Source organism: Oncorhynchus tshawytscha, linkage group LG33 (genome assembly GCF_018296145.1).
Source record: "Oncorhynchus tshawytscha isolate Ot180627B linkage group LG33, Otsh_v2.0, whole genome shotgun sequence".
NCBI lineage: Eukaryota > Metazoa > Chordata > Actinopteri > Salmoniformes > Salmonidae > Oncorhynchus > Oncorhynchus tshawytscha.
In genome coordinates, this window is record NC_056461.1 from 29,255,214 (window position 1) to 29,308,544 (window position 53,331).

Below are 53,331 nucleotides of genomic sequence, written 5' to 3' on the forward strand. Positions count from 1 at the left end.
CCATCTGGTTTGCTTAATATAAAGAATTTGAAATTATTTATACTTAATTATTTTACTTTTGATACTTAAGTATATTTTAAAACAAATACTTTTACTCAAGTAGTATTTTACCAGGTGGCTTTCTATTATGGTATCTTTACTTTTACTTAAGTATGACAGTTGGGTACTTTTTCCACCACTGTAGGCAAGGACTTATGTAAAGTCATCCACACAAGAACAGAGGTGACACAAAACTAATGGAATTAATTTTTATCGCTTTGTGCATATCAATGTTAATGACCTATGTTTCTACTATACAATTCAATCTAAAAATGTTATTTAAAAGTCACTTGCCAATGTATTTTTTATTTAAGGTGTAGGCACTGTCAGGCATGACACAGTACAGTATATTAACCCAGACAACTACCAGATAACATTATTTAAAATGTGGCAAAACAACAAAATCAAAAGGAACATGGACCCAGAAAATAGTCGGAGAAGACAGTCAATGACTGGTAAATTTGTTTAAGAGTGATATGATAGCCTGGATTCCAGACAGTATATTTTTGCTATAGCTAGCCAATTCCATGTTAGTTGTCATGCCTTGTCTTGAAACAGAAAATGTCTGTCACCCAGTCCAGAAATAAACTTACAGTAAATGCAATTGTCCTTAATTGCAGTCAGCTCAGGGCCCGGTTCCATAAAACATATTGAGTGTTTCCGTTAACCCTCTACAGACTAAGCTCTGTCTAAGCTATAGGGAATTGTTTTAAGAAGCTCATACAAAGGATCATTTAGCTATTTGATTTGGAATTTTAAGACCCCTTGAAGTATCATAGAAAATATATATAACAAATGATTTGATGACATTTTAGGGGGGACATTATTGCTATTAGCCCATACAAACACATTAAATAACAGATTCACTACATGGAACAACAGATTGTCCCCAAAAATTCTAAAGGAAGTTTGTTCTGAAGTGTCTGTCCTATATCTGAGAGATATAAGGTCAGTAAACATTTTTTTTATATGTATTTAAACACGTATTTTTGGAACTAAACAGTCTCCATATATACTTCCATTAATTATTTCAACTGGGGGGACCTTCAGACGAGTTGTGAGGCCAGTGGGTGTCCTAGAGCAGAACAACTGACATGTTCATGAGTCTCGTTCCACAGAGGGGTCATATTAGTGTGTGGGTCGTAGAGCAAAATGGAGAACACCATCGTGTTCATAAGTCTCATCGACATGTACGTGTTTGCAAGGATATTACCTTTCCACAGAGGTGTCATAATAGTTTGTAGCCCAAACTGTTTGGGCGCTACAGACGATTGTGTTAGAAGACCGATGATTTTCGGGATGTCTCATGGTCTGACAAACACCATTCTAGCTCTTGTCACCTTTCACTACAGATGCGGAAGTGCGACATTGGCACATGCAGTGAAAAAAACAGATACTGTATCTCGTTTAAACCGACTGGTTGTTATGGGGATGTTTTTATTATGCTAATTAGACACACCTCATTAAGGGTTTGCCCTAAGGAATAACTTTCCCTTACCGAAGATAATTAAGGCAGTTGCACAGAGCCCCTCAAACATTTCCTTAGGTAAGGGCAAAATTTAAGGGTTTTATGGTAGTTTGAAAGCATGCATGTGGAAAGAGTCTCTGGTATCCATGGAAACACCATGACAGAATACCTTGTCAAAAAGATTGCATTTATTTTGGGAGATCACAAAATTGAACTTCTACATTCAAGACCAGAGAAACAAATTGATTGAGAAGATAACAAAATATGTTTATTTTAGTATATTTTTTTCTCAACTTGTTTCTATTACGTCAAGCTAACTTAGAGTTGGTAGCTAGCTAGCCAGCTAGCAGTGTCGCCATGGAATGTGCAGCTTCTATTGTTAGCTGGTGGTGGAGGTTTTACTTTTGAAACCAGGGCAGAGGAAAGCAACATCCACCTCCACAAATGCTGTTAACATTGATATCCATACTGAATTAAGCACTTATTAAGGGACCTCATTGGCACCCTTAACTTTTCCACTTAATTTAAGGGGGAAATTCACCTTAAAATGTTTGTGCAACTGACATAATTAAACTTAAGGAAAATGTAAGGGAAAATGTAAGGGAAAATACAAGGACAAAATTAATTTAAGATATTTTATGCAACCGGGCCCAGGGCCTAAGCAATATCATTTATGTCTATAAAGAGTATGTTTTCTAAGGATGTCTAACCTCATACATGGCTATAACTAGCTCCCATACCATTAAAACCCTTCACACAGACATATGCAATTTGTTGTGAAGTATTGATATACTAATGAAGGTACAGTTAAATCTGATTTACTGGAATGTGATGAGGAACTCTGGATAAGCCTGCACATCATTGAAGATCACAAACATGGTTGGATTGGAGGTGTTGTCTGTGACACTGTCGTACAAATCGGCATCCTTCCCTGAAGGTTTGGCAGGAGGAACAATCAAGCCTGCTTGTCCCCGAGTGTAGTCTCCAACAAGAACCCTGGCCAGGTACATGCGCTTGTTCCCTTGTGCATCAGCTTTAGAATATCCCCTTGCTGAATAACTGGAGTCCACAGCAAAGTATGATCCATTGCCAATTGCAGCACCTGGACGAAAAACATATTGTTCTTAAAGAGTTGTAAAAAAATTAACAACAATGATACCGAATTGATCAAATGGATTTATGTCTCAACATCAAGCTCCTCCTCTCTTAGGAAGAGGTCTCAATATAACAGTAAAGAATATTGGTCATCAGACATGTTTCCATGAGACCATTCTCATACCATGTGCTCCAGCGTAGCTGCGATTGAAGCCATGGTTGTTGATCTTGGTGATGGAGTCAGAACTGGTGCCATGGAACAGCAGTTTCTCGTTGTTTGTGTGCTTGTTCTTCTCCTCCAGGAATTTCTTTCTTATCTGGTAGCTTTTCCACAGTGAATCGTTCTGGACTCGTTCAATCTTCGAATAGCAAACGAAACACATGTAGAAATCGACAGTGATTTATACTATTTCAAATACTTAACGAACAGCAAAGGAATAGGAATTACACATTTCACTGGTTCCAGGAATTACAGTTCCATTCTTTAAAAAAAATCCCAAACGTGTTTGCTGCTACATTAAAGACAGCAAAGCAATTAAAATTGTCTTTAAAAAAGATAGTTGAGGGATTCCTAACATCAAATTCGTCAAATGTGAGGATTTTCATATAACGTCACCATAGAAAATCAGTCTATTGTGGAATGCAAATGAAATTCTGGTATACATTTTTACAAACATACGCTAAGGATGGTGTTTTTGAGTAAAGTCTTCCGAAATTCCTTCTCCACGTCATTGTATCCCTTAGATCCTTTAGTTAGTGGGACCAGCATTAAGAGGGAACCCTTCATGTCATCCCAGTGTGCAGGTAGAGACACTGATGTATCGTCTGGACAAAAGAGTTTGGCATTTAGTGATCAAATTATTACACAATAAGTATTGTCATTAAAAAGACTCAATCATTCACAACTTTAAATGCATATTGATGACATACTCAGTTCCATGACATGTGCTGCAGCAGTAGGCCTAACTGCAGAAAAACATCGCTAGAACGACACATTCCTCTCTTGCTAGATGCACAAATAAAGGTGAATAACATCTTTTTTTTTTTACCCCAAAAATTGTCTTCTGATGTGAGGTAAGCATTGACCTGCACTCAGAACATCACTTTGTTGTTTCTCTATGAATCATTTGTAAAAAACAGAAAAATCCCAAACTAGTTCAAATAAAACAGAGAAAACAGAATTGTGGAAAATACAAGATCCTTTAATGGAGAATTGTATGGATCCTGTCATGCCAAATACTGCTTATTAACCATTATTTTACCAGGTATATTGACAGAAAACATATCTTGTACACCAAGAACCCGGGGACGAGTTGTAGGGTAGAGGATACGAGAAGAATGTGCCTATTTTAAAGCTATATTTAAATTAGCTCTTGTTCTAGAAAAGGTTGGAGACGCAACCACAAAATGACACAAAAAGAACACATTATTTTATATTTAATATCACCGTTCTACATAATTTCATTTTAATGCAGTCTAGACAGATGAGTATTTATTATGGATGAACTCACCTTTCAGGTCTTTTCTCAGTAACTCAATTTTTTTTATGCCCCTAATCTTGACAGCTCTCTTGTGGGCTACATTTGCCTCATAATCCTCATTGTTGATCTTGATTGTCACTTTGCTGTTGTCTCTCACAGCCTCCTCCAGGATGTAGTTGGTGAACATGTCAAAAGACACCATTGTTCCACTGTGGTCTTTGTACTGCCACTCCACCAGGCTGCTCACCAGGAAAGCTGCCTGTCTGCGGTTCTCTGCCCTCTCCTGGTCCAGGACCATGTTGCTGATGAGGCCGTCTGCTGTAAGCACATCGCGGCTCAAGCCCTCCAGGTGGATCAGGGAGTCAGGACCCTTCTTCTCCAGGCGTATCCTGACCGTCAGCTCCCTCTGCATGGCCTGCAACTTCTCCACATCCCCCTGGCTCAGCTGGCTGATGTACGGGTTCTTGATGGTTTTCTCAGTTTGCTCCTTCACTATGAGGTTTTCAACCCAGTCCCGGGCACGGCTCACAGCCCGGGGGCTCTCTGCACACAGCTGGAACACGGTCGGTGCAAACTCCTCTCCCGCCATGACAAAGTTCTCACGGGCAGAGCGCTCATCACTGGGTCCCATAAAGTAGGTTGTCACTGTATCTATGAAGAAACAGCACACATAACATAAATGTCACTTATGATTATAATAACTATTGTATTAGTACACATTAAGCTCATATTGTCTTCTACCTCGCACACTTCCATTCTCACTGACCTTTAAACTTGGTAAAAATGCCCTTTTCCTCCACTCCCTCTCCCACTCTCCTCTTCATGCTCTTGTGGAATTCCGTTATCATGGCAGTCTGGAATATCAGGATCTTCACACTTCTCACAAACTGTCCCTTTTTCTTCTTCACAAAGTCCACCACTGCGTCAATCATGGCGTCCGCAACAGCAGAGGGACTCGCCCCACCCTGGCCTGACAGACAGATAGATGGAGGCAGACACACAATGACATGGCTATGGAGGCAAACAGAAAGACATAGATGGAGACAGAAGTAGAGATAGACAATGACATGATGGAAGCAAATCTGTCCCTGAGAGTGACTAATCACAAGACAAATATGGAAGAAAAGGAAGGAGACAAGGAAAATATGAAAGGGAAGGAGACCAGGAAAATATGAAAGGAACAAGTAAAAGTGTCATAGTATATTTGGGGAAAAAGACGTAGAAAGAACAAGAGTATTTGAAAATTAGGAAAGTAGCAGGTAAAAAGTAGCAGGTAGTCATTATGAGGAGCAGGTAGTCATTATGAGGAGCAGGTAGTCATTATGAGGAGCAGGTAGTCATTATGAGGAGCAGGTAGTCATTATGAGGAGCAGGTCGTCATTATGAGGAGCAGGTCGTCATTATGAGGAGCAGGTCGTCCCTTTCAGAGCACATGGAAGCAAAGCATATGGCCACTTTACAACCTCACAGTAGAAACAAAGAACACAACAGAACAGGCAACAAGTACAATAAAAACATGCAACTACACAAGACAGTGTAGTCTAATAATGACCATTAAAGCAGAGTACCTGTTCCAAGCGCTGGGAAGGACACTGAGGTGAACTTTCGCTCCTCACAATTCTTGAGAACATCGTACACAGTCTCTTTAATGATCTCAGGGTCATTCTGTCCCACAATGTGCATGATGTGTTTGCATGGGAGAGATCCTGCTGATGTCACAATCATCCTGCATGGTTGGAAGCTTGGGGATCTGACTGTAGAAAAGCATAAAAGGAAAGGTTTAGATGTCAAGAATCTAAGTTACTAAAAGGTCAAATCAATACACACCAGTGTTGTAGGACCCATGGATTGGAAACTGACTTTAGACTTTTACCGGACAGTATCAAACAGTACTGAAATGTCATCTCATTCATATCCAACATGACACCAGTCTCCTTGACCAGAAACATGACTACAGTATATGTTGACTCAAGGACATGGATACACACCAATCTCTGAGCACTCCAACTCCACCTTCAATCCAGCTCCTTCTAAAATGGATTTGGATACACCTGAAGAAACAAAGACATTAGTACAATATGGCTCTTTATTCAACAATTTAACCATTAAATAAGTTGTGTGTCTGTGGGGGTGTATGGGATTTAGCTTGCGTCCTGATTGTGTAGCTGTAAACACTGTTCATTTGGATTTCCAACATTTCAGATGTGTACATGTTAAACATCCTTATAAGGTGTTCCTTAATATTTGTCTTAGTAGCCTCATAAACATGAAACATTGGTTACGACACCTATGCTATTGTCAGAGGTACAAGTCACCTGATTTGAGGTTAAAGTCCTTATTGGAGGAGTTCACAATGATGTCACTGGTCTCCTTGGTGATGTCTCCTGATGACACTTCAAAAGTCATGTGACCCATCTGCATGCTGTACACACCCAGAGAAGGGGATGACACCTGTCCAAAGAAGCCTGCGCCTGAATGAAAATAACATGTTTAGACAAGGGGGTTCTGTGGAAACAGACATGCTCTAAAGAGGCAGCAGTGTCTCAATGGTTGAATATTTTTGGGGAGACTTTGAAGGCTGTGAATTAGGCTTACCAGAGGATAGCTGTGATTGGCCAACATAGGATTTGGGATGTTGTGATTGGCCAACATAGGATTTGGGATGTTGTGATTGGCCGGCACCTTGTGAACTCTGCCAAGTATACCCTTGTGTCTGACCTTTGAATTCCCTGACAAAGCACTGTAAACAGGAGATATAAAAGTGTTGAGCATTAATCAAACATATCTAAGAGCACAACACACACTGACAAAGGTGAGGTTATGCAACAATACTACCTCTGTGTGATGATAAACACTGAATCCCCCTTTAAACCATTTTCCATCTTCAAACTTACATCCACAGTTTGGGTGTCGCTGGGGTGGACCACGATGGCCACTTCTTTAAGGTGTGTGGAGTTTCTTCTCTGGCTGAAGTCTTTGACCTCCTGCAGAAGAAGCTTGGACACCAGGCCCTTAGGGAATCCCATGTTCCCTGTTCCAATGGCAGGGAAAGACAGGGATGCCAGCCTATGCTTCTCTGCCTCACTCAGGCAATCTCTGATCATCTTTATCAATATCTTAAATCACAAACACATGGACAATTTTAGAAAAATGTTACTAAAACCTTTCTATGCACTCTCAATAATCAGTGCTTAATTGGAGCTGGATCCTGCCGGAACCTCTCAGATTTGACCTTGTTTGTTCCGGCACCTATTTGCCGGGATCCGGTACCAACTCACTGCATAATTTATTAATTGTTTCACTGTTCACACCAGATACATTCAAATAAAAGCGATCAGCGTTAAATCAAGTTGCCTCCTCGTTATTTACCCTGCCCAACAGAAAGACCATCACGTAAAGGTGTGGGGATCTTTTATCCTTTCCTGCCACACTGATTCCAGACCTGCTCTGTTATTTGTACATCAAGGTTATGGGGAGGGAGGGTGAGGTAAGTAACTGATCTCGACACAGGTCTTGGTAGTGGTGGTCAGCTAGTGAAGAGGTCCTTACGTAATCACATTAGTCGTCTCCCTACTGAATTTGAATTGCGGGAAAGACAAATAAAAAATGGATAAGAAAAGGCAATCGAGTTTGATGACATTTTTCAAGTCCAAAAATCTAGAGAAAGATGGGGAATTGAACCCATAACGAGCCAGAGAACTGTCAGTGCAGGAGGAGTGAGGTGCAAACTGTTCCTGATGACAATGCCTAAGCTAGCAACGCTGCTAATCCCAACAGTTCAGCATCACCACCGGCACCTCCACTAGCTAGTAGGACTACTAGAGAGTCAGACTCAGAGGGAGAGGGAGAGGAAGACGGAGAGCTGGGGGGAGGGGGGCAGTGCATTCACAGACTAAGTGCTAGGATCAGGTGCAATTTGCAGTTCAAGAACAATCAAACACATGGGGCAGCAGGTAGCCTAGTGAACCAGAGCACTGGGCCAGTAATCGAAAGGTTGCTGGATTGAATCCCTGAGCTGACAAGGTAAAAAGGCAGTTAACCCACTCTTCCCCGGTAGGCAGTCATTGTAAATAAGAATTTGTTCTTAACTGACTTGCCTAATTAAACAAAGGTTACATAACCCCAGGCTTGTCATCCAAAAAAAAAAAAACATAGAGCCCTCAGAAAAAAGGGTTTTGAACATGTCTGAACCAAGGTGCTTTTGGTGGCAGCATGCCTTGTAGACGAGGCTAATGGTTATAGTTAACACTCAAAATGAAAAAAATAGACACGACAGCCAGAGTCTTCAGAACAGCGTTAGGAGGCTAAACGTCACAGCCACAGGCCCGCTCATGGCTTTGAGCAAGAAATTGACTCTCAGGAGTTAAATGGCCTTGACATGGGGAGAGTCATTGTGGGAGGTTTGGAAAACTAATTTCTTTCCCTTTACAAACTTGTTGTGTACCGTGAAGTTTATCTGAATATGTGCATCATATTATCACATAGGCAGGAGGCCTATATATTCTTATATGTGTGTTCTGCTGTTTCACCAACATAGACAGTAGGCTACTTGGCTGTTTACTCTGTCTGCTGTGCTGCTACATTGTGTTTGACACTTTTCTTCTCAATGTGTTCCGGCACCTCAGTGCCCCCCCCAATCAAATTGTATTTGTCACATGCACCGAATACTTTACCATAAAATGCTTACTTACAAGCCCTTAGCCAACAATGCAGCTTAAGAAATAGAGTTAAGAAAGTATCTACTATATAAAAGGTACGAAAAAATAATAATAATCTAAAAGTAACACAAGTAAATTACATAGCAATAACGAGGCTATATACAGGGGGTACCGGTACTGAGTCAATGTGCAGGGAAACAGGTTAGTCGAGGTAATTTCTAAAATGACTATGAGTAGATAATAAACAGCGCGAGTAGCAGCAGTGTGAAAACATTAATTGTTCAGCAGTTATAGGGCTTGGGGGTAGAAGCTGTTATAAGGAGCCTTCTGGTCCTAGACTTGGCCCTCCAGAACCAGCAGAGAGAACAGTCTATGACTTGTAGTGACTGTAGTCTTTGACACGTTTTTGGGCTTTCCTCGGACACCGCCTAGTCTATAGGTCCTGGATGGCAGGAAGCTTGGCCCCAGTGATGTACTGGGCCCTATGCACTACCCTTTGTAGTGCCTTGCGGTCAGAGGCTAAGCAGTTGGAGTACAGGAGGGGACTAAGCACACAACACTAAGGGGTTTGAGTATTGAGGATCAGCGTAACAGATGTGTTGTTGCCTACCCTTACCACCTGGGGGCGGCCCGTCAGGAAGTTCAGGATCCAGTTGCAGACGGAGGTGTTTAGTCCAAGGGTCCTTATCTTATAGATGAGCTTTGTGTGCACTATGTTGTTGAACACTGAGCTGTAGTCAATGAACAGCATTCTCACTCACTATGTGTACTCACTCACTCGTGTTACGGGACCTCCCGATTTACAAATTAAACACGTTCAATAACTCATAGCTTACCTTCTCTGCTGAGCCAGCTCCCTGGTCCCAATGGGGGCAGACAGTATGGATCACCCTCTGACATCGCAGGTTGTAACCGTCGGTGACCACAACGTCACCATAGGCCAATCTGATGGCGCGAGCCTCACCTGTGGCTGCTGATTGGAGCCCAGGACCGGCTGCCTTTAGGATAGCATTGGACACAGCACCTTTACTCAGGTCCAAATCCTCAGAGATGGTGTTGACGATGCCCTCAGACTAGAGGTTTCAAAACAAATGACCAAACATTCATGAAGAAAGAAAGAAGGGAACAGCTATGTATTTCTATTCAATCATAAATTATGACTTCTACAAGACAGCTGTCATTCCAGATAAAGAAGAGTAGAATGAAAAGTAAACCAATCATACACCTTATACTCTGGGTTATCTGATGTACTACTTATAATACCTGTATTACAATGGTTTACGTGGTGCTCTGATAACTACGGTATGTGTACTCACATATTCCTCCTGGATATTTCCCTTCCTCAGAATGATCTTCAGACCCTCTTGTGTGCGATTGGTCTGTAGGATTTCCCCACTGCCTGCCCCCTCAAACTCCCTCTCTTGGCCATACTCTCTCCTCTGCTCCTCTCGGTTTTCATGATAAGTCCTGCTTTCTCTAAATCCTCCTCCCCTATCTCCATGTCCTCCTCTACCTCTACCTCCTCCTCCTCTACCTCCACTCCCTCCTCTACCTCCACTCCCTCCTCTACCTCCACTTCCTCCTCCCACTCTACCTCCATCTCCATGTTCCCATTGCCTATGTCCCCATGTTGACTTTCCCTGATATTCAGATCCTTGATGTCTGTAACTATGTTGTCCTCTTCCCCGTTGTCCTCTTCCCCTATGTGCACCCTGCGGAGGCATGGTCATTTTTGGGTGCAGGTCATTGAACGTTTTCTGGACAGCACTGGCCAGGGCTCTCACAGTGTTGTCACTGTTGTCCACCAGGTGAATCTCAGTCAGGGAGGTCTGACCACTCAGGTTCTCACAGTAGTCACGCACTGCCACAGCAATGGTCTCAGTGCACAGTTTCAGAGGAAAGCCGAATATCCCAGAGCTGACGGCCGGGACGGCAACAGTTGAGCAGTTAACCTTCGCAGCCTCCCTCAGGCTCTCATTCACAGCTTGTTTCAGACGCTGTATGGCTGTTCCCTGGTCAAAGTCTGTGAACCGTGGACCAACCGCATGGACCACATACTTACAGGGCAGATTGCCTGCATCTGTCACAATGGCGTCACCTGGCTGCAGTCGGCGGTTATTACGGACATGTTGATCACTGAGCTCCTGCAGCCGTGGACCAGCAGCCTTGAGTAGTGCTAAAGCCAAGCCTCCAATATGCTGCAGGTCTTCATTGGCTGCATTGACTACTGCGTCCACTTTGAACTTGCAGATGTCTGCCTTACTGACAGAGACCAGGATTCCATTGTGTGTCCTCACCTCACAGCAAGATGATGGGCCAAACCCTTCCTCCCCATCTTCATCATCGCCCTCTTCTTCCTCCAGCATGTAGTCTTCCTGCAGCAGCACCACACAGCCATGCTCCTTCATCGCCATGGAAACAAACATTCTTCCCTTCTCTTGGAAGTACTTCCTTGCTCCAGGCTTCATGATGGTGAGCTCATCAGTGCAGAAAGGTGCTACCATCTTCTGAAAGGTCTCTTTGACCTTCTTGACATAGAGACGGGCACCAGAAAGGACAATTCTGGGCCTTCTGGGGTCAAAGTGGACATTCACCTCATCACGCTTGGCAAAATGTTCCCAGTCCTGGGATTTGTTCTCCTGGATGAATTTAACCACGGCACAGGACTTGACACGGACAGCCTCTTCGACTCGTGAGTAGTTTTCAACAAAGTCCCGCAGACTGTTGCTGACCTCTCTGACCGGGTCCAGGAAGCCAGACACAATGATTCTGTCTCTGCTCTCTGGGTGGAGCTTTATCAGCACCGTTCTTTTCTTTAGGGAGTTGTAGGCATCCACCAGCTTGTTGTTCAGATCTTTCCACTCAGGCTTCCTCAGCACCTCCTGATCCTCCACCATAAGGCTCTGCAGGGACAGGGCAGTCTTCACCCTCTGCTCTGCATCAGCCAATGCTCTGTCTGAGCTACCAGTCAGAAGTACCTTTCCACCCTCCACTCTGTACACAGCGTTGATGCCCCGGGACGTGAACAGGTCCTGGGACATCTCCATACTGTCCACTGACCGCAAGAAGTCCAGGAGTTGGGGTTCCAGCTTCAGCTGCTTCTTATTCATCTGGAGCTCCCTCTCCAGAATCCAGTACTTCATCTTGTACACCTCTGCAACAAGACCTGAGAGAACCAACTTCTTGGTGTCGTCTCTGTAAGAAAAACCCATCTCTGGGGCTTCGTCTGCTGCGCGCTTCAGAAGTCCTTCCTGCTGCAGGATATAGAACATGGCAGGGGACATGTCCATCTCCTCCGAGATGCCATCCCTCTGCCTCTCTATCCGACTCATGGCCCTCTGCATGAGGTCTTCCACCAGCCCCTGGAGTCGCTTCGTGTCTTCGGCCAGACCTGCAACTGTCAGAGACCCTTTGGAGGCATCCATAGCTAGGACAGCATCCTCTTTCACCACCGAGCGGACTTCTTTCTCCACTGCCTTCCACGCTGGGGCACTTGCAAAACACTCAAACACAGCATATTGGGCCATGATGTCACGGAAGACAATCAAGGCATTCTGTTTCCATCCGTCTACATATTCGCTTGTTAGTCCTTTCTGCCTTAGCAGGGTTGGCAAAGGACTGAGTTTAACCTCAGGAGTATCCATGTTTACATGACAGAAATGAGCCTTCATCTGGTTAGTGATGGGGGACAACTGTCTCTTCATGGAGAGGAATTTCCATACAGCAGAATGCACACACTCTTTGAAGGGGTCAGGCATCTTCCACATTGGCCTCTCCTTTCCATACAAGGCAGTGCTCAATGACTCATAGTATGGATACACGTTGACTGGGACTTTGCCAATTACATGATGTTTATTTAGAGTGGTTTCCACAACTGAAACGACATAGATAACGGACTGTCTTTCATAGCATGAAATGAGGGCGAAACAGAATATTTCTGTTTAAGGCCAAGAGACTGCTGCACCAACAGAATAGCAAGGCTACATTCAATTCCTCTTATAATAGAGAGTAATAGATTACCAAATAAACAAATTGATTAACATTTATATAATTAAACAGCTCATTCAAACAGCAGGTTTTACCTTCTGGTGCATGGAAGGTGACAATGCATGCCTGTTCCTCATGGAACATAATGATGTCCTTTGCTGGGCCAGCCCACTTCTCAAAGTAGAGCACCAGCATCTCTTCAGGTATGTTGGAGGTCAGGTTCTCCACTCTCACACTCTGGCACCTCTCTAGCAACCGGCCAATCAAACCCTGCTTCTGGAAACTCTTGTTGCTCTTGCTCTCAGTAAGGAACCGCTCCACATCTAAAGACAGACAGCAATCATATCCTTAATATCATGCACAACAGTTATTGAATTTATGATCCCTTCGTGTGAAGGAGAGATTTGTTTTTATAATACTTCAAAAGTGAAATTCATTGTTCGTTTTCTTTGTTGAAAAAAATCGAAAATTTGAAATAGTGACCAACCTTTGGGATTATTGAAGGTCACAACAGCTCTGTTGGTCTCACTGATGACCTCCAGTGAGAAGTTGTCTTCCTCCAGGCCAGAGATGGTCTCCACCAGCAATGTCAGCATCTCTCTCGGCATGCTCTCAGGAACTCTCTCCAGCACCACAGCAGAGCTCTGAGGAGACACCTCAGCTCCACCTCCCTCTCCAGGCCCACTCTCAGAGTTGGGAGCTTCCTGTGCTTCACTTGACACATCTGGGATTAAACACACTAGATATTCATATCCAATAACCTCATTCATATTTTCACATTTCTCTGACTTCATTGGCACATTTCTGCCTATGACAAATTTACAAGTAGATATGGCCTGATAAGGCTGCATTTTGCAACACTGTCTAATGATGTGCCAATAGGGATCATTATGAAACGTATTAGGCAAAAAATTCAATATAATAATATTAGGTCAAGGAAATGCATCAACAACCACAGAAGCAAGGAAAACATGTTACCTGACAATTCATTGCTTGTAGCACCAAGCTGGAAAACATGCAAAACAAACAAAATGTATACGTCAAATAGTTAACCAATGGGCAACTTTACAAGTATGCTGTTTAATAGTAGCCATAAAAATAATGTATTATCCATCAGTTGGAAGCCCTGGCTAGCCTGTCGAGCCAAGACAGCACAAATTTAGCCTACAGTTAATCTCTGTTTAACCAGAAGTAAAATCTTGCATACAGAGCATTCGGAAAGTATTCAGACCTCTTGACTTTTCCACATTTTGTTACGTTACAGCTATATTCTAAAATGGATTAAATATTTTTTCCCCTCATCAATCTACACCCAATACCCCATAATGACAAAGCAAAAACATATTTTTTGAAAATTTTGCAGTGCTTAATTTGTAGATCAGGGGGTGCCGGAACAAAAATTGAGCAAGAGAGGGTGGTGACCTGGGGAGCTTTGAGGTATCGAAACGCATGAGAAAAAAACAATCCCCTTTATAATAAAGCATTGCATTCATATCATCACATTTGCATAGTGGAATAGCACAGTAGAGTAGAGGTACTTACAGAAGTGGCACACATGGGGAACATTTTAGGAAGCCTAGGTTCTAGGAAAAATTTGCCATTTTATAAATGCATTTCATGCAATTCTATGTCATTTTACATGACTGGAGACTGGCAGAATATTTTTCATACCTAATACTGCACGAATGATCTAAAGGACAGGCTACTTTGACACCAACACACTGAGAATCTTAGATAAATAAAAACGACCTTGTCTTAAATCCAGCAATTTAACCTTAATTTAACCAGCAATTTAATTTAACCTTATTTAGCCAGACAAGTCAGTTAAGAACAAATTCTTATTTACAATGACGGCCTACACCGGCCAAAGCAGGACGACGCTGTGCCAATTGTGCACCACCCTACGGGACTCCCAATCACGGCTGGTTGTGATACGGCAGGTAGCCTAGTGGTTAGAGCATTGGACTAGTAACTGAAAGGTTGCAAGATCGAATCCCTGAGCTGACAATATAAAAATCTGTTGTTCTGCCCCTGAACAAGGCAGTGTTGTTAGGCCAATATTGACCTAAATGACTAATGATGATAAATACAATCCACCTGTGTGTAATCAAGTCTCCGTATAAATGCACCTGCACTGTGATAGTCTCAGAGGTCTGTTAAAAGCGCAGAGAGCATCATGAAGAACAAGGAACACACCAGGCAGGTCCGAGATACTGTTGTGAAGAGGTTTAAAGCCGGATTTGGATACAAAAAGATTTCCCAAGCTTTAAACATCCCAAGGAGCACTGTGCAAGCGATAATATTGAAATGGAAGGAGTATCAGACCACAGCAAATCTACCAAGACCTGGCCGTCCCTCTAAACTTTCAGCTCATACAAGGAGAAGACTGATCAGAGATGCAGCCAAGAGGCCCATGATCACTCTGGATCAACTGCAGAGATCTACAGCTGAGGTGGGAGACTCTGTCCATAGGACAACAAGTCGTATATTGCACAAATCTGGCCTTTATGGAAGAGTGGCAAGAAGAAAGCCATTTCTTAAAGATATCCATAAAAAGTGTTGTTTAAAGTGTGCCACAAGCCACCTGGGAGACACACCAAACATGTGGAAGAAGGTGCTCTGGTCAGATGAAACCAAAATTGAACTTTTTGGCAACAATGCAAAACGTTATGTTTGGCGTAAAAGCAACACAGCTCATCACCCTGAACACACCATCCCCACTGTCAAACATAGTGGTGGCAGCATCATGGTTTGGGCCTGCTTTTCTTCAGCAGGGACAGGGAAGATGGTTAAAATTGATGGGAAGATGGATGGAGCCAAATACAGGACCATTCTGGAAGAAAACCTGATGGAGTCTGCAAAAGACCTGAGACTGGGACGGGGATTTGTCTTCCAACAAGACAATGATCCAAAACATAAAGCAAAATCTACAATGGAATGGTTCAAAAATAAACATATCCAGGTGTTAGAATGGCCAAGTCAAAGTCCAGACCTGAATCCAATCGAGAATCTGTGGAAAGAACTGAAAACTGCTGCTCACAAATGCTCTCCATCCAACCTCACTGAGCTCGAGCTGTTTTGCAAGGAGGAATGGGAAAACATTTCAGTCTCTCGATGTGCAAAACTGATAGAGACATACCCCAAGCGACTTACAGCTGTAATCGCAGCAAAAGGTGGCGCTACAAAGTATTAACTTAAGGGGGCTGAATAATTTTGCACGCCCAATTTTTCAGTTTTTGATTTGGTAAAAAAGTTTGAAATATCCAATAAATGTCGTTCCACTTCATGATTGTGTCCCACTTGTTGTTGATTCTTCACAAAAAAATACAGTTTTATATCTTTATGTTTGAAGCCTGAAATGTAGGTGGTGCAATAGGTGCAGTGAATGTATTATGTTAGCTATTCTTCTTGTCGGTATTATTTTAGAGGCGGATGCATTTTATCCAAATTCTATAATGATATTCAATGGACAACATCTTTCGGTAGAAACGTTGATTGAGAAATTATGACATCATTTAAAAATGTTTTGCTCCTGCACCTAAAAAAAATAGCACTATAACACCACTAAATACATTTTGAATTAAATGAAAATACAGCCTGTGATACAGCCTAAGCTAGGTGTGTGGGGACCCATATTGTAGGTTACAATATGAGGAAGAAATGAAAGTTCTAAAAATGCTTTACAGTTTCACTACCTCACCCAATGATGTGAGTGTGGAAAAGGTGAACAGAATTGTTTATCAACAAAGACAAGCCACCTCAGTTTCCATCCATGTAGGCCTAATTATGATGTTAGTTGACATTCCTGCGGAAACGTACTTCCCCACAAACACTGCTTACAACTGAAGATAGCAGTCTGTTACAATAATCCTTATTTATCTTTAGACATTCTGTATGAGACAAATACATGACAAATCTGGGCACGGCAACGAATACGCGCATTTATCTCTGATTGGCTGCAGTAAAAGTGGCGCATGACAGAACAAGCTAGGTTGAATCCGGACAACTGTAGCTGGAATGGGAAGGCCTCAACACCGTTGATAGCAGACATTCGTACATTTGATTTCACAGAAAGTCAACAATCCAACAGTTGCAGCTATTCATATAGACTACTCACCGACAGAGTGCAAGCCTCTTTCAGATTTCCCCCCGAGGATGACAAGCGCAACTTCACAGTTTCATTGTCTACAGTAATTTCGTGGTTATCTCTCGATAGAACCCTTTCCCTGACTGTGGAGACAAATGCGACATCATGCACACGTCACTTTACTGGAAGTCACTTGTACATATTTACATTTGTATGGTTAACACTATTTCACTGTTATGATATCCTACAGTAGGCTATAAAATGACAACTATACGATACAAATCGTCATCCGTGGTGATCTACTTTACCATCCTCAGATTTGAAATAAACAGTTGCGCTAGTGGAGCGTTGATCCTCGTAGTGCACCAAGCAGTCCCCTCCACTCGACTTCTTTTTACTTTGAAAATAAATCTGAAGCTTGTTCTGTATCCCTTTAGAGACAGAGTTTGTCCAACTGACGTCTACAGTGATGGGATAAGGATATTCATCCATCGTTTCACCCCTCATGCGAATACTGTTTGGGTATGAAACGCGTCGTCCTATTCTTTCACTGCATCCACTGTTTCACTTTCGTTTCAGCCTCGGTTGACGAGGAAATCGTGTGTACAGTGGACCTACTGATCATATAACCACGCCGTATATGAGTAGGCCGGGTAAGGTTGTAAAACATTATCGGGGCATATAAACCTATTGGCCTATACTTTTCAAGTAGTGTTTAACTTTCGAACGTTTTGCTAAAAAAAAATGACGAATGGAAACGATGTTGCATTATATTTTCACCTGCTTCACAATGTCTTAATTAACAAAAATAACGAATGTTAGGTAATGCTCTCAGGGAGAGTGAACTTGATCACAGACAGAAATTAAGGTCCTAGATGTCCCAATGTACATGACCATTGGGACATGTGTAGCAAAAATGGTGCTATAATTTTTGCACCTGTCTACAGAGCCTTTAGGGAACTGGATAGCTCAACGGGGAAAGATCTATCAATCTCTGAGTAATTAGGAAATAATTAAAAGTTACTTTCGTCCCGGGGTTGTGCCGAAAAGCTCCCCCCTGAATCCCCCCCATTCGCGTGAACGCGCACGCACTCAATTCTTCATTGCTGCGACTTGCTTGCTATTTGAGATTTCTGATCACGTTAGGCTGCGTTTCATTTTATTTTTTAAGACGGTTTGATCGCGGGGAGGCACTAGTAATGTATGCTATTTGTTTAAAGTGTCTATAAATAAATCTATTTGCCAAAATTCCTCATCTCTCCGATGTCTTATTCGACCAGTAGCTGTTCTTAAATGTTTATTGCTTGCCTAAATTTTACTCCCTCCTCTATGTTTAATATAACACACATACATAAAGTATTCACTTCGATTGCCTATCCTGTTGTGAAGTTTGTTCTATAGAAAGTATTTGAGTCTGATGTGTGCCACAGACAGTATTTGACACTAGCCACAATATTAAGGAAATTAGAAGGGGGTTCCCATACCTGGAAAGAGATTTAATTATACACTTGAAACAAATAGCCAAACCGAATACTGCAGACATTACTAGTGCCTCCCCACAATCAAAACGTCATAAAAAATCAAATGAAACGCAGCCTAACATGATCAGAAATCTCAACTAGCAAGCAAATCGCAGCAATGAATAATTGAGTGTGTGTTCCTTCACGCAAAGTGTGGGGGGGATTCTGGCAGGGGGGAGCTTTTCGGCACAACACTAAAGATATGGCCGACATGTTCGGAACTATAAATTCCATGCCTCAAATGCGATTTCGTGTACTTTTTTCAGGAGGGGTGTTAGGCTACATGCTATCATGTTATACACAAAATCCATTTTTATTGCAAAGCAGTTCGACACATACAACAACACAGAGTCACACATGGAATAAACAAACATTCAGTCAATAATGCAGTAGAAAAAATCTATATACAGTGTGTGCAAATGAGGTAAGATAAGGCAATAAATAGGCCATAGTGGTGAAGTAATTACAATATACCAATTTAACACTGGAGTGATAGATGTGCAGAAGATGAATGTGCAAATAGAGATACTGGGGTGCAAAGGAGCAAGATAAATAAATAAATACAGTATTGGGATGGTGTAACGGTCGTCGTATGCAGAAGGTGTGGACCAAAGCGCAGCGTGGTAAGTGTTCATGTTATTTTTATTTAAACTGAACACAAAACAAAATAACAAGAGAATGAACGAAAACGAAACAGTCCTGTCAGGTGCAGAAACACAAACAGAAAACAACTACCCACAAAACCCATGTGGGGAAGAGCTACCTAAGTATGGTTATCAATCAGAGACAACGACAGACAGCTGTCCCTGATTGAGAACCATACCCGGCCAAAAACAAAGAAATACAAAAACATAGAAAAAATAACATAGAACCCCCACCCTAGTCACACCCTGGCCTAACCAAAATAGAGAATAAAAAGCCTCTCTTTGGCCAGGGTGTGCCAGATGGGCTATTTACAGATGGGCTACGTGCAGGTGCAGTGATCTGTGAGCTGCTCTGACAGCTGGTGCTTAAAGCTAGTGAGGGATACATGAGTCTCCAGTTTCAGTGATTTTTGCAGTTCGTTCCAGTCATTGGCAGCAGAGAACTGGAAGGAAAGGCGGCCAAAGGAGGAATTGGCTTTGGGGGTGACCAGTGAGATATACCTGCTGGAGCGCGTGCTACGGGTAGGTGCTGCTATGGTGACTAGTGAGCTGAGATAAGGCGGGGCTTTACCTAGCAAAGACTTATAGATGACCTGGAGCCAGTGGGTTTGGCGACGAGTATGAAGCGAGTGCCAGCCAATGAGAGCATACAGGTCACTGTGGTGGGTATTATATGGGGCTTTGATGACAAAATGGATGGCACTGTGATAGACTGCATCCAATTTGTTGAGGAGAGTGTTGGAGGCTATTTTGTAGATGACATTGCTGAAGTCGAGGATCGGTAGGATGGTAAGTTTTACGAGGGTATGTTTGGCAGCATGAGTGAAGGATGCTTTGTTGCGAAATAGGAAGCCGATTCTAGATTTAATTTTGGATTGGAGATGCTTAATGTGAGTCTGGAAGGAGAGTTTACAGTCTAGCCAAACATCAAATCAAATTAAATTTATTTGTCACATACACATGGTTAGCAGCTGTTAATGCGAGTGTAGTGAAATGCTTGTGCTTCTAGTTCCGACAATGGAGTAATAACCAACGAGTAATCTAACCTAACAATTCCACAACTACTACCTTATACACACAAGTGTAAAAGGATAAATAATATGTACATAAATATATATGAATGAGTGATGGTACAGAATGGCATAGGCAAGATGCAGTAGATGGTATAGAGTACAGTATATACATATGAGATGAGTACTGTAGGGTATATAAACATAAAGTGGCATAGTTTAAAGTGGCTAGTGATACATGTATTACATAAAGATGGCAAGATGCAGTAGATGATATAGAGTACAGTATATACATATACATATGAGATGAGTAATGTAGGGTATGTAAACATTATATTAAGTGGCTAGTGATACATTCTTTACATCAATTTCCATCCATTTCCATTATTAAAGTGGCTGGAGTTGAGTCAGTATGTTGGCAGCAGCCGCTCAATGTTAGTGGTGGCTGTTTAACAGTCTGATGGCCTTGAGATAGAAGCTGTTTTTCAGTCTCTTGGTCCCTGCTTTGATGCATCTGTACTGACCTCGCCTTCTGGATGATAGCGGGGTGAACAGGCAGTGGCTCGGGTGGTTGTAAAGTGGCAGTAATAAAGCCTCTCTTGAAAAAGCCAAACCTTGACCCAGAAAATATAAAAAACTATCGGCCTAAGATTTTAGAAAAGGCTGTTGCGCAGCAACTCACTGCCTTCCTGAAGACAAACAATGTATACGAAATGCTTCAGTCTGGTTTCAGACCCCATCATAGCACTGAGGCTGCACTTGTGAAGGTGGTAAATTACCTTGGTGGTAAATGGCACCAGACCGAGGCTCTGCATCTGTCCTCGTGCTCCTAGACCTTAGTGCTGCTTTTGATACCATTGATCACCACATTCTTTTGGAGAGATTGGAAACCCAAATTGGTCTACACGGACAGATCTTATCTGTCGGAAAGATATCAGTTTGTCTCTGTGAATGGTTTGTCCTCTGACAAATCAGCTGTAAATTTCGGTGTTCCTCAAGGTTCCTTTTTGGGCCACTATTGTTTTCACTATATATTTTACCTCTTGGGGATGTCATTCGAAAACATAATGTTAACTTTCACTGCTATGCGGATGACACACAGCTGTACATTTCAATGAAACATGGTGAAGCCCCAAAATTGACCTCGCTAGAAGCATGTGTTTCAGACATAAGGAAGTGGATGGCTGCAAACGTTCTACTTTTAAACTCGGACAAAACAGAGATGCTTGTTCTAGGTCCCAAGAAACAAAGGGATTTTCTGTTGAATCTGACAATTAATCTTAATGGTTGTACAGTCATCTCAAATAAAACTGTGAAGGACCTCTGCGTTACTCTGGACCCTGATCTCTCTTTTGAAGAACATATCAAGACTGTTTCAATGACAGCTTTTTTCCCATCTACGTAACATTGCAAAAATCAGAAACTTTCTGTCCAAAAATGATGCAGAAAAATTAATCCATGCTTTTGTCACTTCTAGGTTAGACTACTGCAATGCTCTACTTTCTGGCTACCCGGATAAAGCACTAAATAAACTTCAGTTAGTGCTAAATGCGGCTGCTAGAATCCTGACTAGAACCAAAAAATTTGATCATATTACTCCAGTGCTAGCCTCACTACACTGGCTTCCTACCAAGGCAAGGGCTGATTTCATGGTTTTACTGCTAACCTACAAAGCATTACATGGGCTTGCTCCTACCTATCTCTCTGATTTGGTCCTGCTGTACATACCTACACGTACGCTACGGTCACAAGACGCAGGCCTCCTAACTGTCCCTAGAATTTCTAAGCAAACAGCGGGAGGCAGGGCTTTCTCCTATAGAGCTCCATTTTTATGGAATGGTCTGCCTACCCATGTGAGAGACGCAAACTCGGTCTCAAACTTTAAGTTTTTACTGAAGACTCATCTCTTCAGTGGGTCATATGATTGAGTGTAGTCTGGCCCAGGAGTGTGAAGGTGAACGGAAAGGCTCTGGAGCAACGAACCGCCCTTGCTGTCTCTGCCTGGCCGGTTCCCCTCTTTCCACTGGGATTCTCTGCCTCTATCCCTATTACAGGGGCTGAGTCACTGGCTTACTAGGGCTCTTTCATACCGTCCCTAGGAGGGGTGACTCAACCCACTTGAGTGGGTTGAGTCATTGATGTGATCTTCCTGTCTGGGTTGGCGCCCTCCTTTGGGTTGTGCCGTGGCGGAGATCTTTGTGGGCTATACTTGGCCTTGTCTCAGGATGGTAAGTTGGTCGTTGAAGATATCCCTCTAGTGGTGTGGGACTGTGCTTTGGCAAAGTGGGTGGGATTATATCCTTCCTGTTTGGCCCTGTCTGGGGGTGTCATCGGATGGGGCCACAGTGTCTCCTGACCCTCCTGTCTCAGCCTCCAGTATTTATGCTGCAGTAGTTTATGTGTCGGGGGGCTAGGGTCAGTTTGTTATATCTGGAGTACTTCTCCTGTCCTATCCGGTGTCCTGTGTGAATTTAAGTATGCTTTCTCTAATTCTCTCTTTCTCCCTTTCTTTCTCTCTCTCGGAGGACCTGAGCCCTAGGATCATGCCTCAGGACTACCTGACATGATGACTCCTTGCTGTCCCCAGTCCACCTGGCCGTGCTGCTGCTCCAGTTTCAACTTTTCTGCCTGTGATTATTATTATTTGACCCTGCTAGTCATTTATGAACATTTGAACATCTTGGCCATGTTCTGTTATAATCTCCACCCGGCACAGCCAGAAGAGGACTGGCCACCCCACATAGCCTGGTTCCTCTCTAGGTTTCTTCCTAGGTTTTGGCCTTTCTAGGGAGTTTTTCCTAGCCACCGTGCTTCTACATCTGCATTGCTTGCTGTTTGGGGTTTTAGGCTGGGTTTCTGTACAGCACTTTGAGATATCAGCTGATGTATGAAGGGCTATATAAATGCATTTGATTTGATTTGTCTTGATGATCTTTATTGCCTTCCTGTGACATCGGGTGGTGTAGGTGTCCTGGAGGGCAGGTAGTTTGCCCCCTGTGATGCGTTGTGCAGACCTCACTACCCTCTGGAGAGTCTTACGTTTGTGGGCAGAGCAGTTGCCGTACCAGGCGGTGATACAGCCCGACAGGACGCTCTCGATTGTGCATCTGTAGAAGTTTGTGAGGGCTTTTGGTGACAAGCCGAATTTCTTCAGCCTCCTGAGGCCTTCTTCACAACACAGTCTGTGTGGGTGGACAAATTCAGTTTGTCCGTGATGTGTACGCCGAGGAGCATAAAACTTACTACCCTCTCCACTACTGTCAAATTGCAATAGCTCTTTGGTCATTTGACCTTAAACAATAAGTTTTTCCAACACTTTTGATAAACAGGGCAAAATGGAAATAGGCCTATAACAGTTAGGATCAGCTTGATCTGCCCCTTTAAATAAAGTACTTATCGTGGCAGCCTTCCAAGCAATGGGAACCTCCCCAGAGAGGAGAGACAGGTTAAAAAGGTCAGAGATAGGCTTGTCGATTATAGGGGCAGCAACCTTAAAGAAGGGGGTCAAGTTTAAGGAGATCCTCCTTAGCACCTCAGACTCAGTGACCGCCTGCAGGGAGAAACTTTGTAGCGGGTGTCATGACGTTGGCCTGATGGAGGAGGTTAATGACCCCATAAATACCTTTCCCCTTTTTCCTCTCTCTACTCTCCCGATGTGACTATTGAAAATCCCTTTGTTAACATGGAGAGTCTGGTAACATCAAAAGGTAGGAAACTGAACCATATTTCGGTAATCCAACCAGTTGAAAATATGCGTTGGTACTTAATGAATATGATGTCAGATCAGTTGGCGTCTGAGACATTATTACAGATGATAGGACGACATCAACTCTATCTTGGAAAGTCTACACAATTCAAGTTATCAGATTCACATGGAATTGTTGTGCAATTTAAAAGTTTAAATATGAAACTATTTGTGAAAAGATGAAATGTAATTTTAGCTCCTAAATGAGAGAAGGAGGCAGGGCTGAGTCAAATAGGAATCCTGACTTAATTAAGTGGTGATTAAAAAGCACAGTCATGTGCTTCTCATCAGTAACAACCACTTCATCAACTTTAAGGGACATGGGCAGCTGTGAGGAGGAGGGTCTTTAACCGTTTTCCAGAACTTCTTGGGGTTAGACCCACAGAGAGAGAACTGCTCCTTAAAGTAACTAACTTTGGCCTTCCAGAGAGCCTGAGTGCAATTATTTCTCATTTACTTGAATGAGAGCCAGTCAGCCTGAGTATGCATGTGCTGAGCCTTTTGCCAAATTAAATTATTGAGGTGGAGTAACTCTGCCAGATCACGGTCAAAAACAGGGGCAGAACATGTTTTTAATTCTCATTTTCTTTATGGGACCGTGTTTGTTGACAATATCACTGAAGATATCAAACAAGAAGGATCAAACTTCTTCGACAAAGGGGATCAAGCTGATTATATACCAATTTACAGAGGCCAGGTCATGAAGGAAGGCTTTCTCAGGAAAGTTTTTTAGCAAGCATCTATGACAAATCAGGATGTTTCACTGATCAGCCATTACCAACACAGGCTGTAAAACAGTGATCGCTAAGGTCATTACAGAAAACACCAGATTGGTACCTATCAGGATTATTTGTGAGGATAACATAGAAGAGAGTAGCCTTTTCTGGGTGTTTGGAGTCATACCTTGTGGGATTGGTAATAATCTGAGAAATATTTCCCGAGTCCCATTGCTTTAGGACTTGGTCAGGTGGTTTAAGCATGTCCCAGTTTAGGTCGCCTAGCAGGACAAATTCAGACTTAGTGTAAGGGGCCAGGAGAGAGCTTAGGGCAGGTAGGGTACAGGCCGGTGCTGATGGAGGAAAGACTTGGAGGAGACAACCGAGCACTGAAGGCGATCCTTGGTAAAGATTGCCTCTCCCTCACCTTTGGAAGATCTGTCTTGCCGGAAAAGGTTATAACCAGAAAGGTTAACATCAGTATTCAAAACACTCTTTCTTAACCACGTCTCAGTAATGACCAACACATCTGGATTGGAACTGTGAACCCACACTTTCAATTGATCCATTTTAGGTAATACGCTTCTAGTGTTAACGTGAAGAAAACCCAGGCTTTTATGAGAGCAGAAATCAGTGAAGCAGATATCAGACTCAGAATTGGGGCTAGCAACAGTAGATGGGCCAGTGTGAATAGTAAATAGCAAATAGTAAAATAGCAAAATGCACAAGAAAAAAACAACAACTTGGGGGTATCCATTGTAAGTTCAGAGTCACTCACCCCAACAGTGCCTGTGTGCTGGAGGCGAGTGAAAGATCAGTAGAGAGGGGGGATTGTGGTGGGGTTCATGTACCAGACAGGACAGACAAGCCAGGACAGACGGTGAACAGATCGCCAGGTGGAATCCAAGCAGCAGTGCAGCTGGCAGCAGGAGTAGGGGCTGTCACACCCACTTGGGAGAAGCTTTATTTCTGGAGGCAGATTTCTTTTAGAAAATGCCAGTGGATGGCACTGAATAGCAGGAGGGTGCTTCAAGGCCTCTGGATTTGGGAGAGGTAGCCTGTGAGACTCCTGCCAAGTGTTGGGCTCAAAGGCTTCGGCACATTTCACATCACACCTCATTGCTAACTGAAGTTGTATCTGGTCTGTCCAAAATGAGGTTGTAGGTTTGGGGTGAATGTTATGTTGTAGAGGGTAGCATCCTGTATGTGTCCCTGCCCAAAAAATCCAAGTTTCTCTAACTCTAAAATGCAGGAGCATTGCTCATGACCTCTCTCTCTCTCTCTCTCTCTGACAAGCATTGTGCTAATGGAAAAATGGCATATTCATAAATGTAAATTCACTAATTTAAAAAACACTCTTCCGTGTTTTCTATAAGGAATTTGAGCAGTACATTAAGACCATTCTACATTATTCTAATAAAGCTGTTAAAACAATCAATGTGTGCATATTTTAAGGTCTTTGTGTAATCTGTAATTTCTTGTACCCCCTGTTATCTCTGTCTGTTTGTATACTTCCTGTATGTATACTGGTTTTTCTGCAATAAAAAAAAGGAGAAAAAAAAGAAAAGAAAAATGCTATAAAAATGGGAATAAAAGGAGAGGACCGAGTTCCCGACTTGGGAATTCCGAGTTGAATGGCCGTTCCAAACTTATTTTGGGAATGAATGTCATGCATTTCGACCTGTCCCCAAGTTAATATGGGTGGTTCAGAGTTTGTTTTGATATTTCAACCTGTGTGTCCTGATTGCTTCCGGTGTGGATGGACAAAATCAACAGCACACAAGGATGCACGTACATGCCTGGTCTAGTCAGCATGTGAGCAGCAGCTACTTAGTGTGTGTAAAATAACACATGCGGGCAGAACGTGATCCGGATCCTAGCATTGAGAAAGAGGTTTCCGGAGGTGCGGGGTGAAGACTCGGTATTCGCAGCCACGGCCTTGAAACGAAGACATCAGTACAACGTACTGATCTATCCTTACATTAAAGACAGACATTGATGGCATATCGTCATTTCCAAACTCTTCGGATCAAACATTAACAACAGTAATGAGAGCAGCATTAATAGTCCCAACCGATTACAGTACATCTCTCACTCTCTCCCTCCCCTCTCACTCCCTCTTTCCATCACTTGAACAATTCTGAAAAGTTCTGAGACTACCAGAAAGAGTGAGAGTACCATCTGGTGTGCATAGAGAGTACTTCTACTATGTCATGTACTGAGTGATACTATCCAGCAGATGGAAATCCCTAGACATGGTTGTATTTGGGGTTCCTTACTGAAGTAGGATGAGTTGAGGCGACGAAGGGGTTAATTTGGGTGCGGGGTGGGGGTTTGGGGGTAGAGAATGGGTAAGGGTCTCTTAGATCCGGTGAGTGCACATGTACATGTTAACCCCAGTCTGCACGCAAAGAAGGGGACTGTCAATTATTTTGATAGGTAGAGAAAACGAAGGCAAACGGGGAATAAAGGATAATGGGAATAAAGGAGGATGAAAACAAAAACTCTCATTCAACGTAGGAAAAAGTCAAGGTGTTCATGAAACGTAATCTCAAGATGATGGACGAACAGGTGGATCTTCTTTTTTTTTTAAAGGTCTCACGTTTCGGTGGCCCTGTCTGATCGTAGCTATGCTAACTCATTACAAAATTAAATGTGCCTTGTTACAACAGGGTAGGGAACTGAAGAACACCTCGTTCTCTATCAATCAACCATTTCCCCATGAAATAGTGGAGGGACGACGTGCCCTGTACCCCACTTTCAAAAGGCTCCGAACAGAGAAGCAGAATGTTCGTCTAGTGGTCGATAAATTGTATGTAAACAACCCAATGTTCATGGAGTCGAATATAACAGCGTGGCTGTGAGTGATAGCAACCTCCTGCTGAATTAGTCCACGATACACATTTGCACCGCATTACACAGTACAGCTATGGATTCATTTGTATTTTTCAAAAACATTTTTAGCATGATGGACTCTTTTTTTATTGCATTTTCTCTTTTTTTTATTCATGTGTAACGGATGTGAAACGGCTAGCTTAGTTAGCGGTGGTGCGCACTAAATAGCGTTTCAACCGGTGACGTCACTTGCTCTGAGACCTTGAAGTAGTAGTTCCCCTTGCTCTGCAAGGGCCACGGCTTTTGTGGAGCGATGGGTAACGATGCTTCGAGGGGTGACTGTTGTTGATGTGTGCAGAGGGTCCCTGGTTCGCGCCCGGGTATGGGCGAGGGGATGGTCTAAAGTTATACTGTTACACATGCAGTATGGAACCGTGGACTATGTGTTCTTAAAATAAGGTTGGTAATGCAAAATGGGTATGATAATCCTTTTTTTATTTAGCCAACATGGAAATTTGTGCTATATGGACTTAAATTCAGTTTTAGATTTAGGGGAAATCGAAGATGGGTAAGGCTGACCTTTTTGATTATTTATTTATTTATTTTGAAGATTAGAAATACCAAGGTTGTTTTTTTAGTTTGATATGTTATGGCCTTATTGTAGAAGTTGGGTATTTTATGACTTTATTAAGCAATAAGGCCTGGGGTGGTGTCAGCCAATCAGCATTCAGGGCTCGAACCACCCAGTTTATAAAAGCAGCGGAGGAGATGGCTGCCGTTTTACGGTCTCCTAACCAATTGTGTGTTTTTTTGCGTTATTTGTAACTTATTTTGTACGTAATGTTTCTGCCACCATCTCTTATGACCGAAAAGAGCTTCTAGATATCAGAACAGCGATTACTTACCTCGTACTGAACAAAGATTTTTTTTCTTCAATGAGTCGGATGCAAAGGATTTACTTCAGACACCCAACAAGGCCCAAATGCCTGTGATTCGCATGAGAAAGAGACAGAGATATCAGGGACGTTTGTTTTATCATTGGATAACAAAAATGAATATCATACCAACGGGACATTAAAAACTGTAATATCTTATGTTTCACAGAGTCGTGGCTGAACGACGACAACATACAACTGACGGGGTTTATGCTGCATCTGCAATATAGAACATTCTCGCCTGAGGTAGAGTTCAGTATCTCATGATAAGCTGTAGACCACACAATTTACCAAGAGAGTTTTCGTCTATATTTTTCGTGGCTGTCTATTTACCTCATTTCTACCGGCATGGTAAATGTGCAACCAGAGGGAAAAAAACTCTAGACCACCTTTACTCCACACACAGAGACACATACAAAGCTCTCCCTCACCCTCTATTTGACAAATCTGACCATAATTCTATCCTCCGGATTTCTGCTTACAATCAAAAACTAAAGCAGGAAGCACCAGTGACCTGGTCAATAAAGAAGTGATCAGATGACGCAGATACTAAACTACAGGACTGTTTTGCTGGCACAGACTGGAATATGTTCCGGGATTTTTCCGATGGCATTGAGGAGCACACCACATCAGTCACTGGCTTCATCAATTAGTGCATCGATGACGTCATCCCCACAGTGACTGTACATACATACCCCAACCAGAAGCCATGGATTACACTATTACAGACTACAAAGGGAAGCACAGCCGCAAGCTGCCCTAAGTATCCCCTGTATATAGCCTCGCTACTGTTATTTTACTGCTGCTCTTTAATTATTTGTTATTTTTCTTTTTTACTTATCTTTGTTTACTTAACACTTATTTTTCTTAAAACTGCATTGTTGGTTAAGGGCTTGGCTTGTAAGTAAGGATTTCATGATAAGGCTGTATTCCGCGCATGTGACAAAAAAACATTTTATTTTATTTGAAGGCTGATTGGCTGACAGCCGTGGTTTATCAGACCATATATCATGGGTATGACAAAACATTTATTTTACTGCTCTAATTACTTTGGTAATCAGTTTATAATAGCAATGAGGCACCTTGGGGTTTGTGGTATATGGCCAATATACCATGGCTAAGGGCTGTATCTAGCCCTTAGTTATGGTATATTGGCCATATACCACACCCCCTTGCTTAATTATATAGTGCAGCCCTTGTTCGCGGATGTGAATCGAAACTATTAGCTTTTAAGAGAAAACTTAATAAATACGAATAGATCTAATGTAGGGCAAGGATAAAGGATTATATAATTAGAAACCTGCCTAGGTTCTCTATTGGAGCAGGCCTATACGATCCTAAGATAATTGGTGTCATTATCCTTTTACATTTAAACATTAAATCTCAATATTAAAAATGTAAAGGACATTTCATTGTTCCGATACACACCGGCAAATAGATTAGGTATTGTTAACAGGTTTGTTGTCTCTATTAGTGTGTGGAAGGCTGGTCAACACTTGGATAAACTGATTAAAGTTAACGGTAGAACCAGCACAGTTACTGGCTTATGGAACCACTTCTCTAAGCAAGAGGTATATTATATATTTCAATATAAGCTATTTACGCTACCTTTATATTCTTGATCCTAATGATACAGGCCTAGGTGTAAAACAGCTGAGGTGATAGAGCAACGACTCTTGTTTAAAAACAAAATCTGTGGGTGAAGGGAGGGTTGGTTTTACTGGGTAACTCTGGATTGTCAGTACTGCATGTTTTCTTGGCTATTGAACAATTGGATCCGATGAACTGAGCAGGCTGGGCTGAAATGCTTATAGCCTTGCTAGGACTTTCTAAATATGAGCATGAATTTGTAACATTGTGCTGTTATTATTTATATTAGTATGATCTATTACTGTTATTGTTTTCCATGTTAGTTGGTTAGTTCTCTTTAAAAGAACCCTCATAAATATACAATAGACCTAGGGGCTTTGAATGTGTTAGTGAAGGGTGACAGTATTGAATTATGTTATCATGGGACTGCCCATGTTTCACTCTGGCCTACGCCAATTGGCGGCAAAGGGTTTGCCTTAGGACGCAAAGGTGCGTCATGAGTCAGGAAGATGGTCTGATGGTCTTAGTGATGACAGACCTAGATATGGGGGGGAGGGTTTTAGTGCGTGGAATATTAAGACAATTGGAGGTTTACAAGGTTGCTGCTACAGTATGCTTAAAATAGTAAATATTATGGTAAAGCTGTAGTGCATTCGGAAAGCATTCAGACCGCTTGACTGTTTCCACATCTTGTTACATTACAGCCTTATTCTAAAATCAATGTACACCCAATACCCCATAATGACAGAGGGAAAACAGTTTTTTAGAAATGTTTGCAAATGTATTAAAAATAAAATAAATAAATACCTTATTTACAGAAGTTTTCTGACCCTTTGCTATGAGACTCAAAATGCTTCCATTGATCATCCTAGAGATGTTTAATTTTATTTCACCTTTATTTAACCAGATAGGCCAGTTGAGAACAAGTTCTCATTTACAACTGCGACCTGGCCAAGATAAAGCAAAGCAGTGTGTCACGCCCTGACCGAGCCTTTTTATTTCTCTATTTGGTTCGGTCAGGGTGTGATTTGGGTGGGCATTCTAGTTTTCAATTTCTTTGTTGGCCGGGTATGGTTCCCAATCAGAGGCAGCTGTCTATCGTTGTCTCTGATTGGGAATCATACTTAGGCAGCCTGTTTTCAACCTGAGATTGTGTGATCTTGTTTTTGCACTGTAGCTGTATAGCTCTGCAGAACTTTATGTTCGTTGTTCTTTTGGTGTTCATCTAAAATAAAGTAAGACGTACACTTTCCACGCTGCGCTTTGGTCTCATTCCGACGACGGGCGTAACACAGTGCGACAAAAACAACAACACAGCATTACACGTAAACAAATGTACAGTCAAAAAAAATATATGTACAGTGTGTGAAAATGTAGAAGATTAGGGAGGTAAGGCAATAAATAGGCCATAGAGGCTAAATAATTACAATTTGGCATTTACACTGGAGTGATAGATGTGCAGATGACGATGTGCAAGTAGAGATACTTGGGTGCAGAAAGAAAAATAACAACATGGGGATGAGGTAGCTGGGTGTGCTCTTTACAGATTGGCTGTGTACAGGTGCAGTGATCGGTAAGTTGTTCTGACAGATGATGCTTAAAGTTAGAGAGGGAGATATAAGTCTCCAGCTTCAGTGATTTTTGCAATTCGTTCCAGTCATTGGCAGCAGGGAACTGGAAGGAAAGGCGGCCAAAGCAGGTGTTGGCTTTGGGGATGACCAGTGAGATATACCTGCTGGAGCATGTGCTACGTGTGGGTGTTGCTATGGTGACTTATAGATAAACTGGAGCCAGTGGGTTTGGTGACAAATATGTAGCGAGGGCCAGCCAACGAGATCATACAGGTCGCAGTGGTGGGTAGTATATGGGGCTTTGGTGACAAAACGGGTGGCACTGTGATAGACTGCATCCAGTTTGCTGACTAGAGTGTTGGGGGCTACTTTGTAAAGGACATAGCCAAAGTCACGGATTGGTAGGATAGTCATTTTTACGAGGATATGTTTGGCAGCATGAGTGAAGGAGACTTTGTTGTGAAATAGGAAGCCAATTCTAGATTTAATTTTGGATTGTAGATGCTTAATGTGAGTCTGGAAGGAGACTTACAGTCTAGCCAGACACCTAGGTATTTGTAGTTGTCCACAAGTCAGAACCGTCCGGAGTAGTGATTCTAGTTGGGTAGGTGGGTGCGGGCAACAATCGGTTGAAGAGCATGCATTTAGTTATACTGGCATTTTAAAGCAGTTGGAGGCCATGGAAGGATATGGCATTGAAGCTTGTTTTTGAAGTTTGTTAACACAGTGTCCAAAGAAGGGCCAGATGTATGCAGAATGAGGTTGTCTGCGTAGAGTTGGATCAGAGAATCACTAGCAGCAAGAGCGACATGATTGATATATACAGAGAAAAGATGCAGAGGGATGCAGAGCTGCAAGGGATGCAGAGCTGTTGGCCGGGGTAGAGGTGGCCAGGTGGAAAACATGGCCAGCCGTAGAGAAATGCTTATTGAAATTATTGATTATCGTAGATTTATCGCTGGTGACAGTGTTTCCTAGCCTCAGTGCAGTGGGCAGCTGGGAGGAGTTGCTCTTATTCTCCATGGACATTACAGTGTCCCAAAACCTTTTGGAATTAGAGTGACCATCGGGTTCTTGGTCACCTCCCTGACCAAGGCCCTTCTCCTGCGATTTCTCAGTTTGGCTGGGTGTCCAGCTCTAGGAATAGTCTTGGTGGTTCCAAACTTCTTCCATTTAAGAATAAAGGAGGCCACTGTATTCTTGGGAACTTTCAATGCTGCAGAAATGTTTTGGTACCCTTCCCCAGATCTGTGCACCAACACAATCCTGTCTCTGGGCTCTACGGACAATTCCTTCGATCTTGTGGCTTGGTTTTTGCTCTGACATGCACAGGTGTGTTCCTTTCCAAATCATGTCCAATCAATTGAATTTACCACAGGTGGACTCCAATCAAGTTGTAGAAACATCTCAAGGATGATCAATGGAAACAGGATGCGCCTGAGCTAAATTTTCAAGTCTCATAGCAAATGTTCTAAATACCTATGTATATAAGGTATTTTTGCTTTTAATTTTAATAAATTTGCAAAAATGTCTAAATGTTTTTTTGTTATGTCATTATCAGTTATTGTGTGTAGAATGAGGAGGGAAAACATTTCTTTAAATCCATTTTAAAATGAGGCTGTAACGTAACAAAATGTGGAAAAAGTGTAAGGTTCGGAATACTTTCACAGGACGAGATGTTAAAAACTGTCCATTGTGCCAATAGATGGTATGCACTCACATGAGATTTGCCGTGATGTTGACAGAGTGGCATGGGAGGTTTATTTCTTAGACTGGGTTAATAAGAAGTCAATTTTGGGACACATCCTCAGTAGTGTGCCTTCGAATCAGTGGGTGTTTCGGCCTTTAATCACTAAACACCCTCATCAAAGGTGGCCAACTAAAGGGTGATTAAGCCTTAGCTTGTGTCCCATGCTCAATTAAGATTTCCCACGGGACTATGCAAGGCAGGGATGTCCTCTTCCCTGAGCCAGCCCTACAGCTGACCGGGATATACAACAATCTCAGCTCATTAGATTTAGCTGCGAAGTTACAGAATCACTAGATCATTTATTCTGGTATTGCACATATGTAGCTTGTTTCTGATCACAGGTTCAGGAATGATTAAAAAAATCACAGTTGCTTAAAATGTACCTTGTGTTGGGCGATTTGGAAAGCCGTAGTCAATCAATAAATTATATAATAATACTCATAGGAAAGGTTTCCATCTTTAGCTCACAATTTGTGGATAGTTTACGATTAGAAAGGTTCAAAATGTATGTTAAACATCACAGCACAATTGAAAATATATGGCACCTGGAAACCAAACAAGGGTTGTCTTTGGTGATAGGTGGATGGGCTGAGAGTGGCTGAGGAGTGGGATTAAAGAGCTTATGTTTGGTAATGTATTATTGTTATGTGATTGCTTTATATAAAAGTACCATGTATGTAAAATGTACAGTTGAAGTCGGAAGTTCACATACACTTAGGTTGGAGTCATTAAAACCTTTTTGGGATAGGGGGCAGCATTTTAACTTTTTGATGAATAGCATGCCCAGAGTGAACTGCCTCTTACTCGTTCCCAGATGCTAATATATGCATATTATTATTAGTATTCGATAGAAAACACTCTGACATTTCTAAAACTATTTGAATGATGTTTGTGAGTATAACACAACTCATATGGCAGGCAAAAACCTGAGAAAAATCCAACCAGGAAGTGGGACACCTGAGGTTTGTAGTTTTTCAAAGCTTGGCCTACCGAATACACATTGAGATATGGATAAAGTTGCACTTCCTATGGCTTCCATTAGATGTCAACCGTCTTTAGAAACTTGAATGAGGATTCTACTATTAACGAGGGGCTCATGAGACCTCTTTGATTCAGTGGTCTGGCAGAGTGCCTTGGTCTCATGACGCGCGCTCCCGACAGAGTTACCTCTCATTCCAGTGCTTTTCTGAAGACAAAGGAATTCTCCGGTTGGAACATTATTGATGTTTTATGTTAAACATATCCTAAAGATTGATTCCATACATTGTTTGACATGTTTCTAAAGGACTGTAACGGAACCTTTTGAGTTTTTGTCTGGACGAAACGCTCGCGCCTCATGAAGATAGATTACTGGGCTGAACACGCTAACAACAAGTGGCTATTTGGACCTAAATTATGGACTTCATGGAACTTTATGGAACAAATCAGTCATTTATTGTCGAACTGGGATTTCTGGGAGTGCCTTCTGCCGAAGATCATCAAGTGAATATTATGGTGTTGTTTCTAACTTTGTTGACTCCAAAATGGCGGATATTCCTCTGGCTGTTTAGGGTTCTGAGCGCCGTTCTCAGATTATGCTTTTTCCGTAAAGTTTTTTTGAAATCTGACACAGCGGTTGCATTAAGGAGAAGTCTATCTTTATTTCTGTGAATAACACTTGTCTCTTTTATCAATGTTTATTATTATTTCTGCAAAATCACCGGATGTTTTGGAATCAAAACATTACTGCACGTAAGGCGCCAACGTAAACTGAGATTTTTGGATATAAATATGCACATTATCGAACAAAACATACATGTATTGTGTAACATGATGTCCTATGAGTGTCATCTGATGAAGATCATCAAAGGTTAGTTTTATCTATACTTCTTCTTTTTGTGACTCCTATCTTTGGCTGGAAAAATGGCTGTGAATTTTTTCGACTTTGCTATGACCTAACATAATCATATGTTGTGCTTTCGCTGTAAAGCATTTGTGAAATTGGACAGATGGGTAGATTAACAAGATGTTTATCTTTCATTTGCTGTGTTGGACTTGTTAATGTGTGAAAGTTACATATTAAAAAAAAATATGCCTTTTCAGCGGAATGTTGTCGAGGTAGCCGCTAGCGTAACCCCTGCCCTAGAAAGGTTAAAATGTGTTTTTCAAACACTCACACATTTCTTGTTAACGAACTATAGTTTGGGCAAGTCAGTCAGGACATCTACTTTGTGCATGACACAAGTAATGTTTCCAACAATTGTTTACAGACAGATTATTTTTAACTTGTAATTCACTGTATCACAATTCTAGTGAATCAGAAGATTACATACACTAAGTTGAATGTGTCTTAAAACAGCTTGGAAAATTCCAGAAAATGATGTCATGCTTTAGAAGATTCTGGCTAAATCAAATCAAATCAAATTTATTTATATAGCCCTTCGTACATCAGCTGATATCTCAAAGTGCTGTACAGAAACCCAGCCTAAAACCCCAAACAGCAAGCAATGCAGATGTAGAAGCACGATGGCTAGGAAAAACTCCCTAGAAAGACCAAAACCTAGGAAGAAACCTAGAGAGGAACCAGGCTATGTGGGGTGGCCAGTCCTCTTAACAGAACATGGCCAAGATGTTCAAATGTTCATAAATGACCAGCATGGTCAAATAATAATAATCACAGGCAGAACAGTTGAAACTGGAGCAGCAGCACGGCCAGGTGGACTGGGGACAGTAAGGAGTCATCATGTCAGGTAGTCCTGAGGCATTTGTCCTAGGGCTCAGGTCCTCCGAGAGAGAGAAAGAAAGGGAGAAAGAGAGAATTAGAGAGAGCATACTTAAATTCACACAGGACACCGGCTAGGACAGGAGAAGTACTCCAGATATAACAAACTGACCCTAGCCCCCCGACACATAAACTACTGCAGCATAAATACTGGAGGCTGAGACATGAGGGGTCAGAAGACACTGTGGCCCCATCCGAGGACACCCCCGGACAGGGCCAAACAGGAAGGATATAACCCCACCCACTTTGCCAAAGCACAGCCTCCACACCACTAGAGGGATATCTTTAACCACCAACTTACCATCCTGAGACAAGGCCGAGTATAGCCCACAAAGATCTCTGCCACGGCACAACCCAAGGGGGTGAGGGGGGGCGCCAACCCAGACAGGAAGATCACATAATTTGAGTCAATTGGAGGTGTACCTGTGGATGTATTTCAAGGCCTACCTTCAAAATGCAGTGCCTCTTTTCTTGACATCATGGGAAAATCAAAAGAAATCAGCCAAGACCTCAGAAAAAAATTGTAGACCTACACAAGTCTGGTTCATCCTTGGGAGCAAATATCCAAATGCCGGAAGGTACCACGTTCATCTGTACAAACAATAGTACGCAAGTGTAAACACCATGGGACCACGCAGCCGTCATACCGCTCAGGAATCAGACGCGTTCTGTCTCCTAGAGATGAACGTACTTTGGTGCGAAAAGTGCAAATCAATCCCAGAACAACAGCAAAGGACCTTGTGAAGATTCTGGAGGAAACAGGTTCAAAAGTATCTATTTCCACAGGTTATATCGACCTAACCTGAAAGACCGCTCAGCAAAGAAGAAGCCACTGCTCCAAAACCGTCATAAAAAAGCCAGTCTACGGTTTGCAACTGCACATGGGAACAAAGATCGTACGTTTTTATCCTCTGGTCTGATGAAACAAAAATATAACTGTTTGGCCATAATGACCATCACTATGTTTGGAGGAAAAAGGGGGAGGCTTGCAACCAGCTCAACTGTGAAGCACGGGGGTGGCAGCATCATGTTGTGGGGGTGCATTGCTGCAGGAGGGACTGGTACACTTTACAAAATAGATGGCATCATGAGGTAGGAAAATTATGTGGATATATTGAAGCAACATCTCAAGTTATCAGTTAAAGCTTGGTCGCAAATGGGTCTTCCAAATGGACAATGACCCCAAGCATACTTCCAAAGTTGTGGCAAAATGGCTTAAGGACAACAAAGTCAAGGTATTGGAGTGGCCATCACAAAGCCCTGACTTTAATCCCATAGAAAATTTGTGGGCAGAACTGGAAAGTGTGTGCGAGCAAGGCCTACAAACCTGACTCAGTTACACCAGAATTGTTAGGAGGAATGGGCCAAAATTCACCCAACTTATTGTGGGAAGCTTGTGGAAGGCTACCTGAAACATTTGACCCCAAGTTAAACAATTTAAATGCATTGCTACCAAATACTAATTGAGTGTATGTAAACTTCTGACCCACTGGGAATGTGACAAAATAAATAAAAGCTGAAATAAATCATTCTCTCTACTATTATTCTGACGTTTCACATTCTTAAAATAAAGTGGCGAACCTAACTGACCTAAGACAGGGAATTTTTTACAAGGATTAAATGTCAGGAAAACTGAGTTTAAATGTATTTGGCTAAGGTGTATGTAAACTTCCTACTTCAACTGTATATAGCAAATGATTTGATTAAATATTTTATTTGCCATTACTTCTATTAGCCCATACAAACGCATTGAATTACAGATTCACTACATGGAACAACAGGTAGTCACCCAAAAAATCTAAAGGAAGTTATATCTGAAGTTTCTGTCCTATATCTGAAAGATATAAGAGAGGTCAGTAAACAAAAATGTATAAACAGTCTCAATTTATACTTCCATACATCTTTTCAACAGCGGGGACCTTCAGACGAGTCTTGTGAGGCCGGTGGGCGTCCTAGAGCAGAACAACTGACATGTACAGTACCTGTCAAATGTTTGGACGAACCTACTCATTCAAAAGTTTTTCTTAATGTGTACTATTTTCTACAGTGTAGAATAATGGTGAAGACATCAAAACTATGAAAAAACACATATGGAATCATGTAGTAACCAAAAAAGTGTTAAAAAATGTAAATATATTTTAGATTGCATTCTCTCAACCAGCTTCATGAGGTAATCACCTGGAATGCTTTTCCAACCGTCTTGAAGGAGTTCCCACATATGCTGGGCACTTGTTATCTGCTTTTCCTTGACTCTGTTGTCAAACTAATCCCAAACCATCTCAATTGGGTTGAGGTCAGGTGAATGTGGAGGCCAGGTCCTCTGATGCAACACTTCATCACTCTCCATCTTGGTCAACTAGCCCTTACACAGCCTGGAAGTGTGTTTTGTGTCACTGTCCTATTGAAAAACAAATGATAGTCCCAATAAGTGCAAACTAGATGGGATGCGTATCGCTGAAGAACGCTGTGGTAGCCATGCTGGTTAAGTGTGCCATGAACTCAAAATAAATCACTAACAGTTTCACCAGCAAAGCACCCCCACACCATCACACCTCGTCCTCCATGCTTCACTGTGGGAACCACACATGCAGAGATCATCCATTCACCTACTCTGCATCTCACAAAGACACGGTGGTTGGAACCAAATATCTGAAATTTGGACTCATCAGACAAAAGGACAGCTTTCCACCGGTCTAATGTCCATTGCCCGTGTTTCTTGGCTCAAGCAAGTCTCTTCTTCTTATTGGTGTCCCTTAGTAGTGGTTTCTTTGCAGCAATTCGACCATGATGGGCTTATTCACTCACCATGATGGGCTTATTCGTCTCCTCTGAACAGTTTATGTTGAGATGCATCTGTTACTTGAACTCTGTGAAGCATTTATTTGGGCTGCAATTTCTGAGGTTGGTAACTCTAATGAACTTATCCTCAGCAGCAGAGGTAACTCTGGGTCTTCTTTTCCTGTGGCGGTCCTCATGAGAGCCAGTTTCATTAGAGCGCTTAATGGTTTTTGTGACTTAAATTTTTTGTGACTGTCGTTTGTCTTTGCTTAATTGAGCTGTTCTTGCCATAATATGTACTTGGTCTTTTACCTAATAGGGCTGTGTTATGTATACCACTCCATACCTTGTCACAACACAACTGATTGGCTCAAATGCATTCACAAGGACATTCTACAATTTAACTTTTAACAAGGCATACCTGTTAATTTAAATCCATTCCAGGTGACTACCTCATTAAGCTGGACAAGAGAATGCCATTAGTGTGCAAAGCTGTCATCAAGGCAAAGGGTGGCTACGTTGAAGAATCTGTTTAACACTTTTTTAGTTACTACATGATTCCATATGTGTTATTTCATAGTTTTGATGTCTTCACTATTATTCTACAATGTAGAAAATAGTCAAAATTAAGAAAACCCCTGGAATGAGTAGGTGTGTCCTAACTTTTGATTGGTACTGTACGTGTTAATGGGAGTCTCACCTTTCCGTAGAGGCGTCATACTAGTTTGTAGGCCAAACCGTTCAGACACTGCAGATGTTGTGAGAAGACCGATTATCAGGATGTCTCATAGTCTGACAAACACCACTCTAGCTCCTCACCCTTCACTGCAGATGCAGAAGTGTGAATTGGCACATGCGGTGCAAAAAAAATATACTGTATTTTTAGCTTAAACATACGCATTTTTATGGGTATTTTTTTATTATGCTTTTTAGATTTCTGTGGCACGGACATAGAATCTAGGGGTTAAGGGTTTACCTTAAGGAATAACTTGGACAGAGCCCCTCAAACATTTCCTAAGGTAAGGGCATAATTAAATAAGGGTTTTATAGTAGTTGGTAGGCATGTATGGCCGAAAGAGTCTCTGGTTACCATGGAGACACCCTGATTCCCTGACTAAATATCATGTCAAACAGATAGCACTTATTTTGAGAGATCATAGAATAGAACTTTTACATTCAATACTGCAGAAACAAATTGATTCAGAAGATAATAAAACATACTTTTTTTCTCAACTTGTTTCTATTACTTTCTATCACGTCAAGCTAACTTACTGAGAAGTTAGCTTGTTAGCCAATTAGCTTTGTAGCCATGGATATTAACCTCCACAAATAATGAATGGAGCACTTAAGGGACCTCATCGGCACCCTTAACCTTTTCACTTAATTTAAGGGGGAAATTTGCCTTAAAATAGTTGTGCAACTGACTTAAAGTTAAGTAAAATTTAAGGGAAAAGATAAGGAGAAAATTAACTTTAGATGTTTTATCCAACCGGGCCCAGGCCCTAAGCAATAACATTTATCTCTATAAAGAGTAGTTACTCTAAGGATGTCTAACCTCAGACATGGCTATTACAACTAACCCACATACCTTTAAAACCCTTTACACAGACATATGGAATTTGTTGTGAAGTATTGATATACTAATGAAGGTACAGTTAAATCTGATTTACTGGAATGTGATGAGGAACTTTGGATAAGCCTGCACATCACTGAAGATCACAAACATGGTTGGATTGGAAGTGTGGTCTGTGACACCGTCGTACAAGTTGGCATCCTTCCCTAAAGGTTTGTCAGGAGGAACGATCAAGCCTGCTTGTCCCTGAGTGAAGTCTCCAACAAGGACCCTGGCCATGTACATGTGCTTGATCCCCTGTGCATCAGCTTCAGAGTAAAATTTTGCTGAATAACTGGAGTCCACAGCAAAGTATGACCCATTGCCAATTGCAGCACCTGCATGAAAAATATATTGTACTTAAAGGGTTTAAAAAAAGATATAACAATGATACCCATTGATTGATTTATCTCTCTTCATCAAGCTCCTCCTCTCTTAGGAAGAGGTCTCAATATAACAGTAAAGAATATTGGTCATCAGACATGTTTCCATGAGACCATTCTCATACCATGTGTTCCAGCGTAGCTTTGATTGAAGCCATGGTTGTTGATCTGGGAGATGGAGTTGGAACTGGTGCCATGGAACAGCAGTTTCCCGTTGTTTGTGTGCTTGTTCTTCTCCTCCAGGAGGTTCTTTCTCATCTGGTAGCTCTTTCACAGTGCTTCGTTCTGGACTCATTCAATCTTCAAATAGCAAACAAAACACATGTAGAAATCAACAGTGATTTATCTATTACTGAAGTGCAATCCCACCTAGCTAAATATTTAACAAACAGTAAAGGAATAAGGATAACACATTTCACTGGTTCCAGGAATTACAGTTCCATTCTTTTAAACAATTCCCAAAATCTATGCTGCCTTTAATGTAGCAGAAAACACAATTAAAATGATATTTGAATGATTTCTCACATCAAAGTTGCAAAATGTGAGGCTTTCATATAACGTCACCATAGAAAATCAGTCTATTGCGGAATGCAAATTAAATTCAGGTATACATTTTCACAAACATACTCTGAGCAAAGTCTTTTGAGATTCCTACTCCATGTCGTTGTATCCCTTGGAACCTGGAGTTAGTGGAACCAGCATTAAGAGGGAACCCTTCATTTCATCCCAAAGTGCAGGCAGAGACACCGATGTATCGTCTGGACAAAACACAGTAGAGAGTTTGGCATTTAATGGTCAATTCATTACACAACAATTATTGTCATTAAAAATACTCAATCATTCACCACTTTAAATACATATTGATGATATATGCAGTTCCATGATATATGCAGTTCCTAACCGCAGAAACATCGCTAGACCGACACATTCCTCTCTTGCTAGATGTGCAAATCAAAGTGAATTACACTTGAAAATCAAAATGTTTTTTTCCCCCTCAAAAATGGTCTTCTGATGTCAGGTAAGCATTGACCTGTACTCAGAACATCAATTTTCGTTGTTTCTCTATGAATCATTGTAATATTGAGAGTCAAAAAATCCCAAACTAGTTAAAATAAAACAGAGAAAACAGAATTATGGAAAATACAAGATAATTGCATGGATCCTGTCATGCCAAATACTGGTGTGCACAACTGAAATGACATAGATAACAAACTGTCTGTTATGGGGCGGCAGGGTAGCCTAGTGGTTAGAGTGTTGGACTAGTAACCGAAAGGTTGCAAGTTTGAGTCCCCGAGCTGACAAGGTACAAATCTGTCGTTCTGCCCCTGAACAGGCAGTTAACCCACTGTTCCTAGGCTATCATTGAAAATAAGAATTTGTTCGTAACTGACTTGCCTAGTAAAATAAATAAATAAATAGCATGAACTGAGGGCAGAAACAGAATATTTCTGTTGAGAATAGCAATGCTACATTCAATTATTCTTATAATAGAAATAAATAGCGCATTCAAACAGCAGGTTTTACCTTCTGATGCATGGAAGGTAACAATGGCTACCTGTTCCTCATGGAACATAAAGATGTTCTTTGCTGGACGAGCCCACTTTTCAATGTAGAGCTCCAGCATATCCTGAAGTATGTTGGAGGCCAGGTTCTCCACTCTCACACTCTGGCACTTCTCAAGCAACCGGCCAATCAAACCCTGCTTCTGGAAACTATTGTTGCTCTCAGTGAGGAAATGCTCCACATCTAAAGACAGACAGCAATCATATCCTTAATATCATGCACAACAGTTTTTGAAAATATAATCCCGTCATGTGAGGGAGAGATCTGTTTTAAAATGCTTCAGAAATTAAATTCATTGTTTATTTTTTGTTGTTTAAAAAAAATCGACAATTTGAAATCGTGACCAACCTTTGGGATTATTGAAGGTCACAACAGCTCTGTTTGTCTCACTGATGACCTCCAGTGAGAAGTTATCTTCCTCCAGGCCAGAGATGGTCTCCACCAGCAACAACAGCAAGTCTCTCGACATGTTCTCAGGAACCCTCTCCAGCACCACAGCAGAGCTCTGAGGAGACACCTCAGCTCCACCTCCCTCTCCAGGCCCACTCTCAGAGTTGGGAGCTTCCTGTGCTTCACTTGACACACCCGGGATTAAACACACTAAATATTCATATCCAATAACCTCATTCATAATTTCACCTTTCTCTGACTTCAATTACATATTTCTGCCTACAACAAATTTACAAGGAGATATGGCCTGATAAGGCTGCATTTTGCAACACTGTGTAATGATATGCCAATAGGGATTATTGGCAAAACATTCAATGTAATAATATTAGGTCAAGGGAATGCATCAACAAGTCTGATCTGTTCTGTCTAATCACCACAGAAGCAATGAAGGATGTTACCTGACCATTCATTGCTTGTAAGCACAAAGCTGGAAAACATGCAAAACAAACTAAATCTACATGTCAAATTGTTAACCAATGGGCAACTTTACAAGTATGCTCTTTAATATGAGCCATACAAATAATGTATTATCCATCAGACTGATGCCCTGACTAGCCTGTCGAGCCAAGACAGCATGAATTTAGCCTACACTTAACCTGTTGAGTGTATGGGGCAGTATTTTGATGTTTGGATGAAAACGTACCCAAATGAAACTGCCTATTTCTCAGGTCCAGAATCTAGAATATGCATATAATTGACAGATTAGGATAGAAAACACTAAAGTTTCCAAAACTGTCAAAATATTGTCTGTGAGTATAACAGAACTGATATTGCAGGTGAAAACCTGAGGAAAATCCAACCAGGAAGTGCCTAAGTGAAACGAATCTCCCTGTTCCATTGCATGCTTTCCCTCCATTTAAAAGGATATCAACCAGATTCCTTCCCTATGGCTTCCACATGATGTGAACAGTCTCTAGACATAGTTTCAGCCTTTTATTCTGAAAAATGAGCGAGAAAGATCACATCGCGTCAGTGGATGTTTGGGTGCCAGTGTTTTCCATGCGCAACAGCTTGGAGCAGACATTTTCTCTCTCTCCTATTGAAAAAGCAGTTTATTTCAATATTTCAGTCCGGTTGAAATATTATCAATTATTTATTGTAAAAACAACCCGAGGATTGATTATAAAAAACGTTTGACATGTTTCTACGAACTTTACGGATATTATTTTGAATTTTCGTCTGCCCGTCTTGCACGAGCCTGTGGATTTCTGAACAAAACGTGCCAACCAAATGGAAGTTTTTGGATATAAAAATAATCTTTATCGAACAAAAGGAACATTTATTGTGTTACTGGGAGTCTCGTGAGTGCAAACATCCGAAGATCATCAAAGGTAAGCGATTCATTTTATTGCTTTTCTGACTTTCGTGACCAATCTACTTTGCTGCTAGCTGTTTGTAATGTTTTGTCTGCTGAGAGAGATGTCCTAACATAAACGCTTGGAAAGCTTTTGCTGTTAAGCTTTTTTTTTTTTATCTGACATGCCAGGTGGATTAACAACAAGCTAAGCTGTGTTTTGCTATATTGTGATTTGTGATTTCATGAAAATTACATATTTTTAGTAATTTAATTTGAATTTGGCGCTCTGCAGTTCAGCGGATGTTGACGAAAATGATCCCGCTTTGCACTTTCATTAAAAGATGTGGAACTACATGCATGCTGCGCCTTGGTCTATTTATGACAGGGAGTTTGATGATAGTGAGCGTGACAGTAGTCAAGTGGAATGCATTTCAATTAACAGGTGTGCCTTGTTAATTTAAAGCCCATTTGTGGAATTTCTTTCCTTCTTAATACGTTTGAGCCAATCAGCTGTGTAGGGGTGGTACTGAAGATAGCCATATTTGGTAAAAGACCAAGTCCATATTATGGGAGGAACAACTCAAATAAGTCCATCCTTACATTAAGAAATGAAGGTCAGTCAAACTGAAAGTTTCTTCAAGTGCAGTTGCACAAAGTGCTATGTTGAAATTTGCTCTCATGCAGACCACCACAGGAAAGGAAGACCCAGAGTTACCTCTGCTGCAGAGGATACTTTCATTAGAGTTAGCAGCCTCAGATATTGCAGCCCAAATAAATTATTTCACAGAGTTCAAGAAACAGACACATCTCAACATAAACTGGTCAGAGTAGACTGCGTGAATCAGGCCTTCATGGTCGAATTGCTGCAAAGAAACCAATGCTAAAAGACACCAATAATAAATGGAATGGACATAAACTGGAGTCCAAATTTGAGATTTTTGGTTCCAACTGCCATGTCTTTGTGAGACGCAGAGTAGGTGAACGGATGATCTCTGCGTGTGTGGTTCCCACTGTAAAGCATGGAGGACGAGGTGTGATGGTGTGGGGGTGCTTTGCTGGTGACACTGTCAGTGATCTATTTAGAAGGCACACTTTACACGCATAGCTACCACAGCATTCTAGTTTGCGCTTAGTGGGACTATCAATTGTTTTTCAAATGGACAAACTCACCTCCAGGTTGTGTAAGGGTTATTTGACCAAGAAGGAGAGTGATGGAGTGCTGCATCAGATGGCCTGGCTTCCACAATCACCTGACCTCAACCCAATTGACTTAATTTGATTTTGAGATGTTTTGGGATGAGTTGGCCTGCAGAGTGAAGGAAAAGCAGCCAACAAGTCCTCAGCATATGTGAGAACTCCTCCAAGCCTGTTGAAAAAGCATTCCAGGTGAAGCTGGTTGAGAGAATGTCAAAAGTGTGCAACACTGTCATCAAGGCGAAGGGTGGCTATTTTGAAGAATCTAACACCTAAAATATTTTTTGGTTACAATGTAGAAAATAGTAAACATTTATTAAAACCCTTGAATGAGTAGATGTGTCCAAACTTTTGACTGGTACTGTATATAAACTGCCTCCAACTGTAAGTGCTGTTATTGTGAAGTGAAAACGTCTAGGAGCAACAATGGCTCAGCTTCGAAGTGACAGTCCACACAAGCTCACAAAACAGGAGTGCCGAGTGCTGAAGTACGTAGCACGTAAAAATGGTCTGTCCTATTTTGCAACACTCACTACTGAGTTCCAAATTGCCTCTGGAAGCAATGTCAGCACAATAACTGTTGGTCTGGAGATGAATGAAATGGGTTTCCATGGCCGAGCAGCGATGAGCAATGCCAAGCATCGACTGGAGTAGTGTGTCACGACTCTGCACTTTTGGGGTGTATATCGTGGCCCCCACTCTCTCACTCTCTCCCACATCAGGTTTTTACAACGGTCATACATTTCTGCTAGAAACGCTCTCTCTTTTCGCTGCCATGGAGTATGGAGAGAGAGAGAGAGAGAGCCTCTTTAGAAACTCCTAATCCCCAAAATGGGAGAATTAAACAATATTTATATTTTTGAGAATGGTCCGTGGACACTTAAGGGACGCCTTTTATTCTCTATGTTGGTTAGGTCGGTGTGTGACATCTAGGTTATTATATGTCTATGTTGGCCTGGTATGGTTCCCAATCAGAGGCAGCTGTTTATCGTTGTCTCTGAATGGGGATCATATTTAGGCAGCCTTTTCCCACTGGGTTTTTGTGGGATCTTGTTTTTGTGTAGTGCCTGTGAGCACTCCATTACTTCACATTTCATTTGTTTCTGTATTATTTTGGTGAGTTTCAATAATTAACCATGTGGAACTCTACGCACGCTGCGCCTTGGTTCATTTATTCTACAAACGACGTGACAGATAGTCATGTTGAGTGTGTTTCATTTGGTGATCTTATGAAGGACAGGAAACACAGGAAACACATAACTATATCTCTTAAAGTGTACATTTCTCAGCTTTACTTCTAAATGTTGTATAAGATGGATGAATAAGTATAAGAATACTTTTGAAAGGATAACAATGTGATTTCGTCTTCTAAATGAGAATGGTTGTTTTATGGTAACTGATGCACAGTAAGTAGCCACACCAATGATGAGATGGTGTCACATTCGTTGTACGGAGGAGACCAAGATGATAAGATGTAAGATGAATACATACTTTTAATGAAGACAAAGAACACTTAACAAACTATACAAAACAACAAACCAAACGTGAAGCTATAATAATACTAGTGCAGACACAGGCAACTAGACATAGACAATAACCCACAAAATACCCAAAGAAGATGGGTGCCTAAATATGATTCCCAATCAGAGACAACGATAACCTGCTGCCTCTAATTGAGAACCAATCTAGGCAACCATAGACATACATAAACACCTAGATGGTCAACACCCCCATAAACATACAAAACCCCTAGACAGTACAAAAACACATACATCACCCATGTCACACCCTGACCTAACCAAAATAATAAAGAAAACAAAGATCACTAAGGTCAGGGCGTGACAGATGGCCCCTTTTCTACCCAAGTAGAAAAGCCCCTTTTGACGCGATTCACACCAGACCACGCAAACCACGATGTAAGCTAAGGTCGCAAATGGTTGCATTTCCAAGTCCAAAACATGCCGCGTGATGCTGGTGTGTGAAGTGGTTTAATTTACAGATCTACTAAAGGACAAGACCAGAGAACGTGGAGATCATTCCTGAAGTCTACAAACTAAAGAATAATATTCAGACTGCAGCTGTTTAAATACTTTAGTCTGGTAAACACATCCGATTCTAAGAAGATTTCCGAATGGTACTCTGAAGTATCCATTCTAACAACCTACAACTTTGATCTCTTATTGACACAACCAGAGACTTTCTGTCGACTCTCTCCAGCAGACGGACCAGCGACCACAGAGAGAGAAGACATACACTTGTAAATATGTAAATTGCTAATTATTTTCAAATGAGCGGTCGTTCATGTAAGGTATAAGCAATTTCCAAGAGTGTAGTTTTGAGTTTCCTGCTCTTGAGCGGTCCACACCCCCTTTACTTTGTCTACTAAGCCGTCATATCAGTTTTGTCCGCTAGGGACTTTTTGTTTGTATCATGTAATACCCCATATATTAACTAATTATGTGTTTTCATGTATTTCTGTGACTTGATTAGTTAGTTAGTAAATAAATAATGAAACCAATTTGTATATCGCTGATTCATAAATTATGGTAGGGTTCGTGCAGATATCCAAGGGTTTGCGATGTTCAGTAATGAGAACTGATGAGGTAATAACAATTAATTAATAAGCAACTGTTGTGATAAGACATGAAAATATCTGAAGAGTTATATTCGGGAAATTGACACTATAAACAAACATTTTCCCTGGTGCCCCAACTTCCTTAGTAATTAAAGTTACATGATTAGTTTAATCATGTAATTAAATTACACATAGAGAATTGATTTGATAATATACAGTCTTCACATTTAATGATAGCCCAGACACGACAAGTGTAAAGCTCGCCGCCGTTGGACTCTTGAGCAGTGGACATGCGTTCTCTGCAGTGATGTATCATGCTTCCCAATCTGGCAGTCCAACGGAAAAATCTGATTTTGGTGGATGCCAGGAGAACGCTATCTGCATGTATGTATGTATGTATGTATGTATGTATGTATGTATGTATGTATGTATGTATGTATGTATGTATGTATGTATGTATGTATGTATGTATGTATGTATGTATGTATGTATGTATGTATGTATGTATATATATATATATATATATATATATATATATATATATATATATATATATATATATATATATATATATATATATACAGTTTGTTAGGTTACAACCTTATTCTAAAATTGATGAAATTGATATTTTTTCTCATCCATCTATACTTCATAATGACAAAGCAAAAACAGTTTAGAAATGTTTGCTAATTTATTAAAAATGTAAAACTGAAATATTACATTTATATAAGTATTCAGACCCTTTACTCTGTACTTTGTTGAAGCACCTTTGTCAGTTATGACAGCCTCGAGTTTGCTTGAGAATGACGCTACAAGCTTGGCTGTGTGTTTAGGGTTGTTGTCCTGTTGGAAGGTGAAACCTTCACCCCAGTCTGAGGTCCTGAGCGCTCTGTAAATGCAGAGTTATAGTGCTGCCAATATACTGGGGAGCGGCACTCTCTCACTTTTTTTCATTATGAGAATGTATGGAGCTGGTAAAAATATTTTCTAGAAAATTAATTTGGATAAATTCAAAATTATATTTAATTAAAACAAAAATTACATGGAAAACGATAGAATGACAAAACAAATAAATATGTATAGTAGCCTAGAGATAGTGGCAGAAGTTGGGATAGTATTGGGATTGTGCTTGGTGGCTAGCTATTTCCTGTTCCAACACACTCTGCACTCACTCTGAGCTAGCCAAATCTGACATAAAAAGAGCAGCCACAGACAGAAACCTCAGAGGGATTGCTAAAACGGCTGTCCTCAAAACAGTGGTTATGAACTTGGGGATCATGCATGACGCATTATAACCTCCACACTATGAACTTGCCCGTCCTAGTGTAGACTGCAGTGCCTAATTTGTAAATCAGAAGGTGCCGGAACAAAAAGTGAGCACGAGAGGTTGGTGACCAAGGGAACTCTGAGTCACCACCACGCATGGAAAAAAATAGAAAAAAATCACCTTTATAATAAAGCAAGCATACCTGCGTTCATCACATTTGCATAGTGGAATTGCACAGTAGAGGCACTTATGGAAGTGGCACATATGAGGGAAATGTTTTGTAGCCTAGGGTCCAGGAAAAGTTTTGCCGTTTATAAATGCAAATGAATGCAATTCTACAAGACTGGAGACTTCTGGGTAGTTATTTTCTGTTTAGCTGTTTTGTTGCCTGACAGAACTGTGCGCTTTCATTTCTTCTACTTTGTTATTTTGTTGCGGTGTTCAGTTTATTAAAATCATGAACGCCTACTACGCTGCTCCTTGGTCTCCTTCAACCCACGAGAGTCGTTACACTACTTTGACACTGATAAACTGATTTCAATTAAAACAACTTTGTCTTGAATCCATCAATAGCCTAGGCTACGTGTGTGGAAACACATATTGTAGGCTACAAAATGAGGAGGAAATGATTGTACTAAAAATGCTTTCCAGTTCCACTGACTCACCCAATCATGTGAATTCCGTAAAGTGAGTGTGGAAGAGGTGAAAAAAATGTTGTCTATAAAGAATGACAAGCCACCTGGGTCTGATGACTTGGATGGAAAATTACTGAGGATGATAGCGGACAATATTGCCACTCCTATTTGCCATCTCTTCAATCTAAGCCTACATGAAAGTGTGTCCTCAGGCCTGGAGGAAGCAAAAGTCATTCCGCTACCCAAGAATAGCAAAGCACCCTTTACTGGCTCAAACAGCTAACCAAATCAGCAAGTTGCCAACACTTAGTAAACTTTTTTTTTAAATGGTGTTGACCAGGGACAAAGCTATTTCACAGTATACAAATGAACAACAGATTTTCAGCACGCTTACAGGAAGGGCATTCAACATTCACGACACTTAGACAAATGATTGATTGATTGATTAAATGACTGATTATTGGCTTAGACATTGATAATAGGAAGATTGTGGGAGCTGTTAGACTTCAGTACAACTTTTGACATTATTGATAATAATTTGCTGCTAGAAATGGGTATGTTATGGCTTCATATCCCCTGCTATATTGTGGATAAAGATTTACCTGTCTAACAGAACACAGAGGCTATTCTTTAATGCGGTCTGCACAACGTATCACCGGGGGGCAAACTACCTGCCCTCCGGGACACCTACATCACCCGATGTCACAGGAAAGACCATAAAGATCATCAAGGACAACAACTACCCGAGGGACAGCCTGTTCACCCCGCTATCATCCAGAAGGTGATGTCAGTGCAGGTGCATCAAAGCGGGGAACGAGAGACTGAAGAACAGCTTCTTCTCAAGGCCATCAGACTGTTAAACAGCCATCAATAACATTGAGTGGCTGCTGCCAACATACAGACTCAAATCTCTAGCCACTTTAATAATTAATTATTGGATGCAGTAAATGTATCACTAGTCACTTTAAATAAGGATTACATACCCTATATTACTAATCTCATACTGTATGTACAGTGGGGAGAACAAGTATTTGATACACTGCCGATTTTGCATGTTTTCCTACTTACAAAGCATGTAGAGGTCTGTAATTTTTTATCATAGGTATACATAAACTGTGAGAGACGGAATCTAAAACAAAAATCCAGAAAATCACATTGTATGATTTGAAAAGTAATTCATTTGCATTTTATTGCATGACATAAGTATTTGATCACCTACCAACCAGTAAGAATTCCGGCTCTCACAGACATGTTAGTTTTTCTTTAAGAAGCCCTCCTGTTCTCCACTCATTACCTGTATTAACTGCACCTGTTTGATTTCGTTACCTGTATAAAAGACACCTGTCCACACACTCAATCAAACAGACTCCAACCTCTCCACAATGGCCAAGACCAGAGAGCTGTGTAAGGACATCAGGGATAAAATTGTAGACTTGCACAAGGCTGGGGTGGGCTACAGGACAATAGGCAAGCAGCTTGGTGAGAAGGCAACAACTGTTGGCGCAATTAATAGACAATGGAATGGGTAAAAAATGGAACCACAGTCTCAAAGAAAACCATTAGTAACCCACTACGCCGTCATGGATTAAAATCCTGCAGCGCACGCAAGGTCCCCCTGCTCAAGCCAGCGCATGTCCAGGCCCATCTGAAGTTTGCCAATGACCATCTGGATGATCCAGAGGAGGAATGGGAGAAGATCATGAGTCATGAAGGTCATGAGTGGCCTAACCAGTCTCCAGACCTGAACCCAATAGAAAATCTTTGGAGGGAGCTGTAAGTCCGTATTGCCTGACCACTGCCCCGAAACCTGAAGGATCTGGAGAAGGTCTGTATGGAGGAGTGGGCCAAAATCCCTGCTGCAGTGTGTGCAACCTGGTCAAGAACTACAGGAAATATATGATCTCTGTAATTGCAAACAAAGGTTTCTGTACCAAATATTAAGTTCTGCTTTTCTGATGTATCAAATACTTATGTCATGCAATAAAATGCAAATGAATTCCTTAAAAATCATACAATGTGATTTTCTGGATTTTGTTTTAGATTCCGTCTCTCACAGTTGAAGTGTACCTATGATAAAAATTACAGACTTCTACATGCTTTGTAAGTAGGAAAACCTGCAAAATCGGCAGTGTATCAAATACTTGTTCTCCCCACTGTATGTGCGTAGGTTAAGATAATGTTATAAAAAGGAACATCTTTGTACAGGAGAGCTCTCGCGAATAAACTTGGATTTGACCAATTGTGAGCTGGGAATTCTGTCTGTTTCATTTCAACCAGAACTTTACAAACTCTGGATTGCAGACCAATTAGAATAATTGAAATATATGTAAATTGATAACAAAATTCTATATCAGAAACCTAGAGAGGAACCAGGCTCTGAGGGGCCAGTCCTCTTCTGGCTGTGCCAGGTTGATATTATAACAGTACATGGCCAAGATGTTCGAACGTTCTTAGATGACCAGCAGGGTCAAATAATAATAATAATCACAGTAGTTGTAGAGGGTGCAACAGGTCAGCACCTCAGGAGTAAATGTCTTGGCTTTTGAATGGCTTTTCATGAATGGCTTTTCATAGCCGAGCATTCAGAGTTAGAGACAGCAAGTGTTGTAGAGAGAGAGTCGAAACTGCAGGTCCGGGACAAGGTAGCACGTCCGGTGAACAGTCAGGGTTCCATAGCCACAGACAGAACAGTTGAAACTGTTGCAGCAGCACAAGCATGTGGACTGGGGAGAGCAAGGAGTCATCAGGCCAGTCCTGAGGCATGGTCCCAGAGGTCAGGTCCTCCGGGAGGGGAGGGAGAGGGAGAAAGAGGGAATTAGAGGGAGCATACTTAAATTAACACAGGACACCAGATAAGACAGGTGAAATACTCCAGACATAACAGACTGACCCTAGCCCCCCGACACAAACTATTGCAGCATAAATACTGGAGGTTGAGACAGGAGGGGTCAGGGGACACTGTGGCCCCGTCCAACGGTACCCCCGGACAGGGCCAACCAGGCAGGAAATAACCCCACCCACTTTGCCAAAGCACAGCCCCCACACCACTAGATGGATATCTTCACCAACTTACTACCCTGAGACAAGGCTGAGTATAGTCCATGAAGATCTCCCCCACGGCACGAACCCGAGGGGGGCGCCAACCTAGAAAAGACCCAAATATAACATTTGTGAAAAGATGTGCTCAAAGTAAAGCTTCGCTGGTTAATTATTATTATTAACATTATGATTATTATTGTTTTTGTATAGATATTTTTTACAATTGCCATGACTAGTAAGCCATACATCCTGATTCTATATGAGCTACCAAATATGTACCTGGGCCCATATGGGAGGGGTGGGACCACATGTATTTCTATGTAATTGAGGAGAGAACATAATTGCTATATTGTAATTAAAATCATTGACCCATAAGAGAACACATGAACAAAGCAAGGGATGACCCATATAGAATTAAAACAACATTCCTCTTAATGAGAAATATAATCTAATAAACAAATATTTGCATAACCAAAGACATAACAACTGGCTCCAACATTGTATTTAGCTGGGTATAAAACTTTAATTTTGGCAGTAAGGTCATTGAGAATAACAATAGACAATAGTTATTGTTGGTATTTTAGAGATAAATATAGTGAAGGTTCATGAATGTTAAAGATTTGTTCACAGTGGAGATTTTGAAAGA

General features: G+C 41.4%; 1 protein-coding gene across 2 annotated transcripts; it reads right to left on the bottom strand.

The window, feature by feature from the left end:
* Positions 1–325: 325 nt before the first annotated feature.
* On the bottom strand, positions 326–17,392 carry LOC112231109 (protein mono-ADP-ribosyltransferase PARP14). 2 transcript variants are annotated; one of them, XM_024397669.2, is made up of 17 exons: positions 17,124–17,391; positions 16,846–16,958; positions 13,707–13,734; positions 13,216–13,452; positions 12,824–13,051; positions 10,058–12,615; positions 9,578–9,814; positions 6,978–7,199; positions 6,679–6,823; positions 6,399–6,554; positions 6,072–6,134; positions 5,652–5,837; positions 4,850–5,053; positions 4,114–4,734; positions 3,282–3,427; positions 2,787–2,961; positions 326–2,609 (listed from the first exon to the last, which is right to left on the bottom strand). In XM_024397669.2, exons 1-17 carry the CDS (start codon positions 17,320–17,322, stop codon positions 2,326–2,328), a joined length of 5,802 nt encoding a protein of 1,933 aa, XP_024253437.2. In that variant the 5' UTR covers positions 17,323–17,391; the 3' UTR covers positions 326–2,325. The 2 variants fall into 2 exon arrangements, with proteins under 2 accessions (XP_024253437.2, XP_024253439.2); XM_024397671.2 differs by lacking the exon at positions 326–2,609 and having other exon boundaries at positions 2,808–2,961; positions 3,266–3,427; positions 17,124–17,392.
* Positions 17,393–53,331: the final 35,939 nt, after the last annotated feature.

Coding starts and splice junctions, on each gene's coding strand:
- LOC112231109 (XM_024397669.2), bottom strand. CDS start 17,322: ATGAGGGGTGAAACGATGGATGAATATCCTTATCCCATCACTGTAGAC. Junction 9,815..10,057: donor GAAATATCCAGGAGGAATAT/GTGAGTACACAT, acceptor TGAAACCTCTAG/TCTGAGGGCATCGTCAACAC. Junction 6,135..6,398: donor GGACTTTAACCTCAAATCAG/GTGACTTGTACC, acceptor TTGTTTCTTCAG/GTGTATCCAAATCCATTTTA.